Genomic DNA, 71106 nt, shown 5'->3' on the forward strand with positions numbered 1-71106 from the left:
CGGTATCAATGTCCTTAATTTTCACTCAATTTCTCGCGTGACCCCTCATTTCTTCCACTAATTTAAGGACGAAATGAGGAAGAAAGGAGTGATTTGGGAGGGGTATTTAGAGAGAATTTAGAATGGTTATCGGAGGGGTCACGACAATTTGTTAAACTGCAAAGTCAAGAGAAAGGTTTTGAAAAAGATATCATCAAATTAGGGCATTTAACATTTTCTCAAAAAAATTTGCAGAATTTTTTGAATTGGTTACTTCGCTTGGAAAACAAAAATATGCGGAACAACGTGTAAAGTACATCCAATGAGCGGGTGAGGTATGCTTTTGCTAATTTGCTTGTTCTCTACCCCCTTCCCCCTTTTCAACCTTTTTTTCCTCAGCTTTTTTGCTTTTGGAAAGTGCGTGAGAAGTTTTGCTCATTTGATTGTTGAAATTTCATGTAATATCTGTTATATGGGAATTGTTCCTTTCTTATTTTCGGGCTCTAAAATGTAAAGTGAACATGAAGAGCCCTTACGAGGAAAGAAAATAATTTTCGAGTAACGTTATGTCTTTCATTCGCGGTATATCAGCCTACACATGCATACTATTTCAGTTAATTTGGTTTGAGTTAATTTGGTTTGCACTTGAATAATTACAATTATGAGATACTCATTCTAAATAAATGCGTTCACCCTTAGTAAGTCAGTTTATAACGATTCTTATTTTTAGCTATGGTAGAAAAAGGGTTTCCCATTAAACAAAGAAGTGTAAACTGCTAAGTTAAACATAAAAACATGGATGTGTTACTCTAAGCAAAATAAAGTATTTGATAGTTAAGAAGTGTCATAAAGTTAATAAATAAAAAATCATTTAAAATCATGTTAAGATATTTTTATGAAGTCTCCCGTGAAAGAAAGTGAGAAGCGTAAACTGCCGAGTTGCACACAAAAATATAAATGTATACTCTAAGCAAAACAAAGTATTTGATAAACAGTATCTTAAAATTAAGGAATTGCTAACAAATAAATAAACCTAAATCATTTAATAAGAAATTGACTTACAGTTTTTTTATAACATTTTAACAAGAGTTTTTAATTTAATTTTTTTAACTAATATCTTTAAAATACTAATTAGCATTATAAAATTTCCAATTGACATTGAACAGGGGTCCTTTCATCAAATTTCTCACTATATATATTTGGGAATGTATACTTGTAACAAGTATTGTGGATGTGGGCTCGTTTCGTTCCTTATTCCAAAGCTGTTTACTATATTTATAAACAAGACTTAGACTTATAGAGTATGAGGAGTGGGAAGGGTTTGAATTAATTATCAATTTACTCTAAATATTTTCACAATAAATGATAACTTTAGAAGGAGAAAAAGTCCCAACATGAATAGCCTGGGAGAGGCTAGAACCTTGTTTTCTTAATATTTGCAGTTCCCCACACTCAACCCAGGATCTGAATGCCACGTGGTCATGGATCATGACTAAGTTTAACCTGATACAAGAGAAGCCACATAGCCCAGAAGACCCAATACCTCTCTGGGCTTACCCCCGTGGGCCTCCAATACACGCCCCGAACATTTTGTTGGGCTGTCATTTTCACACACTATGCAACGCACATAAATTGAGTAAGAACGACGTCGTTTACAGACCATAATTGGAGAAGCTGGAGCTGGTTTCTTCTCTCTGTCAGCCGCTCATCTCTAAATCACCAAATCGGATAGAGGTATGGCTTGGCTACAATATGCCACGTTCAGTCGTGAAAAATAACTAATACTGCTATCATCTAACTTATTTATTTTAATGTGGAGGGTAGCTTTTGGTTTCTGTTGTTTGGTTTGGTTGCTGTGGTGGCAGGGATAAGGATTTGATCTGAGAGGAAAGTGAGAAGAGAGAGAGTGATGGATTTCTCGGCGGTGAAAGCAGGCTTGGCATCGAAGTCGTACGATAAAATTGCGGATGTGTGCGACAACCTAATGCTTCAGGTATATTTTTCCTCTTTCCTTAGGGTTTCGTTTTGTGGATGTGCTTGCGCCTGTCACTGCCTCACTTCAATTCATCGATCCTCGCTCAGGTTGCAGCCGAAGGCATTGCTTATCACGACGATTGGCCCTACGCCATTCACCTTCTCTCTCACATTTACGTTCATGACATGTATCTCTCTTCCTTCTCTCCCCTTTTCTCTTTTCACCATCTTGGTACTGAAAAGATTCCAAAATTTCTATTCAAATTGAAAAACTGAACAATTGTTGTAATTTGCAGCAATAGTGCGCGCTTTCTTTGGAAATCAATACCTTCTTCGATCAAGGAAAGCCAGCCTGAAGTCACCGCGGCATGGAAAATTGGACAGAAGCTGTGGTTACGTGACTATGCTGGAGTGCATGAGGCCATTCGTGGTTTTGATTGGAGTCAGGAACTCCAAGGCCTAGTTGCCGCTTTTTCAGGCAAGATTTTAACATTTTTTCTCTCTCTCTCTCTCTTTTTTTCTTTGGGCAGAGATACGTTAGTTCTGTAGAAACTCTTGTATCTTCACTGTAGTTGAGGCATGATTCTATTCATTTATCTTCACTTTGAATATCCTAATAATCTAACTGTGTACGTGGCAATTCTGTTTTGTTTGAGACTGGAGCTGTTATCCTAGACTCTTGTACTTCATCAAAATGTTTCCCTTACTTTTTATTTACATGTTACCCTGTTGCGCGTTGAATAGCCAATATGTTATACTGAAACTAATTCTGTAATTTCTGAGCGGGATAATTGGTAAAGTTTGGATGTATTAACCATTTAATCTGTATCAAGTATTATTGGTTTTATACAGTACTGTATATGATGTTAAGTTAGCCATGTTTGTCATAGCCTCAGTTTGGGTAAACTCAATAATTACTTATAAGATTAAAAAATTAAGTAGTAAAATGAATTGAACTCCTTTCACAAATTAAATTAACTTCTCTATTTTTTGAAAAGTTCTCTCTTTTAACATCTCAAAAATTTGAGGAGATAAGTTGTTTCTAACTTATTAAAGAAGTTTTTATTCATTTTTTATAATACTTTTCTTTTCTTATAAGAACTTCTCTAGAACTTTATTTAACTGGGTCATAGTTTGTCATGGATGAAAGCAGTAGTACTGTATCACCTTAGAATCAGTTTGATAAACAAATTGTATTATAATTTAAACTTGGAAGACCAATAATTAACAATCCATTTTTGGTTGGACTTTCCTTTCCCCATTATATGTAATCCTAAAAAGAATTAGATGAATGGTGTAATTTTTTGGGCCAATGTGTACGTGGAGATAGTGATGCCACAGATATAGCATGAAATTTTAGTAAAATACTACTTTCACAGTAACTTCTGTAATTGTTCAATTAAATATATTTCTTTTGTTTTGGATTGCTTTTCCAAATAGCTCGAGTTCACAAGTCTTTCGTACAGCAAAAGTATTAATACCAATAAACTGTTTCCAGAACTTTACACAAAGGAGATGTTTCAGCTACTTCTCTCGGCTTATTCAACGATAAGCATTAAAGACACTGCTTTATTTCTGGGAATGAATGAGGATGATGCCACAAATTGTAAGTAATTTTATGTTTGTGTTTGAAATAAACATTACATATCTATTTTCTTTAGGCCTCTTCGTTCAGAATCAATATGATTGGTTGATCTGATCTAAATTTTAAACTAATTAAACATCCATAAGTAATCCATGTTAATATTATATGTGGCCTTGATTTTCATATGTTATGAATACGCTAATCTAGATTAATTTTCTTTCTTGGTCCACATCTAGAAACATATAAATGTTATTTTAGCTTTGAATAGGTGATGCATATTAATCCAATGCCCAACTCCTATCCTTTCTTGAGGGCCCTTGGACTAATTAAACTCAGAATCTTGCACTTAAATTGTTGACTGTAAAGGGAGGGCTTGTAATCATACTCATTTTATAAACATTTAGTAAAAGGATACCAACTGTTCTGCGAAGTATTCTATGTACTTTAGAGTAGCTCTTATGCTTGTTAAAAGTAGCTTGTGATTCATCATGCTCCCATGATATGTAATTCGGGTTGAAGTTATGCAGATATTGGTAAAAGTTCCATTATTAGTGTTGTCTGCTGGATTATTATTATTATTAGTCTCAATAAATTTTTCTACCTCTTAAAAAAGTTTAAATTTATATTGTTTGAAGCTGCTGCTGGTGGCTAATGGCTTTACTGGGGTTTGGAATTAAATATTTTTGTTTTTGGTCTGTGGACAACCTATGATCCCTGATTTTAAAATATTTGTATTTTAAACAGAGCAGTGGGCTAGTGGCTGAATTGAGGCTAACTGCTTGAAATTTAAAGCAACAGTGAAATTACACTTGCAATGAGGGTTTTAGGTAAAATGGAAGAAAATAGAATGAAATTTAGGGTTATCAATTAAGAAGATGGTGAAGAGGCAGTAAACAGTCTATTGAGCTGCAGTTACTGCATCCATAAATAGGGGAAGAGAGAAAAAAGGGGAGTAGGTAACCAAAGAGAGAATGAAAGATTATTAAAACTCCCTTGTCATTAGCAAATTTTGCCGATCTGAACTTTCCCTCTCCTAGAAACCTTAGAAATTGGATATTAATTAAATTTTGTCCTTGGATTGGGAAATATGGAAACTACTCAATATTACACTCAAAGCTGAAGACAACCATTAGTCTTGATGTGAGTGTAGTTGCTATGGGTGATCATAACAATTTCTTGACACAAACAAGCTCTCTATAAAATTGCATTTCCATGGGTGTAGTCTTGATTTGTCTTGCTTTTGACCAATCCGTAAGGATTACATTCTATGAACCATCTTCCCCTTCCTCTCTATGTTATTATTATTGACATTTTTGTTTGTATAATTGTAGATGTACTACAGCAAGGTTGGACTATGGACCCTGCCTCTCGCATGCTTATAGTGAAGAAGCAACCTGTCGTGACAGAGCAAAAGCTTGATCCTAGTAAATTGCAGCGCTTGACTGAATACGTCTTCCATCTTGAGCACTGAAGCTTTTGATTTCTGAAGAAATTAGGTTTTTTATTTTCTAAAAACTTTTCAAATTGATCGATCATATGTTCTTGAAGGTGCGTGAAAGTGCATGTATCCTGTTGATAATTTTGAAGCTGATCTTCTTGTGTTTGAACTTGAGCACTGATTAGTGAAATTTGCATCTCACTCGGTAGTTATTCAGCATGCCTCTCTCCTATATAATAGCGGAACAATTCTAAATTTGCATATTCTTCTTTTGAGGAGAAATCAACTGTCTGTATATTCTGAGTATACTGAATATTTTGTCATTTGTCTTAAACCGTTATTCTTAGGAGGATAATGTGAATAATTATCATAATGTCGATATAGATGGATTTTGGATTCCTACTGTAAACAATTTGGAAGTGAAAGCTGTCTATTAACGACTTGATTCCGTGCACTGAACATGATACTGTAATGTCCTTCGTTGGAAATGAAATAGTATGATTACATTTGGTAAACTTGGCTATGAACCATGTTAGTATTGCCCTGTCTGACGTTAAACTGCAAACAATTTTGCTGTTTGCATGGGAATCTATGATTATGGCGATGGTGGGGATTTCGGATCATTGGCAAGCGTGTTGGCTGCAGACCAGTAAGATGTATTTTGACTCCATCAAATCACATCTACGAATTAGTAGCAACCTCTGAAGCACAATTACCTTCATTCCATGTACTGTGGAAAAATCAATGAATAAAGCGATAAACCCAAAGTTAAATTTCAAAGCTATCGTTTGACACTGGGACAGTGGAAACACTTTTTGATTTACCGTACATGATTAGTTACTGGCATTATAAACTAATTCTTCTTCTGAATAATGCTTACGAAAAGGATTACCTAAAGCAGTCATGCAATATTCGTTTTACAAAGCATGTAATGTGTTGCGTTCACGATCAAATATAATTTTCTTCTGTCAATATCTACAAATTTACGGAATTTTCTCGTTTGCCATTTGCCAAATAACTTCGAGCCATTCTAAAGTATCGAAGATTATATATGCAATTGTAGGGAACCTGTACTTCATCTCAAGTTAGCCTCTAACACAAGTCAAGACGTTGTTAATGTCACTTTCTAAACTTCGTTGTCGCTTTAAAGGCGGTTACATGGTCTAGAGGCTCTGTAACGTTATATAAATCTTGAATGTAGCGATACCTCTTTTTTCTTCTCCTTAAGCGTTCATCTTCTTCTATTTCTGCCAATACATCCTCTATTGCATCGCTGGGTGATGATGGCGATGCATCAGCGTAAGTATCACTCTTGCTCTGTTGCGGTTTCCATTGCACGCTGTCGCTGTTGTTGCAGCTATGGTGATCTTCGTACAAGTAGGTGGTGCTGGAATATACGATGCTATTGCTAAGTTCTACGAGCTGCCTCGCTGCCTCAATCTCCGTTTGGGAGAACGTAGCAAGCTTATGCTTCTGGGTATTCTTGTTTTCGCATGCCATTGAAGGAGAGAGAAATGGTGAACCAAAACACAGGCCAGATATCATTTTATAGGGTTTAAAACTGTTGATTTCTTACTATATATACTTGTTCCCTTTTCTCTTCTTTCTTTTATTCTTTTTAGCCTTTTAATTAGTCTTTATTTGCTAATTTAGCTTTATTGTATTTATTATTATAATAATCAATATTATTCATTTATATCACCGTCATGCTTTTTTTTTTTTTGAACGAATATCACAATCATGCTTTCTATATTTACACCACACGTTAACGTGCTGGGCTCTAAACATCCTTTAGCAAGTTACTTATCTAGTCCTTCGTTGATAAGGATTCTAATTTATTCTGCTACTTACTCAGACGAGAGAGCGATTTGGTGGTTAAAAATAGGGCTCATTCTAACAAACGAATTCTATTTTCAGCACATAATAGGAAAATACCTATTTTTTATTTTCGGGTTTTCATTATTAATGTTGTTTTTGCCCAGTGGTTCATCTTTTGGATCGTGCTGTTCAAAATTCTAGCATATTACTTCTCTTTTAGTCTTGGACCCGTTTTGTCTGTAGCTACAAAGTCTTGAAGACGTTTGACCGACGAAAAAGGTATGCTGGTAAATTGATATAATTCAGTAAAAATTGAATAAATAAAAACATACTTTTTTTTATTATTAAATTGTATCAAATCAAACTAACAGATACATAAATACATTTGTACACACGTGCATATGCACACACACGTAACTTTACTTATAAATCTGCTGAATCACTCGTACTTATATTTATTCTTTTAAATATTTATAAAATTGTCCAACAACATATATATATATATATAGAGAGAGAGAGAAATTAAGAGGTAATTATTTTTTTAAAGATGATAAATTCTTTTAAATATTTATTTATTTATTTATGACAACTATAGTAGAGTAGATAGACTTTTCTAGTACACGTGAATGAAAAATACATTTAAATAAACTTAGATGATCATAACTTGTTAAACTATAGAATTTAGTTAATATGAATTGAAGCTTGAATAAAATCGAAACATTGATTGCTTACCTTCTCTTATAAAAAAGTAAAAAATAAAATAAAAAATTTCAATTCAATTCAAACATCTTTTTATTAAACTAAAATTGAATTTAAACTGACCATTAGATGACAAAAAAGTTGATTATCAGGTTTTTTTTTTCTCGTCAAGTCCGATTAATATTTGAGCCAATTGCTGAATATCAATAATTTCCACCAATCTCCTTAAAAATCTTATGGTTAATTAAGACACAATATTCTGAAAACAAAAACATAACCTTTTATTTTTATAAATACATAAAGTAGACGTGGACCTTTGAGTCCTTGCGTATTTAAGGATTCATCTTTAGGTTTGTAAAAGTAAAATGCGTAAGCATAGTCGTGGTATTGAACAATGGAGAGTCATTGTGTAATCCACTTCTTATTTGGCTGGCATTAAGTCTTGAATGAATGCAGAGAAAAAATGAAAAAATAAAATAAAGGAAGAAAATAAAGAAACATACCTTAATTTTATTATTTGAATGAAAATGAAAATGAAAAAACCAATAATTAATTTCTTTAACTTGGTTTGAAGGGAAAATGAGAAGTAATAAAAAATAATTAAATAATTTTATATAATAATAGATAAGTGGATGGCTCAGACTCTTTTTTCCTTTTTTAGGTGAAAAAGCTTTTACCGAGTTCTAAAATTTAATTTCACTCTATTTTCTCTGCACAATCAAATAACTAAAAAAATTACTGCACCTACCATTCCTTTCTTTATGACATACTATCCTTTCGTATCAACTATCTGTTAATTTGCTATAGACTGAAAATTCCAAACTCCAAATGCTACAGAAAAAGGGAAAAAGAAAAGCAACAAAACTTGCGTTCCAAGGTCACACTTTTCAGTTTCATGAATTGAACAATGGCTCCAAATTTGCTGATTCACTCTGCTAACAGTTAAGAACCGATCTCGCTTATGCTGCATAGCACTGCATGTGGGAAACTTGTTCACCGGCTATTGACTCTTCGAATCCTTCATCTGGATTCACACACTTTCTGATACCATCCAACGCTTCAGGCGCTGGACCCGTCGCGTCGGAATATTCCACCGGCGGTAACGATATTGCTGAATCAGGATACGTCGGAGGCGAAGCCTCCCAAGAATCACCAAGATTTGCCGGAGGAAGAACCGTCCAATCAGGTTCCCGTTCTGGAGTATCTGGAGTATCGACCATTACATTTACCGGGGAGGCAGCCTGTGATTGCCTCGTTACAGCGTTGGTTCCCGGTGCCGGAGCCTCGGCCGGAGGAGGAGAACCCGGTCTGTCCGTGACGTTGAGCGAAACGACCTCCAGACCGGAAACCGGACCAAGAACCGGTTGGTTTTCCGGCGAGTCAGGACTACTTCTTGGAGAGAAAAACTGGGGATCGGCGGAACGAATCGGAGGAACTACCTGCGTCGGCGGAGGAGAAATGTTGGAACGAAGACTAAGGATTCCTGCGAGGCCATGAACAGCGATGTCGCGGCCGTAATAGAGACCGGGAAAGGCGACGTCGACACCGGCAATGGTGATGGCCGCGGAGGGAGAACTGCGCGTGAGTTGGAGGTGGCGTTGAGAGAGGAGAGTGGGGAGCATGTAGCCCTCGGGGAGGAGACGAAGCTGGGCAAGGGAGAGGCGGCGAGGGACCACGTGGTGCCGGAGAGTGTCTGTGTAAGACGATGCCGTTTGAGTCATGTCGAGTGCGAACAGTGAAGCGTCGGTGGGAGCGAAGAAGGTGAAGGAGTGGGAGGTGTTAATGTTTGCCTCTCTCTGACTTTGGTCAGAGAGAAGTTCGATTTGGAGATCTGAGGTCATGATTGCGTTGCAGAAGAGGTCGTACCCTCTCACTCGTAGGTTGTCAAGCATCGAATCCAACTCTCTGCTCCGCATGCAACCCACGCTTGCGGCGTTCGCCAGCAACACCGCCATGCACAACAAAACCCATATCATCGATGTCATTTTCAAGATTCGTTCGGAAGACGGTGATTGTTTTCGCGCCTTTTTCTTCTGTGACCAGAATGCTCACACTTTTCTGTTTTATTGCGAGATTACCACCCTCCCACAGTTTCTTTGGCGGGCTCTCCTCTTTGTTGGGCTATCAAACAATTCATTAACTGACTTTTTCTCTAATGGGCTTTTGCGTTTTAACAATCTCATGGAGCCATTCCCTTTTCTTCTTCCTTGTTTTTTTTATTTGTTGTTTTTGTTTATGTAATTCGCCTTTGTTAGGATATGTACCTCGCACCGTAACTGCACAAAAATGTTCCATTCGTCACCATAAGAATAGGAAACACCCAATTTAATAGTCTGATTGTTCTGAATGTAAGCACTTGCTTATATTAAGAGAAGGAGTTGTGTGGCACATTCCTTGGCATTCTTTTCTTTTACCACTTGCATCAAAAGATGGCAAAGCACATGGTGGAGTGGGTGAAGTCAAATAAGTGGTGGGAATTAATGGAGGTCTGATGAAGAAGAAGAATTATAGCTAAGGAGGAGTTATGTAAAATGTAATTTTTTGGAATCTGTATCTCTCTAAGATTTTTTTATATTAAAGTATAAATTTAAAAAAATAAATTTATTTATTTTATTCAAACACTTGACTTTTTCTTGTAATTCTTTATATTTTGATTCATTTACTTCTAATAACTGTAATATAAAAATTATTTTAAAGTTTCCAAATGATAATAAATTTATAATGTTAATGTACAAATCTCTTTAAATGTCACTCTTATCACTAATATATTACTCGGTATACTTGCTGTGTCTGCATTGATCATGAGCCTGGCTTTATGTTGTGGTATAAATATCTTAATGCAAGTTGTTTTGGTATACAATTTAGTTTAGCACGAAAGTGTGTGGGAGAATCATGACGAATAACATGGCATGTAACAGAACACGACAAATACTAACATATGCCGGATCTAGAAAGGGAATCCATCATGATAGATGGCGGTGATGCTTCGTGAATATTTGGTACGTTATCGATTCTTATTATGCTTATTTTAACATTAAATTGTGGAAGCAGAGTACAAATTATTTACTTCATTTCAAATATTAATAGATTAATATCGTACAACTATTTTCATTAATCTCTCATAAATTTAATTAATTAATTTTTTAAATTATAGGTATCTTTTATATAAAAATTTGTTTAAGCTATGAACATCCGCATCATTATAGTTAATAGAATTAATTTTTTAGTAAGATTTTTTTTATTCACAAAATTTGAAGTTGAGTGAGACCTTGTTTAAAAGTATATTTAGAAGTTGAGTTTTGTAACAGGGAAGAAAAGAGGAAAGGTATTTAATTACAAATAGTTTTCAAAAAACACAATAACCTAATTTTAAAAGATTTAATTTAATCCTTCTTTAAATTATTAAATGAATAAGAATTAAATATAAACTTTTTATTTAGATTCTTTAATTTTTAATTGTATTAAAAATATATTTAAATCATTTAAAAATTTGATCGCAAGCTTAAAACGCGTGTCGTGTCCTCTAGGGACGGCGGAAGAAAAAAGAAGGAAAGGAACCCAACAGTTAGCACCGAAACAAAATAAAGTCAAACAAAAAGCGCGAATTCCCCGTTTCAAGTTTTTAACCTACTCGCAGCAAAAGTGCGCGTGCACTTTCATCTACACTAGTTTGTTTTCCTATTTCTTGAATATGACCTTCCACTCATAATTTATTGCATTTCGGAGACATCTTACTACTCATAATATTTGTTGCCTTCTGCCGACTCTCTGGTTCCTCAAATCATTTATTTTATATTACTCTCAAAGTTGTCAAGAATTCAACAATTAATAACTTGACTGGATTATTCCACCAATCATCTTAATTAAATGAACCAAACATTATCTTAGTTCCATCAACTACCATTCCTCAATTTCTACTCACATTAAAATTTTTCACCATTATCTAAACATACTATGCCAAGCCATTTATGCGTGTTTTCAACTTGACAAATCAAATCAAATTAAATTTTCTTTTCTTTCTTATGATAAATTAAAATTTTCTTTGCAGAGAACAAATCAAATAGAAAAGAGACTATTAAGTCTTGTTTTTTTTTTTTTTTTGAAAGACCAAAAACATTCAATTTTAGTGGCATCAAATCTTCTAATACCGTGTGATCCCGAAATTAAAATTCCATGAACTTTGTGAATAGGAGTACAGAATTAAGTTAACAAGTTTTGAACTTATTTAATTTGGACCTCTCATTTCACTTTCTTCTTTTACCAATCGCTTTCTCAACAAGAATACTTTAAGCTTCACACGAAAAAATAATGATCACTCAAATTGAATGTCGAACAAAATAATCTCGGAAATAGAAGCTGACAATTGTCTCAAAATAAGAAAACAATTTTGGAATATAATGAAACACTGAGATAATAATTTACGAATGATATAAAATACCTGTGTTGTCTGTCAAGGAAGAGATGAGAAATTGAGTTGGTGATATGGTTAGTTATCGTTGATACCCTGAAATAGCGGCGAGATTTGGAAAGAGAAGCGATGACATCGTCGAAGGTGGATCTGCCACGACAGGGTTCAGTTTCAAACCTGTTAGCGGACGAGGTTTGGGAAGAAGTAGTTGGCGGCGCCACTGAATCGACAATAAGCCTCGAAGATTTCTTAACAAAGGCAACCTCTGTTGTGAGAAACGACACCGTACGAGGAAAGAGGAAGGCCGTGGAAGAACCCTTAGATAAGGCCACTCTTCAGAAACAAAGAAGGATGATAAAGAACAGAGAGTCTGCTGCTAGGTCCAGGGAACGCAAGCAGGTATTTCAATTCAATCTTCTCTTCTCTCTCTTTCTTTTTTAAATATTAAATTAAATAATTTTTTATTTTATAAAATACGATGATAAATGTGGTGTGAGACTGAGATGATGTTTCTAGGCTTACACGGTTGAGCTAGAGTCTTTGGTTACACATCTGGAGAAAGAGAATGCTCTCTTGTTGAAGGAAGAGGTGCTCTTCGCAGCTCATCTTCTTATTTGCTTCTTGTTAAATTATTATTATTCGAAGGCAACATCTTTTTGTAAGAAATAAAATCTGACTTTATTTATATTCTCCATTTCCATTCTAACGTCATTTTGAAGCTCTTTGATGGTCTTTTCCACAATTCAAGTTTGAAACTTGAACAGTTCAGCTTTAAACCATTTTTTCGTAGTTGATTCTTTCTGGAGATTTTATTTCTTTCTGGCTTGGTTCATAACTTTATGAAATATTGGGAATTCCAACATGCAGGCTGATAGGAAAAGGCAGAGGTTTGAACAGGTATGTGTTTCATATCCTCTCATAATTTTTTTTTCTATTCTATAAAATATGTATCAAATGAAAAATTAAGAAGATTTTGAGGAATTATTCTTTGCGAATTCTTGTATGCCTCCGGTAAAGAAGTATTGGAACCGTAAATTTCAAAGGTTAAGCGTATAACGTTCCTAAGAAGAAGTATAAATTTGAAACAAGGAGTGGCAACTGGCAAGAAAGAATGCTATTGCAGGTTATGTTTAATCTGAATTGCTCTTCTATATTGATATGACTTGTCTTGGAAGTCAATCTTCCCTTTCAAGTCACCAGATGAGCTAAACCACAAAACCAAAACTCCTTAATCGTGTATATCAGTCCTGTCATTCTTACCCAATGTTGTACCATTTCTTACAACTGTGCCACGAATGGCTTCAGGGTATAGTTATTGTGTTTGTCTCTTGGGTGCTAATCCGATACTTGTCTCTTCAGCTCATGGAGTGCCTCGTTTCAGTTGAGGAGAAGCCTAGACTGAAAAAAAAGCTTCGAAGAGTGAACTCAACTCAATGGTGAATAACAATCAAATGATGCAAGAAATATTAAAGGGTAAATATGAAAAAAAAAAAAAGGGAAATGATTTCGAAACTTACTTTGTATACACGTAGCTTTACTGGTTATTTTCTGGGATGACTCGGAGTTACATTAGAAAATAGCTACAGCCAAATGATTTAACTAAATTGATCTCGACTTTATTATTCTTTCACTGTTTGTGGATCCTCTGCTTTCTTATTTTATGGATGGGAGACTATGTTGTATATATATATATATATATATAGAATTGAAAACCGATAGGGAAGAAAAGATTGTTTGTATATTTCTTACACTTTTTGTCAAATAATACAATGATTTATTTATAAAATAAAAAAATTAAATTTTATTAATAGTCATAAACTACAATCAAAACCCATTATAACTATTTATCAAAAACATAACTGCTAACTCTTGACCTTTTATTCTAACAAAAAACTGCTGAATTAAAACCAATTAAAACTGACATTTAAGTTTATTCAACAAAACTCCCTCGTAAACTTAAATGCTTCTGTCATCTTTCATGCCAATCAATTTCTTGCAATTATCAAAAAGTACCGTTGGTAGCGGTTTCGTGAAAATATCTGCGACTTGATCTTGACTTGCCACGTGCACTAATTCCACATTTCTTTCCTTCACATGATCTCGAATGAAATGAAAGCGAATGTCAATGTGTTTGCTTCTCTCATGATTCACTGGATTCTTTGCCAACTCAATTGCTAATTTATTGTCAACTCGTATCACAGTCGTATCAATTTGTTGTTGCTCCAATTTGTCCAACAGATTTCTAAGCCATATTGCATGACATACACACCCAGATGCTGCCACATATTCAGCTTCACATGTTGAGAGCGTCACGATTGGTTGCTTCTTTAAAAGCCAAGTAAAAGCTGTGTTACTCATAAAGAACACATACCCTGATGTACTTTTCCGATCGTCTAAGTCTCCACACCAATCACTATCAGAGTACCCAATTAACTTGTAATCTTCCGCATTCGAATAGAATAACCCTAGTGATACCGTTCCTTGGATATACCTTAGAATCCGCTTCAACGCCTTCCAATGTGAATAAACTGGCTCCTCCATGAACCGACTTACAATGCCAACATTTAACGAAAGGTCTGGTCTGGTGCATGTGAGATAGCGAAGACTTCCCACCAAACTTCGATATTTGCTCGCATCAACTCTTTCTCCTCCATCGAATTTAGAGAGTTCTGCACCCGGTTCCATTGGTGTTGATACGGGATTGCAATGTGTCATCTTGTATTTTTTTCAAAATCTCCTTTGCATATGTTTCCTATGACACAAAAATCCCCGTCTCTTCTTGTCTTACCTCCAGACCAAGGAAAAACTTCATCAAGCCCAAATCTGTCATCTTGAATTCCCGTGCCATTGTGCTCTTTAACTCTTGTATCATTTTACCATTGTTCCCCATAAAAATGAGGTCATCAACATAAAGAGTAACAAATAACATATTACCTCCAATCTTCTTCACGTAAAGGGCATGTTCATAGGGACATTGTTCAAACCCGTTCTCCTTGAAGTATGTATCAATGCGAGAATTCCATACCTGCGGTGCTTGCTTTAACCCGTAAAGTGCCTTCTTCAATTTCAGCACCTTCTTCTCTTCTCCTCTTTTCATGTACCCGGGTGGTTGTTTAATGTAGATTTCTTCTTCAAGCACTCCATTCAAGAATGCCGATTTGACATCCATTTGGAATATCGGCCAATTGAATTGAGCGGCTTATGAAATGAGCAATCGGATTGTCTCCATTCTTGTAACAGGAGCAAATACCTCATCATAGTCAATTCCCTCCTTTTGCTTGTATCCCTTTGCAACAAGCCGCGCCTTGTACCATTCTATCTCGCCTTGAGCATTCATTTTTCTCTTGAACACCCACTTCACACTAATGGGCTGACTTCCTTTCAGTAACTCCGTTAACTTCCATGTGTTGTTGCGGCTAATTGCTCTAATCTCCTCGTCCATGGCAATTTGCCATTTCTTGTCTCGCACCGCCTCTTCAAAGCTTATATTCTCGGAATCTGCCAAAAGACATACAATGTGTACCTCATTTGTCGAATCATACAAATCTTGCAAACTTCGCATTCTGGGTTGTTGCGGTTCATCTTCATCACTGGTAGTTTCAGGATTTGTCAGTGTGATTGTTGGTATAGCGGTTGATGATTCTCCATCTTCATTGATAACCTCCATTGAGTTACTCCAATCCCACTCATTTGCTTCATTAACTTGTACATCACGACTCACCACAACCTGCTTGCTTATTGGGTCTAGTAGCTTGTATCCTTTTGTTTTGTTGTCATACCCAATAAAAACATACCTTTTGCTTTTGTCTTCGAGCTTCGTTCTTCGCTGATTCGGCAAGTGTGCATAGGCCACACTACCAAATACTTTGAGATGAGAAACCGTTGGTTTTTGTCCACTCCATGCCTCTTGTGGTGTTTGATCATCTAGCTTCGCATGTGGACACCGATTTTGCACATAGATAGCGCATTGCACGGCTTCTGCCCAAAATTCCTTCGGCATCTTCTTGCTTTTTAGCATTGATCGAACCATATCAAGAACAGTCCGGTTCTTCCTCTCGGCCACACCGTTTTGTTGGGGAGAGTATGGTGCGGTTAGAAATCGCCTTATGCCTTGCACCTCACAATACTCCATGAAAGCTGTTGAAGTATACTCGCCACCTCTATCGGATCGTACCGATTTGATGTGTCTACCGATTGCTTTTTCCACCACCACTTTAAACTTTTTGAACACCTCGAATGCCTCGAATTTTTCTTTCAGAAAATAAACCCAAGTTTTTCGTGAGAAATCATCAATAAAAGAAATAAAATATCTCTTACCGCTAAAAGATTCAGGAGTGATTGGTCCACATATGTCGGTATGAATCAATTCGAGAGGTTCCTTAGCACGATATTCTGCCTTCTTTTGAAATGAAGTTCTCGCATGCTTGCTGAGCACACATTCTTCACAAAATTTGTTCTCATAGTCCATGTCCGGTAGCCCGTGCACCATGTTCTTCTTTGCCAACTTGTTTAGACCACCATGATGTAGGTGACCAAAACGAAGATGCCACAGCAAAGCCTTGTCTTCTACGTTGACTCGCAGACATTTTTCTCGAACGCTTGTCAAATTCAGCTTAAACATGCGATTTCTCCCCATTTCAGCTCGAGCAACCAAATGCCCATGTTTATCTTTCAAGTGTAACATCCGGTCTTTCATAAATACCGAATAACCTTTCTCCATGAGTTGCCCCATACTCAAAATGTTGCTCTTGAGATCTGGTACGTAATATACATCTTGGATTAACCCAACCAAGCCATCCTTTTGTAAATAACAAACCGTACCTTGGCCTTTGACTTCAACCTTCGATGCATCTCCAAATGACACATGTCTAGTTTAAACCTTTTGTATCTCTTTGAATAGGTGCTTGTGCCCGCACATATGATTGCTTGCGCCCGTGTCAAGGTACCACACCGTATTGTTATTGGTGTTGACTTCATTATGTGCCATCAAGAGAAAATCTTCTTTTGCTTCCACATCTTCCGTGACTAAATTCGTTGTCTCTTCCACCTTTTTCTCGACCCGACATTCTTTCGCAAAATGCCTTACCTTTCCACAATTATAACACTTATCGGAGTTGCAATCCTTCGCATAGTGACCATATTTGCCACACTTGTAGCACTCGATGTTGGAATAATTGGGTCGACCGCCTCTCCAACGACCACGTCCTCTTCCACGCCAATTTTGCTAGTTTGAATGTTCTTTCTCCTCATAATATTCTTCTTGACCGCGACCTCTACCACCGCGACCATTTCCTCGACTTCCACGGCCACGTCCTCTACCTCGAATGTTTTGAGAATAGAGTGCCTTCTCGTCTTTGATTAACGCCTTGGTTTGAAGTGCTTGTTCAAGTATCTCCTTCTTCTTCTTCTTCTTACGTTGTTCGTGTGCCTCGAGAGAACCAGCGAGCTCGTCGATCGTGAGCATTGTTAGGTCTTTTGACTCTTCTATAGCACATACGACATCTCAAAACTGTCAGTTAACTACCTCAAAATCTTCTCCACAACTCGTGCATCAGTTAAAACTTCTCCATTTCGATTGAGTTGGTTCACCACGGTTTGAACACGCGTGATGTAGTCAGAGACCCCTTCCGACTCTTTCATCTTCATGCTTTCCAACTCACCACGAAGAGTTTGAAGGCGGACTTGTTTAACCCGGTCAGCTCCTTTGTACACATTCGCTAAAATGTCCCACGCTTCTTTTGAAGTTGTTGCATTCGCAATCTTCTCAAAGCCCGACTCGTCAACAGCTCGAAACAATAAGTACAAAGCTGCCTTATCTTTCGATCGCGTCTCTTTCAACGCCTTGTGTTGAGCTGCCAAATATCCCGTGGTAGTTTCCGGTTCTTTGAAACCTTCTTCTACCACCTCCCAACCATCTTGAGACCCAAGAAGAGCTTTCATTTGAATGCTCCAATTCTCATAGTTCACCTTCGTTAGTCGAGGCAGTGGCACATTATTGGTCACACTCGCCATAGGCTCTTGATACCAAATTGTAGAATTGAAAACCGATAGGAGAGAAAAGATTGTTTATATATTTCTCACACTTTTTGTCAAATAATACAATGATCTATTTATAAAATAAAAAAATTAAATTCTATTAATAGCCATAAACTACAATCAAAACCCATTATAACCATTTATCAAAAACATAACTGCTAACTCTTGACCTTTTATTCTAACAAAAAACTGTTGAATTAAAACCAATTAAAATCGATATTTAAGTTTATTCAACAATATATATATATATATATATATATATATATATATATATCATATCTTCTTTTTTTTTTAATTTTTTTTTAAAAAATTTCTCAATATTCAAAGGTGCATGTATAAACATTCCATCGATTGTCCGACATTAATTTCTCTTTCTAAATCATAAATGTCAATAAAAAATATGATCTGGATCAGTTCTAAGACAAAGGCTAACCATATGGTATCCTCCACAATAAATCGAAATCTGCCGTGAATGTTACTGGCACAATCTCATATCAGAAGCACCCAGATCATCATTTCCTTGTCAGAGCCAAGAGAAAGGAATTGTTATATAGTACAATCCCACAAATACGCTCTGACATTTCTAATATCTTTATGGGACATGTCCATGTAATGACACTAACACAACCAGATCCAACAACCCTACAATAGGTACACTAAACAAACGACTTAAACTCATAAAAAAAAGGATTCTTCTCACACGGGTATCTTCTCTAATTTAATACATACCATAATTTGAGACACTTTCAACTACTTAAAACAACCATGCGTATGGGAGGATCCTTCCATCCTAGTCATCTCGTATTGAACAAAATACATCGTGAATGTCCCCAAAGGAGAGTAGTGTACTCTAACCACCGCTCTTGTAGAATCCCTCCATCGCCATCATTGATTTATATTCTTCAAGAAATGAATGGGCAAAGTCTAACAAAACTAGACTCTAACCCTAACTTAGTAACCTGTCAAGCACCAACCCAAATGGCTATATTTTTTCCTTCTTCGATGAATTAAAATTGATAACTTATGATATTTTAGATTATGTTTGAGAGTTGTGTTTAGAAGGAGAGGAGAAAAGAAAAGTTAGGAGAGATTAATTATTATTTGAAAGTTGTTTAATTAATAGAAGAAAGTTTTGGGAGGTTTTTAAACCCTCATAACCCTTATTTTTTTAGTTTCTCTATTTTAAGAGTATTCTCTTTCTCACTCTCTAATATTCTTTCACAATTAGAATTCTAATTTTTTTTTAAAAATATTAATTTTTTAAAAAATTTATAAAAAATTAAAATAGTAATTTTAAAATTATTAACTTTTAGAGAAAAAATATTTATTTTTACTTTTTGTAAAAATAAAAATATAAATAAAAGATATAAAATATATCATTCATATAATTAAACTCTCCATCACTCTTCTCTCACAATATTAAACATTCAAACAATAAAAGAGTTTAACATCCTTCCTTCACTTATTCCTCTTTTTCCCTCTTCAAATCTTTTTCCTCCCTCCTCTTCCTAACTTTTAAACAAAACTTTAAAATATTATATTTTTTGTTGTCTAGTTATACACATAACTCAATTTAAATAAACTTCTATAAAAAGTTTTATAAGATAAAAATATTGTTATAAAATAATAAATTAGTATTAAAAATGAATAAGACTTTTAATAAGTTAAAAATAACTTCTTTTCAAATTTAACTTCTCTAAAATTATTTATTTTTATACTAATTTTTTGCTTCAATAAAAATTTCTATAAATTCAAACTGGCCATGCTCCTTTTTCTCCAGTTACGCAACTCACCTACTTTGCATTCCATTCAATGTCCACAATAGCTAGTAGAATGGATCTTTACCAACCATTTACACACCTTGTTAATACCATTCCATCATTTTGTTAATTTATATTGACATGCATGGGACGAAACGAATTAACCACGCATATCAAACAATAAGGTAGGTCTAATAACTCATAATTGAGTCACATAGACAACAAAGGTTGAAGATTGTAAACAAAAAAGAAGCAATAAAAGGCTACCCTCCATCACCTCTATTATTACATTAAATCGCCAATTTTTTAAAACTTTTTTTGTTTGGGTCTATGATGTAACCATGACCGTTCTGCATGGGATATAAAAACGATGCATCAAATCCACTTTTTCTTTTTTGGGACTGATTCCACTGCAGTATGTTCGAGGTAACTAGTTCAATTCATTGGAATCTAATTGAAATAACAACAACAATAATAATAGTATAGGTTGAAATTGTGTTATTACTTTCATTGTATATTTTGTTTTGCTGTTTTGGGCTCGTATTGTACAATTTGAAATTTTGGTTAACAATGATCCAAGTTTGAAGCATTTTCTTGAAATGTTTGAGAGTAACATCGTGAGACTACAGGTCCGAAAAACAACAGGAAAAAAAATGTTAACTAATGTTCTGAGACTATTGGTGGTTAAATAATTAAAAGTAAAAAAAAATTAAAAATGTTATTAATGTATTATTATTTATGTAATTTTCAATGTATTTTTAATATAACTTTAATAAAATATTTGCATTTGATTTCTTAATTAGTGTCTTAAGTTAAGTAAGATCCAAGGAATTTTATTTTTTCATTCCTGTGCTACATTTTCTTTGTTGCGGTACATATTTTGATGAAAACAATTAAATCATGATGACATGTTGGGACAAAGGAAATGGTATAAATTAATGACTCACCAAAATCTCCTTCATTAATTATAGAATAACAAGATTTTTCCAATGTGTTCAATTCTACTTGTCTGGAGCATCACTTTTCTTTCTCATAATTTCGTTAAAGTTGTTAATGGGTCACTGTTGGCCTTAATATTAATAGCTATAAGATACGATGATGTAATTTTATCAATAGATATCACTGATCCCTGGACCACTGGTGCCCAATCCCTTCTACGAGCGCAAATTAAAATTTTTTTGGAATCATTATCTTATAGGGAGAAGTAACTTAGAGGTATAAAATATATAGAAAGAACAAATATGATAGAAATAGACTATTTAACACCCTTTTAATTATTCATTAAAATTTATTAAAAATTATAAAAATTGTGTGAATTACACTTTTTTTATTTTTAATCTAATGTTTCTTTTTTATAATTTTAAAATGTTTAATAAATAAGTTAAAACGTGTTAGAAAAATATATTCTTAATATTCCTCATGTAATATGACAAACACCTATAATTTTGACAAAATTTAAGCAATTCCTTTATGTGAATTTCTTTTTGTGTGTAATGTTCTATTTTATCATATATATAAACACTCAAAATGTCAATTTGTTTTTTTTGAAAATTTTATAAAAAAATAACTTATGAATTTCACAAGTAATTTTTAACTTATTTCAATAAATTTTATTGTTAAATTTAAAACATAAATCATTAATTTAAAAATAATTTATTAAATAAGTATTTAAATACCAAATTATCTAGACACGCTCTAAATAAAATTTTTTGACTCTCTATTCAATAATAACTGTCAACCTTTGCTAAATTAATCCTATTATAACTTATCTAAATTTTAAAATAGATCGTAATAATTCAACAAAAGTATCACATATTATTGAGAAGATATTATTTAAAAAAAAATAAGAATCTCACTATTAGAATAATATTAGTATAGCTAACTGTAGAAGATACTCCTTCTCTTTCAAATTTTACCTTTTGTATAATATTCCCTTCGATCCTTTTTATAAGAAACAAAAGATTAAATTACTAAAAAAAAAAGTAATTAATTCTGTTATGTTTTTCATAAATATAAATTTTATTTTAAAAATACTTATGATATTAAATGATGTAGTTAGTAATTTAAATATTTAATGATACTAATAAAAGAAAGATATAAAAAAAATTTAACAATTAATATATTTTAAATCTATTATTTGTTTCTTATAATGAAAATTAAAAAAATGTTCCATTTTGTTTCTTATAAAAAGGACTAGAGGGAGTAACACGTAGGTGCACTTTTTTTATCCAAAAAATGTCTATAAAAACAACATAATTGAACACAATTTTTACGGCACATATTTCATGCAACCAAGTTCACGTTAGTATTTTGTTTAAAATACTTAGTAAAGATTTTATTTATATTTAGTCATATATTTTAAAAATCTTATAAGTAAATAAATTAAAATACAAGTTGCTTATTTGTATTTAAAATATTTTATGTGTCCTTATAATTTTTTTAAAAATATATTTAAAAATAATTTTAGTTTTAAGTAATTCGTATAACATTATATATTTTATTAATTTATATATAATAAACATGTGTCTAAAATAAATTTGATATGTTATAATTTTAATTTATTTATAATATTTGTTAAATTAAATAAGCAACTTTGGGTTAGTATTTAATTAGTAATTTAATCAAAGTAACAAAATTAATTTATTGTTATTATTTATTTATTTATCTGTTGTATAAAATTTTATGTATTCTTATCGACTAACAAATAATATTATTTGTGATGATATTTTTAGTTTTAATTAATGGTTGTTATATGATATATCTTAAAGTAATTTTGTCCTCAAAACATTTTCAAAGACCAAAGGTGAAACCATCATTGTCCTTTGATATATAAAAGCTACCCTTATTGCCAAAGGAAATGCAAAAATATTAGGAAAGGAAGAAGCAGAATGAGTAGGGAGATAAAATTTGAGGTGACAGGGAGAAAATGCATCAAACCCTCCACGGCCACACCACCGCAACTCAAAACCTTCAAACTCAATTTACTAGACCAACTTTCACCAAACATTCATGGCAACATCACCTTCTTCTACTCACACGACCCCACCACCCACTTCTCCACAAAATCTCAACTCCTTCAAAACTCTCTCTCCCAAGTGTTGACCCTCTTCTACCCTCTCGCAGGTCGCCTTCAAGACTCTGCCATCCACTGCAACGACGAAGGCGCTTTCTTCATTGAAACTCGAACCAATATCCCTCTCTCCGACATCCTTACATCTCCAGATTTCGACGCCCTCCAATGTTTCCTCCCCACCACCGACAATGAAACGATGGCAACCTCAAACGGTTCCTTGCTCCTCGTCCGTTTCACCTCGTTCGCTTGTGGCGGCACCGCTGTTACCCTATCCCTCTCTCACAAGCTTGCTGACATGGCATCTTTGATGGTACTCCTCAAGAGTTGGACCGCCGTGTGCAATGGAGCCACCGCACTAGTGGTCCCCGACCTCAGCATCGGTGCTACTCTCTTTCCTCCGAGAGATATTCCTGGCATGTCAGCTTCTGTAAACACGGTCTCTACGGTGAATTTCACAACAAAAAGGTTGGTTTTCGAGGCTTCCAAGGTTAAAGAACTAAAGAGCAAAGTGAAAACGAGGTTTGACCCTTCCAGGGTGGAGGTAGTTTTGGCGCTAATTTGGAAATGTGCTTTGTTGGCATCTCGCTCCAAAACGACGTCATTTAAGCATTCGATTTTGTTTCAAGCTGTGAACCTCCGTCCTCGCATGGAGCCACCTGTTCCCGACACCGCAGTGGGGAACTTTATATGGGCTTTCGCGGTGACGGTGGAGAAAGGTAGTGACATGGAGTTGCATGTGATGGTGAGTAGGATGAGGGACAATATGAATGAGTTTATGAAAACAAAGGCAGAAAAATTCAAAGAAGAAGGTGCATTTGGGGTTGTGATGGAGAGTATGAAGGAAAGGGGTGAAGTATTGAGGGAGAGAGAGTGTGTTATGGTTTTTAAGTGTTCAAGTTGGTGTAATTTTCCACTTCTTAAGGTTAATTTTGGGTGGGGTGAAGCTGTGTGGATGTCAAGTGTGAATAAATATGTTAGTAATACCATTGCTCTGATGGATACCAAGGATGGTGGGATTGAAGCCTTTGTCACTCTTGATCAACAACAGATGGCCTTGTTTGAACAAGACCAGGAGCTCCTACACTATGCTTTGATTAATCCCAGTGTTATAATTTGATCCTCTCATTTAATTCTTATTTACTTCATTGTCTTAGGGTTGTCTCCAGGTTATATCAATATATGAAGCTTTACTCTCTTTTTTATCATACTAGTTACCGTTTTTTTTTCTTTTTCTTTTTTTCCATTTCACAGTCCAAAATGCCTAAAACAATAAATAAAAACATATATTGACAATTTTTTTGTATTACATATACACATTTTTAAATTGAGATAAAATTATAAAATATTATTAAAAGAATAATATAAAAATATATTGTCATTGTTAAATAATTAAGAAAAAAAAAGTATAATTGAAGAAATGATATTTTTAAGATTGATGAGTAAATTATAGAAAGTAATCGGGTGAATCAACTACAAGTTTGTAATTAATAAGGCAAATAATTAAGTTAGCTTGTGGCTTGTTTGATTAGTTTAAAAGCTTGCTTGATTAAATTAGATATGTTTGATAGAGAAACTTATTTTAATAATTTATAACATTTTGTAACTCTTTTTGAAATATTATTTCATGTAGCATTTAAATTTATAAACTCTTGAATTTTTTTATTTTTTTATTTTTATCGATCCTGTCTATCTTGTTGTCATTCTTCTCTTATCTTTTGATTTAACAAATATTTAGCAACATGATTTCACTATCACATTAAAAAGCATTTCAAATCAAAATTTTTTAAAAAAAGTATTATCCTAATTTTTTAGATAACTGGTAAAGAGTCAAATTCCATTTATTTGTTCTTAAAACTTTGAATTCAATGGTACCCATATGCTCAGGTTTGAGATTAAAAGTGAAAGGCATAGGAAATTCCAGCTATATGTGTGTATTTAGGATGCAAGTAGTAAGACAGATATTGTCCTTGGAACATATATATTGTCATTAAACATATATATTTTGTGTATGCCAGAAGAGGATATTTGAAGGTGTTTTATTTTTTTAATATTTGAGATATCTTTTTACGATTATATATATATATATATATATATATATATATATGTATGTATGTATGTATTAAAATAATCATATATAATATTATAACTTATGTTAAATATAATCTTCAAAAGAAAAGGTCAACAAATATTCCTTGTTTCACTACCTTTCAAACAAATGGTTAGGTTTGACCAGCTATGCATATAATTGTGGGATGAAAATTATTTTCTGTCCCTTTTTCTTGTATTTAATCTTATCACTCTAATCATAATGGCAATTTTGATAAATTCTTTTATAGATGTTGAATAGTTTATATATTTTGAATGTTTGTTATTTAGTGTTTACATTTTTTTTTTAAAATGATTAAATCTTTTTGTTAAGATTTTATTGAATACAATAATTTAATTGAAAATTTTAAATAATTTTAGAAACAAGTTATAAATTTAATTATTGAATAAGTCTATGGATTAATTGGTTAGAAAATTAATTAACAGAAGAAACCGATCCACGATGCTCTGCTAGCCATTTCAAAAGTAAACATAAAGTTGAATGAATGGGTAACAAGTAAAAATGACAAATAGTATTTAAAAAATGAAGTGTGAACAGAGTCACTAGTTACGTGTTTGAATTTTACGCGGTAGGTTTATATCCCATTGGAAAAGCAAGCACAAAAAATACAAATATCTTTCCCCCATTAGTGTGAATTTCATTGCACATTATAAAAGTAATTTAGGTACGAAGAAACATGAGAATTGACTTGATAAACCTGAATTGCATTAAACATCGCACGTTCAATCTGAGGCTTAATTATGTTTTTATTTTTATATTTTATTGAATTTTTTTATTTTAATTCTTTTAAGTGAATTTTTTTAGTCTCTTAATATTGATGTGATCAAATAAAAATTGATATAGCATCTCAATGAATCAAACTAGAGACTAATAAGAAAAATTCATAAAAAAACAAATTAAAACAAAAAAAATAATTTAAAAGAATTAAAACAAAAAATTTACTAAAAATATGAGAAACAATTTTTTTTTTCTAGTTAAAGGACTAAAAGTTTAAACAATTGATAAAAGTTAGGAACCTATCTTAGGAGTCTAAATATCCAAAGAGTCAAGGTATATAAAGGGGATAAGGAAGAAGGAGCTAAATCAATGCAAGAGTTATTTAGATCTAGTTTAGCTAAATAGTCAACATATTAGTTGATTTATCTATAACAATGACTAAATCCAACAAATTGAATGAGTTTAACAGCATTCTTAATTTTAGTAATCAAATCATATAAAGGGTGAGTATAACTCTGAAAACTAAAGATAAGAGACAAAGTTTCTTTTGAATCACTCTCTATCCAAATAATGTAAATAACTTTTTGAGCAATAAGATCTAGATCCAACATGATACTCCAATGTTCAGCAACCACAATAGTGCAAGGATCAAGTTTTCTACAGAAACCAAAGATGAATTGACCTTGAACATTCCTGATTAAGCCACCACAAGCAGCAGCTCCAGTTAGCGCAGGGAAATAGCCTTATCAACATTGAGCTTCCATTTATGAGTAAGGAGAGTGTATAATCCTTAATTCTTATCCAATATAAATAATAATTTATAATAAAGAATGAAAATTAAATGATTTTCTTATTATATTTATAGCTTAAAGAATTGAAAAAGAGTAAAACTTGTATTCCTATTATTAAATTCATGAAAACTCAAAGATATTCAAAGTCTTTAAAATGAAATAGTTGTGAAAATTTTAATTCATCAATAGAGCAAAAACTAGGATTTTGATATTAACAATTTACTTACTTCATATTATATATACTTGTAGACTAAAAGCATAAACAACAATGCTTCTTATAAAGTAAATTTCTATCTAAAATTTGAATATAAACTAAAATTAAAATAATTAACTATTAATATTACAAACACTTCAAATCAATTGTTACAACAAAATTTAAGTGTTATAAATTCTAGATTTAGCATTAAAATAATTACATAACCTTGTTAATTTAAAATGGAAACTTAATGAAATATTACAAACTTCAATTAATCCAAATCCTATAGAGTAGTCTTTCCTCACAACATCATTGAAATATGATCCTAGAACATACCATCCTTCTTTTAATCCTCTTCGATTTTGTCTCCTAAAAATAATTAGTAAGCGTAAGTATCCTCTGCTCCACTAAATCATTTATTTTATAAATAAATCATATAACACAGAAATATCATATAATACAATATGCATTAAGGTAATATATTACTAACTCATATATTATATTCACAAATTTTATAGTAGATCAAACATGATAACAATCATATAATTAGTATTTTCAAACATGCATTAGACTCATATCATTTCAGATAACCTTACATCGAGTAATATGTCATAATACGTGTGTCATAATCATATTAAACAATGCATTACAATTACACTCGTTGATGTATTACAATATTTATATTATAATCATATCAATCAATCTGTTATGACTCACTTATTACAATCACACATATCACAATTCAATATTCATTACCCCTGAGATCCCTTGAGATCTTCCATAAGTATAAATAGTTGCTGGTTAGCCGCAGTAACATGAATACAACGTGTGCTGATCCAGTCAGGAGTCTAGTCAGGAAATGAGTGTGTGACCTGTGATGCTTTTACTTTCATTAAATCATGTGCATTCACTTACTAAAACATTCACTACTCTCATTTCTCCAAGATTTTTCAAATCATCTTCCAAACTCTGAATTTTTGTAACTATCTATACACAATCTCAACATTTCTCATAACATTCATTTTCTCAACATTTTGACATGACACATATTTTATCATCATTCAACATTTCACATTACACAATTTATCAACATTTCTCTTTCTACTTTGACAATATAAACAACTTTAATTTTTCATCCACTTCCATTCATATCAGTCCTCTATTCATAAATTTTACTAATAAAATATTTGAAATATAAGATTAACTATAAAATTAGTTTGGGAATGAAAAGAAGGGATATATATAAGTCAAATCTAAAAATTAGGAGACAAAATGTGTAAGCTTGATATAAGAATTAGGTAATGATTTATGTTGATGGTTATTTTGAGAATTAAGAAGTGAATTAAGTGTAAGTCTAGTCTTAAAATGAGGTAATGAAATGCATAAAATGCCAATCTAAATATGAGAAGAATAGTTAGGTGCTATTCTATCTTAGAAATGGTTAGATAAAAACACGTGAACCTGAATATGAGAAGAATAGTTAGGTGCTATTCTATTTAGAAATGGTTAGATAAAAACATGCATTATCCCAAAAACGAGCTTTTGGAGTACTAGCTTCGACAGCGGTTAATCGAAATCGTTTTGTAACAATACATTAAGAGAGTAGTTAGCATTGAACCATTTTGTAATAATATATTTAGAGAGCTATTAGCTAGCATTAAACCGCTCTCTCAGATCTATACTTTTAAGAGCGGTTTTCTATTAACCACTTTCTAAAGTATACTCTCAAATTTATACTTCTAAGAGCAGTTATCTATTAATTACTTTCTAAAGTCACACATTAAAAAGCAGTTAATAAATATCCGCAGTTAATAAATAACCATTATTTAAAGTCACTCTTGGAGAGCGGCTAACAGAAAATGGCTCTCCAAAGTTTTTAACTTTTATAAATGAAGTATGCTCAACTCATGAATCTCTTCGTTTTGTTAATAAAATTTGTCTCTTTTATCTCTGTAAATTATTTTCATCTTTTGTGTTAACAAAATTGGTGTCTTTAGTCTCTTTCACCGTAGGTTGTCTTTGTTTTCTCTCTGCTAACAAATTGGTTTATCACATTGTAGGTACTTTTTTCACAGTTTTCTCCATTTTCTTTTTCTCTTTATTAACGGTGAATCATCTATTCGTTCTTTTTTTCTTTTGCTCTCTATTAACGGTAAATTATTCTACTAATTTGTTCTTTTTTTCTCTACTTACTTGTGTTTGGTTCATTTAGATGTGGACTGTTTGATCAATGCAACACATAGACTCAAGATTCAATTTTAACTTGTGATAAAAATGAAAAAATTTTGAATATCAGGTCTGTAAATTAAAATTTAAACGTAACAATAAATTAATTTTAGTTTATAACAGAAAACTCAAAAAAATAAATTTCAAATTTCAGATTTACCGTTTACATTCATACTTTAGAGAGCGGTTATATAAGCCGCCCTCTAAGTAACATCTATTTTATGAGAACAGTTCCATGTACCGCTTTCCAATCTTAACATTTGAAAGTGATTGTTTAATCGCTCTTTTAAACACAACACATTAAATAGTGCAAGATTTTAGAACAATTCTAAACGATTCTCTAATTTAAAACATAATTGGTCTCACATCTCTTTTCTAGTGTAATAACGTGAAAATTAACTAACTACAACTCTAGTTAAAGATTGAAGAATAGATAAAATATGTAATAAAGTTATTAGCTGTCTAGATGATTTGAGAGACAACATTTTCTCGACTTTTTACCGAACATCATTCTTAATATCTTATACAAACTAAAAATATACATTATAAATAATTTTGTTTCATATCTTTATCTTAATAATAAAAGAAAACAAATTCTGGATTTGGATATGCACAGTTGTCCTTTAAATAACTTCAGTGTCGGTTATTTGGACTTTGTTTAAAAACGTTGAGTGGTATAAATTTGCTTTTTCAACAAACAAAAGATAAATTTAAATAGGATGGTGGTGTAGTGATCGTGTCTCCCCGAATAAACGTAGTTATGCAATTTTATTTTTTTAATAATCCTATGACATGTTTAAGTTTTTATATCAAGTTAAATTAAAGTATCATTATTTTTTATGAAAAATATATGGATGAGTATTAACAAATAACTATTATATTTTTATACTTATTTTTTATATCTATTTTTTTTATTCTTAACTTCTTTTTATCAGCTTTTTTATATAAATAATATTATTTTAAAAACTATTTTCCAACATAAAGCTAATTAAAAACTATTTCTAGGTATATTAGAGTTCCAAGAACAATACTATTTTTTTTAAAACACGTATTATAACAATTTCCACTTATGTGATGACAAGTGTCAAGTGTAGAATGAGTATCTCCTTTTTTGGACGATAATATTACTGTCAACTTTAGACGATATTGTTATCTATGTGTCAGGTGCGATATTATGTGAGATGTTGATATGTGACATTTATTTAAAAATATTTTAAAATAATTTAAAAATTATTTAAATTTAAAATATACTTAAAGTTTTAGATTTAAAATTTTTTAAGATTATAAATTTTAAAAAATAAAATTAGAAATTGTAAGAATTTAATTTTGATTGTAGTACTAATGATTAGTAAAAAAAAGTTGTGGTAAGTTTAATTGATATATTTTTTATAAAAATATAAATTAAAATTATAATTGATTGAGTTATAAAATTAAATATTTTAAAAATAAGATTATGAATTTCAAAATAAAATGAAGAATAATAAATTATAGAATTAATTTTTAGTAAAACAATTACAATAAAATAAGTTTAGTTAACATAACATGCATAAAAATAAAAATTAAATTTATAATTATCTGACTCATTAAAATTATAAATTTTTAAATTATTATTAGAAATTGTAAGATATTTATTTTAATTTTAGTATTAATTATTCTAAAGATAATCTTAACTATTTTTTATATTCATAATTTTAAATATTTTTTAAAATTTATAATCTTAAATAATTTTTAAATTCATAATTTTAATTTTTTAAAAATCATAATTTTAAATATTTTTAAATTTAAATCTTATGTATTTTTTAAATTTATAAATTTAAATATTTATTAAATTATATTTTTAAATGAATCCCATGTGTCAATATCTCATATAATATCACACCTGATACATTACATAGATAATAGTATAGCTCTAAAGTTGGCGATATCGTCCAAAAAGAAGAAATACTCATTCTACACTTTACACATGTTATTACATGGATGTGTATTATTCTGACAAGTGCGATACTGTTTTAAAAGATTAAAAAAAAAATATCGTTCGTAACTCTGATACACCTATTGACATGGTAAACAAAAAGTTTCAAACAAGGAAATAGTTTTTAATTAACTTTATTTTAAAAAATAATTTTTAAAATAATATTATTTATATAAAGAGGTCCTTTTTATCTTTATTTTTATTTTATCACATATCATGGATGTGTATCATGACACGTGCGATACTGTTTTAAAAAAAAAATAGTGTCGTTCGTAACTCGGATACACCTATTGACATGGCAAATAAAAAGTTTCAAAATAAGGAAATAATTTTTAATTAACTTTATTTTAAGAAATAATTTTTAAAATAATATTATTTATATAAAAAGGTCCTTTTTATCTTTCTTTTTATTTTATCACATCACATATCACGTGTTTCTTTTTCTTTTTATCTTTCTCATCCCTCCACTCATTTGACGGGTGTCAAACATATTTTTCTCTAAAAATTAATTTATTTTCTTTGATCAGTCATTCAATGAAAGGGGATTGGAAAATAAGCTTTTTCCAATTGGAATTAGAAACGGTGAATGATTGCATTGGCTTCATTTGCTACGATTATTATAGAAAGGTATCGATGAAAGATGGGTGGTGGGTTGCAGATCAGTCAGAAAGATACGTTGTATATAAGAATGACTGAAATGAATGGATAAAAAGTAAATTATTAGAAAAATGTTAATCAATGCTTTAAGAATTTTAATGTATGCGACTAAGAAATAGTAGTGTAATCCGATAGTTTATATCCTGGTCAACTTACTTTCATTGATCATAGCATCCTCTTCTGTAAATTTATGTTCAATTGATGTTTGCTCAACTCATGATATACTCATACATCAAACTCAACGAAAGCAAAAGCTGTTTCGTTGAGAATGGTTTTGCTACGTGGAAAGTGGGATGTATACCTTAATTAGTGGGTGGCACATTCATATATAATAGCATTATATTCATAAAGGGTTGCAGCAATTCCTCCAAAGAGATCAGGGATGTAAGGTAAGATACATAGTCCCTGTTGGCATTGACATTTTAAAAAGGATTGCATGTCAACATACATTAATTGAAAGAAATAATTAAATTATTTCTTTTCTTTTCAGGGACTTAGTTGCAGTTTTTACATTATTACAATTAATTGAAAGAAATAATTAAATTGATCAGAGAATGTGAATATTCTCATAACAGAAAAAAACTAAGGAATGAGTAATAAAATAGCAGATGCTGTTAAGAGTACTGAGGTTGAATTTGGCTTCTTTAAATTTGTAATAATAAAATAACAAAAGCCTCAATTAGCTTAGAGCTTCTGACACTGATGATTCTGAAACTTAGGATGAATATATGACTTAATTAAATATTAATTTAATAAATTTTCAATAATGTTATAAATTTAATAAAAAGTGACGTTTGTATAATTAATTAATTGATATATATATATATATATATATGATAAACTTTTTTTTTCTTTTCATTTTGATTTGAAGAAAATGCTAGCATCATATCAACGTTTATGATCATAAACTTGTCACAAAATGTGGATCCCTGTATATTTTGTTTTTGGTTACATGAAATCGTGGTATTTGATTGACCAGGAATTGATATTAATAAATAAATAAATAAAAAAGGCAGGCAATATTATAGGTCGACACACCTTTATCATGTTCTTGGCCCATCCACATTTTGGGGGTTAACGGCGGCCGTTAACGGCTGGCAAAGTACATTGCTACAATAATAAATAAGCGTTAGCAACGACAAAAATGTTTGCGCCATTCTTTCGCGCATAACGCCAACCCTCGGAGATGATGAATTTTGAAGTTCGAAAATCGTTGATGAAACTAACCCGAATTTCTGGGCCCAAGTCGTTTTGTCTAACTATACATGTCAATTTATTTCTTGTGTTAGTGTTTAATTACATACATTGGGTAGTTCCTTCAACGATTTAATAGTTGAAGTAATAGTTATTGCTGATTTTCTTTCTAATTTGTTGGAAAATTATGCCACTAAGTTTAACAAAAGTTCTGTTAAAACCCTGCATGCATCTTAGTTAATCAATCAAGTTATCCGTTGATATAAAGCATCTGGTGATTTTGGTGGCTTAAATACTTTTTTTTTTCACATTTTTGTGAATTTTGTATTTTGTTATGATTTCTATTTTTTTTATAAGTTTCTGTTTATAATTTTTATTGCTAATTTGATCCATTAAAATACTGTCTAATATCAACTTTTAGTTAAATGTTTAGTTGGGCCATGTTATCTAGAAGACTGAAAATAATAATTTTTTGAAATATAAAAACTAAAATAAAAGAATTGTTTGGAGAGACTAAAAAAATCACTAAAATGGGAAGATCAAAATTATGCTTAAGCCATGATTTTCTTTATTCATTTTTATGGTAATTGTTGTGTTTGTTTTTCCTTCTCATTATCATCGATATATGTAATTCATTCTCCATTAGCTCTTTAGAGTAAGCGCTGTAATGCTTGGAAATATTTTGTTAGAAAATTGGTGAAAAGGGAGAGATCAGTGAGCCTGTTTTGAGTTTATAGGAATTAGCCATAGATAAAGGAAGTAAAGTAATGCATATTAATTAACTAAGGTTTGAACACATGATGATAGGGCTTGATGAACGCAATGAATTGTTTGTAAAGTCACACATAACGATGATAGAATCACTGGCAAACGTAGGCAGCAACAAACATATAGGAAAAGCTGGTCCTGATGGCCGTCACGAAATTAAGAAACTGTTACATGTCACACTTTGCATTCGTTGGCTTCCACGCTTTTTTCCTGTTCTTTTGCATCTTCTATTCCTTTCTTTCCCTGTAACTGTTGATTCACGTCACCAACACCATTCGCATCTACTGGGATTGGGAACACTTCACAAGATCCCAACGGGTTCACAACAACGATGTTTATCACTGACTCCAATGCTTGCTCTTTCTCCTCTGTAACAACCTGTTGCTTTTTAATACCGCTATTCCTGTAAACGGCATATAGAAGCATCTGAAGTAGCCCCAGAAGAAAACCCACCACATTCGGCAGCTGCAAAATATGCGTTAATCAAATATAGCTGATTACTTGATTAATAATAAAGTTGCTTTTATGTTAAACTAACTCTTAATATATACTTACAGCAATGCATATGTCCTTGAGAAAGAGACCATATGCAAACCACATTATGGCACTCAACGTGAGGAAAAATGACAAATTGAAGGGCATAAACTGTACACTCTTTGTTCTAATCACTTGTGCCTGCAGACCAAAAACTAATTAATTATACAGTGACACTTGGAATCGATACATAGATATAGAATTAAGGAATTAATTCAAGAAAAATTTTAATTGAAATATTAATTATAATTAAAAGCACTCGAATGAAATTTGTACTCACCACAATGCTTAGAGGTGCTGCAAAGACACTCACTGAAACGGAGACACAAATCCATCCAAGGACTTTGACACGGAAGGAACCATTTATAGCAAAATGCGTGACGAAGAGGATCAAGAAGAAGGAGCCCACATTCATCACCGCAAATAGTTTAATGGTTAATTTCTGTAATTAATTAAAACTTGGGTCATCAACTTTGGCGTAACAAAAATATATCTATGTTCAATTTTAATCATTTGGTGAGATCTTGTTAATTATTCATATATAGCTTTGATGATGTGGTACAAGTTAAAATCTATAGAATAGGATTGGGACACATATATACCCTGGCATCCTTGTGCGCATAGACTATGTACGTGACAATGTAGATGATCTCTATGACACATCCAAATGAGTTAATTGTGATAAGGAGAACAGCTTCTTGAATTTTGAGCAATGCATAGTATAACCAAAGCATAGAACTGAATAATGCCACCAAATATGGCAGTGATTGAAAACCTTCAGTGGATTTCTTTTTGTATATTCGGTAAAAAGTTGGCCTGCAATTCAGAGAAGTAAAGACCCGGTGTTATATTCAAAAAGTAAAATTTAAATTGACTTAATATTTTGTTTAAAGAAAAATTAGGAAGCAATATTCATTAAGGAAAATTATATAAATTATATACTTACAGCGGAGCCAAGTACACCATGAAGGAAATGATGTTACCTGAAGATATCAAAAGGAGAATCTGTTAATTCAGTTGTCATGATTCGAATATAGATTATTATATTAAGGATTATGGTAAATTTTGGTACGTAGTCTGCAGGGTTTATTTTTAAATATTTATAAATAAAAAGCGAAAAATAATAAATTATAATTAATTGTGTGATAGACTTTTTCTTTTTACTTAAAGAAAAGGGCGTATAACGCTGGGTGTTAATGTAGGGTGTAGATAGAATTCAGTATTCTCCATATTTAAAATAGAAAAGAAAAGCAAAAAGAGTTTCCCAACAATGATTTAGAGGGAATTTGTGATGAACCTATAACTCAACTACACTTTATAGCTGTGGGGTCAACCTATGTTCACTACAGCCAAAAGAAGGAAAAGAGAAAAAAATCTTAACAAGTGTTTGAAAGAAACGAAGGTCAAAAGGAGTTGGTGAAATAGAAGCGAGAGACAAGAATATTAATAAAAATAACGAGGAGAAAGCAAATTAATGCAGAAAAAGGAGAGAAAGCAGAAACGAAGAACATTTGGTTAAAGAACGTTGGGGAATAGTATAAACGAAGGAATAGTAGAATATAGGAAACAAGAAAGAAAAAAGAAAAAGAAAGATTGGAGGAACTGAACTGAAACAAAAGCATTAAGTGTTACCTAGTATGCCAAAAGTGAAAGCCAAAGGATTGTGACTGCCTACGATAGCCATGGATTCTCTTGGTCCTGGTCTTGGACTTTAGAAATAGAGGAAAAGCACAAGGTTTAGGGGTTGCGAGGAAACCTTAGGTGGGTTTCTTCCAAATCAACCCCTGAATCTTGTGCAGGCACTGAATGAGGATGTGTTGAGCAACTCATGCTATATATACAGAAACGGACGTGGAGTGAGAGAGATGAGAAAATAAGGAAAAAAATACCACAAAGTATATGTTGTTATTATTGATGAGGGCTCAACTCATTCAGCCTTCATGAGGGATTAATCTTTTTTAGTAGGTAGCGTACAGCAAAACCATTTCGCTTCCCAACTCAGGAATGTCCACGTGGCACTTCTTCTGAGAAATGTAAAATTTTCAACTCCTTCGTGCGCACTCACACGTGGCATGTGAATGTGTGATTGGTGGCATGGATGTTCATCATGCATGCAATGCAATGCATGCATGCAATAATGCAAGGCTGGGTGGAGGTAGGGATAGAATGACAGATTCATGGTTCACGTGACACCCCCCCTAAGGGGCGTGAGTGTGTTGTGATCAGCACATCATCGCCTGCATATATCCAACGGAATGCTGCGTCAGCTCTTCTCTTCGTATGTGACACACTTTCTATGCCGTTCTGTTGTACCGTTGTCTTATAGCGTGAGCTAGCTGTTTTTGTGTGCAATTTGAAGGTTTTTCGTGTGTCAGAGGCATCTCGCTTTTTTTTCCCCTTCAAGCCTTCCATTTCTTGCAGTTATGCGAAACTAGGACTACGACAAGATAAGAACCCCCATCAACCATATTTGTTATTTTTTCTTCTTCTTCATGTCCTGCCACGTCAAGCTGTAATTTGCTTATTGGTTCTCTTCTTTTCAACTAACTACCTATAAAGTCCAAACCCACACCCTGCCGTATTCATTTTCCATTTTCATCCCATCCGTTTCTCAATGATTGGGATTGCTTTGATTACTTGAGTTCGTGTATCATTTCCAATTCAATTAACGCTCCCCTCCTATGTTTACCTACTGTTTTATATTCTTCCCTATACTTCACTTTTAATTATTAACATTTCGCGGTAATTACAATGCTACTCTCTTTAATTCTTTACTTTTAATCTCAATCACACACTTTACCTCTTGACTAAATCGGCAAATTAATTGTTAGTCAAAACATAAGTAAATAATTCCGTCGCCATCACTTGTGCATATTCGATGGTGAAAAGTTAGCTTCTCAATTCACGTGTTACTTTTTTTAGACTAATTTTTTGATGATAAAGGAGAAAAAATTAAGGAGGCTTTGACGGAGATATTAATTATATTATACATGAATAGAAGTAACATGACGGTATGCTAATGCTTGATATATATATATATTGGTCGTAACAAGCCGGTCAAACCTGTCTTGACAATTAATTAAAATAATAATTATTTATGTGGTTACCAATTAATCTTTGTGGTGCGAGACTAGCTGGAAAAAGTGTCCATAAAATTAATCAATAATATCTCTAGCCACGCCCAAATTGACATACCCTAGAGTGTGTGAGAGAGTGCACTATACCGTATTCCCATGGCGCGGACTCTTAAAAGGTTGCGATTAGGAATTTGGCGGAACTGATTGAGCGCTAGCATTTGTGTTTTGTGCACGAGCTTTGAAAGCAATCTAAAGCAATTACGGTCTCTATATTTACTATTCAGGGGAAAGAAATGGAAAGATTAAGGAAAAGGTAAGAAAAGAAGATGCCATCATTCAGAAATTGATTTATTAAACAATAGAATTAGCGCTGCTATATACATGTACATGACCACGAGCATCCATTTATCTCGTCAGTGTATAGATCCAATAGAAATCATAGAGTGCTTGGATTGTCTGGGAATAGTGCAGACTCTTCTGTCTAGAAATATAAAAGCCTCTATTCTGTGTAAGGAATAAAGAAGGTATGTTTCGGTGTTTTGTCTCTCTATAAATAGGATAATAAGGTCTCTTGATTAGTTGATTTTATCCCAAAATAAAAAAAAACCTAACATACAATATCTAAACATGAAATGCATGGAGGGAATCTGTGTCTTAAATTTTGAAGAAAAAAAGAGGACTGATTTAATTTTAACATTAAAATGTCTCAGAATAAGCGATTTATATTTATAATTGTGATACTAATAAGAGGAGTGGTAAACATTAAATCTCAATCGCTAACATTAATTTGTAGAAACGAAGTCCTTTTGATGAATTGCTTCAGAAAACAGAGCAATTCTGTAACCGTGCCCAAGTCTTCACCCCTCTTGAATGCACTAAGTTTGATGAATTACAAGCTCAGTGTAAGTCTTCTTTCTTTAGTAGTTGGTACGCATTCGATTACAGAATGAAACTTCCCTCATACATACAGTAAATATCCAGAAAGGTTTCACAACGAGACAACTGGTATTCAGTGTTTTCTTTTTAATGTTATTAAGGTAATCTAGATACAAATTGCTATGAGCTAACATATCAAGTACTGTCACCATTAAGAAACCCTTTCAACATTTATCCTATTTAGTATTCGTACTTTTGTCCCTGTTGTCTTCCCTTGAGAGTATGACCTAATGAGGCAATCTTTAGCACCATTTCCTTACCAACTTTTTTCTATCTTCAACTTTTTTTAAAACAATATTACTTTTAGTTCAACAAGAAACAAATTTTTAATCTATCAAAATTAATAAAAAGTAGTTATATGTTATAAATTTGTGCTTTGCTTTAAAAATGTCTATAGTATTAATTGACATCTTATGTATTAAATGAATAAATATATTTATTTATATAGATAAAGAATTATTTGCTCTGATCCTTTTTATAAAAAATAAAAGACTAAATTACCAGATCAAAAATAATTTGTATAATTATTAAATGGTATAGTTAATAATTTGTATATTTAATGATACTAATCAAAGAATGGTATAAAAAAATTAGCAATTAATATATCTTGAATTTATTATTTATTATTTATAATAAGGACTAAAAAAATGCTACCTTTTGTTTCGTATAAAAAGGACTAACTGAAGGAAGTAATAACTTGTTAATACAAATTTTTATGATAAATAAAAGTATAAGAAAATTTTAGCAATTAATGTATTATAATAAGTATGGCAGAAAGCATTATCATTCATGTTTTGTAATATTTTATAAAAGAAATGCTGCTTAAGTTGCTCTTACTCTTGTTTTTATTCCTTTTTCAGAATTTTACAATGAAAAGCAGTGCTACAATTAATGATGCTCAAACCAAATGCCTAATTATCGATGATAATTTAAGCTAGTGTCTACATTAGCAATTGTATTTTTGTTTAAGTGTAAATATATTATAATTTTAAATATTTTAAATTTTTAATTAATTTTACCTTACACAAATGTTGCACTGGTGAGCAATTCGACTTAATTGCCTGTGCAACTCAGGGACCCTAAAATGAGTATGTGCATGTGTCGTTTATTGGGCCGGCTCGACCAAGACATAAAAAGGTCTCAAACCAAATTTGTTAATGAAATTTTCTATGGCTGTTTTCTTGTTAGCATAACTGCCGATTTGCTATTATTGGTTTAATTTACATGTGAGTTTAATCTCTTTAATTTTAGTTACTTATTAATTTTTATTTTTTAAATTATTTAATTAAGTTCATTATTCCATCTTTTCATTAAAATATTGTGTGGTATATTAATAACTTGTATCAATTAATAAAGCAAAAATATAAGATATATAATAAAAAATAAAAAAGTTGGATTTATGATATAATAATCGATTCCTATTAAAAAAAAATGGGAATCAGTAGCCTTTCAAAGAAAACTTTCAAACCTTATCGGTGATTTCGTCACAGAATTTGGGGTGTGCTTATAAGGGAAAAATAAAAAGAAACCTAATCCAAGTTGGGACCATTTTAACCGACTTGATTTCTTCAGAGGGACGTTTTGTGTACATTGAGACAGTGTTCATTTTTTCTTCTCATGCTGAGTATCGTCCCATCCAATATATAAGTGACAAATTATTACGAGACTCTTATACATTTAAGGTTTTACATACTCCATAATCTAAATTTTATTTTAAAATTAAGGTTATAGCATATGCTCCATTTTTCATTTTACACGCCAATGCATCATGTTCTATTTGACCTTTATATATTTTATACATGAATTTTACGTGAATTAAAACAAATGAAGTTGTACGTAAATTGAAATCGAATGTCATTTGACCTACATTTATATATTTTATATGAAAATTTAACATTTAAAAGAATATTTCATTCTAGTTAAATAGTGGTCGGAAATAATCTTTCTCAAAATAACAAATCATGAATATAATTTAACTATTATTTTTAGGACAATCTTTAAGAAATTAAAGAGTATATTTTGTTAAATATTATAATGTGGATACATTAAAAATTATAAAAAAAATATTTATTTAATAGGATTTTTAATAATCAAAATATATTTTTAATGCTTTTTCTATATTAAAACATTATAATTAGTATTTAATTGTACAATAATTTAAAATTTTAATTAAAGAAATACAAAAATAGTATTCGACTGTGTCTTAAATATTTTTTAAATAAAATAATACATGTTAGAAAAAGGAAAAGAAATGACATTTTATGTATGAATTAAAATATTAATTTATCGTTTTCTCAACCTTAATTAATCTAGATGCATAATATGATATCTGTATATCGATATTTAAAAATAGTTTAATTTTAATGTAGGGTTAGCATAAATTTTTTTTACAGTAGTATATTTAACTCAACATTTTAAAAAAATAGATCCAATTTATAATTTACAATATAGTTTTAAATTTAACGGACCATCATTCATCAAATTTGTATGCACAATAATAGGTTAAAAAATAATAAAATGAAGCAGTAACCTTGAAAATTCTATCATGTTACCCAATATGGCAAAAGGAAAGAAACCCTTTTGCACAAGAACAGAAGAAGGTGGAGTTAGAGTAAGAGTAATAGTAAAACGGTAGAAATTAGAAGAGTAATAAGTGGCCGTGAATTTCGATCAAATCAAATAGCAGAACAAAACGAAAAGTAGTAATGGCCGTGTGTCTGCACCGACACGACAACATGCTCTGGTGCCATTTTCAAAGTTACCTTTTTTCTTTTTATCGTTTTTGGGATTAAAAAAAACGGAATCATTAACAGCAAAGCATCACTGGAAGAAAGGGTTGACGAAATTGATGCCCCTTTTGGGCCCTCCTTTGTGCTTTGCCACTGCCAACCAGGTACATTGAATTATTAACCTTAATCGTAAACTTTTATGTCTTTGTTACTCTTGTTTCCACGCCTCAACTCCATTACCCTTTTCCATTTTCGTCCCAACTTTTCCTAACTCCAACCACTCAATCGCCTCACTGCAATTGTCTTCTCAAGCTTTGCATTTTCCATCTGAAGAGCAAGTGTGAGGTGGGGGTGAGAAAGTTGGTTCCTTTTTGGTTCAGCACTTTTGGGTTTTGCTCAACTTCCATTGAAATTGAAATGCTAAGGGATGATCATTTGGGCGCTGAGTGTTACTGTGTCTACTAGCACTACATATGTTTCGGAGATTTGGATGGTTTGTGGGTCTGAATCAAACCAATTGGTCAACCAAAAGGTTGCTCAATGTAGAGCAACCTGCCCCTGCTAGGCCCAACCACCACATGCCTGTGCTCGATGCTGTTCATGAAGTTGCCGTTTACATTCATAGGTTTCATAATCTTGATCTTTTCGAACAAGGGTATGCTTTAATTTCTAAAGAAGTTGATAGCTTTTCGGGAATTTTATGTGCATTTTGAAACTACTTCTACTTTTTGATTTTATTCTTATTCTTGTTGTGCAGATGGTACAGGATCAAGGTTACCGTGAGATGGGAGGATGGTGATGAATCCTATCCCGGGATTCCTGCGCGGGTTGTTCAGTATGAAGGTGAAATAATACTTTGATGTAATGAACTAATTTAGTTTACTCAAACATGTTTTTTTTACTTCTGAATGTTTATATTCTTGAATGAAACCTATTGTATAAATTTCAATTTGGTTTATTCTAAAATTAGGCTTTTGGAAGAAAAACAAATATTAAACGGGTGTTAAATTGTTGTTTATGTACATTTCAGCTTATTCTCTGATTATTTTTATTTTTACAATGCGAGCAAATAAGGTTTCAGACTTTGAGCTGCTCATAATTGTAATTCTTTTTCTGCCTTGAATGAGTTTTTCAATGTCTACCATTTCCTTGAAAGTTTTCAGCAACTGACAAGGTTACCTGTGCGCAAAACAAATTTCGAATGGGATTCCTGCGTTTGTGTATATTTCTGTATTCTCATTATTAGTCTTGACTGGGATTTGATTTTGATCTCGCCTATTATTTTGAACTGCTGTACATATTCATGAGAAATTATTACTAGCATGCTTGAAATGCTTAGCAATCCCTTGTTTTACCTGTCTTTGAACCAATCTTTTCTTTGAGCTGCAGCTCCTGAAGTGGCTGCTGACAATTTATGTAGAGTTTGGATGATTGATGATAATGACAACAGTTTTTCAACCCCATCATTCCGTATTAGATATGCCCGGCAGGATGTATTTCTTTCTATTATGATCTCATTCTATCTATCATACGGTGGCTATGAGGTCAGTTTTATTCTCTCTCTTTTGTATAACCTATAATAAGCGCAGGCAATTGAGGATGTCCTTTTTGGTTTAACCAAATATGAACTATCTAGTTTAAGTACCAAAAAATGTTAGAAACTGGCTTATCAAAACCAAGACAACTTTTAAGCAGCATGCGGCATTTTGAATTTCCTGTGTGACCAACGAAACAAGGTCCCTGAAAATGACTAGACTTACTGTTCTTTTGACATCATGTAGATTATTTTAAAGGAAAAGATCTTACTAAAGATCAAAGACATACATGATCTAAGGCTGCCTTAATGTATTTTTATATTATGATTATGTCAAAATCAGTACATAAAGATGAATTGACTAATTGTCTGTGGTGATCTCTCTAAAGTTTTTGCTGATTCAAAGCTGTGTTCCTAGATGCAGGTCAACTGATGCCAAATTTAACTATTTATCCTAATGTATGATAATCCTACCTTTTTCCTGTTGCTCAAAAAGCTGATGGCAAAGCAATAAGCTTTATATATTGTCATAGGATCATTTGCTTATAGAGGAATGGGCATATATTCAAGCGTGTCTTTTTGTCCTTCGCAGCTGGGTATAATCATCTTCATAGGATCATATTTTTAAAGGGGAATTCTATTACTAATATGCAAGGAAATTGTTCAGCTTTCTTGCACTATTGAGTCACTTAGGATTTCAGTTTCTTTCCATTTCTGCTTAGATCCTCCTCTCAGTTGTACTTCTCTCCTTTCTGATAATATATGAAAAAGCAAATCTGTTGTGGTTTACTAATTTCTTGGTGTGCACCTAGTAGTTCTACCTTTTTTCCTTCTTCTTCTAGGTCCCAAATATCTTTAATAATGATTGTTTTTATCCACAGGGGAAACCCTCTGCTGTTATCTTGAAGTTTGAGCTCTTTCACACTCCAACACCTGGAACTGGGTTAGTAAATGATGCTCTTTTGCCTGTTCTGTGTATTCAATAAGTGAAAGTTATATGCAAAGATATTGATTGAACTGGAGTTAATAATGACTATTATTAATAATATTAGATGGTGTGAACTCTGAAACTGTTTACATCATTGTGCAGGCCTGAACTACAAAGTTCGCTGGATACTTGTGCAGCTTCAGTACATGAGTACAGAATTCCTCCTAAAGCTCTTTTGGGATTGCATTCATATTGTCCTGTCCATTTTGATGCTTTACATGCTGTCCTTGTTGATACCAGTGTTCATATCAGTCTACTAAAACCTGGTTATCGCACACCACAACTGAAGGTACCAAGGTTTGTCAGAATTCACATTTTTATGGTTTAAATAGATATCATTGCATTGCCCCGACTTATTCTGTTTCTTCTACTTTCGTTACATGCTGTTCTTTTTTGAATAATGTTAATTTAATCATACCAGTGATTCTTTGGCTTCTGAAGGAACATATGGTGAAGACTATGTTAAATCAAACAAGGTGTGCTCTGTGATAGTAAATCTTTTATAACTGAAAGCAATGCTTCTTGTTTCATAGAGTTGTTTGATTTGATATTGTAAAGTTGAAGTATGCTTTATTGGCTAAGATTCTGAATTTTTTGCAAATTTTATCTTGATATATATTTGCTTACTGCTGTATCCTATTCTTTCAAATCAGGCTGTGCTCATCAAAGCATTGGTGGCTGCCCATGATATCCTACTTGAAGACCTGAGAAGAATAAGCAAAGGAATTAACCAAGCTATTGATTTGACTGAAATTACTTTTGAACCTGATCTTACCAAATCATTCAATTCTATTTCACCAGTGCATGCAAAAATTATTGACTATGAAGCTTCACTTCAACTGTCTGATGGGACACAAATCAGCAGTGAGGTCCTTAATTCTGGCAATGTGAATGCTTCATTATCTGTTCCATCTTCTTGATGTTTTAGATTGATTGCTCATGCAATACTTTCTTCTTACCTGCAACAGAAAGCTACTGATTATATCAGTAGTCTTACTGAGGAATCATCTCAACCTTTTTCTTGGGATGATATGTTACACTCTTTCCAGTCTATTGGGAATCAGCTCTTATATCTCTGGAATACATTTCTGAAATTCCACAGGTATACATACTCATTTTTTTTGGGGTAATAACACATCCAAATAATTATATGAATTCGGCAACTCTCAAGGTGCTTATGGAATTGTAGCCCTGTTTTCAATAAATTTATGCTACAGCACCTGTGCATTCATTATAATTATTATGCTATCTGGAAAAGGCTGCCAGAGTGTTTTTGCATAAAATAATTAGGGAAGCACAATCTTGATGTAGAGGTTTCTAGCTGATTCTAAGCATGCATTTTGTTAGCATCTACCAGTATTATGAAGGGATATCAAGACTGTTATGTAAATTAAGAGAAAGGAAGCAATTAGTTAAATATCTTTATGAGTATAAAAGCATTCCTTCTTGTCTATGACATGGTTTTTCTCTCCCTTTTTAATATCATCGCAAGGGAAAATAAAACAAAGATACTGGAATTTCTCCGTAGCTCGTGGGCTAATGATCGAAGAACTGAATGGTCAATATGGATGGTGTACTCCAAGGTTGATATGCCTCACCAGTACATTAGTAATGGAATTGAGGGGACATCATTGTACCGAAGCCTACGTGGAAGATCGTCAAGTACAAGGAGATACACTGATGATGTAGTTATCCTGTATATACTATATTAGATTTGTAAACTTCGTAAATTATCTTCTGAGTTTGAAGTTAATCATTCTATTGTCTTCATATGAATATGTGTAACGACTTATTCAAATATGTTATATCTCTCTTTTCCTTTTCAGCCTGTTCAGACTGCAATAGTGCGAGCTGAACTTCATAGGCGTGGTATAGCACAAATGAGGGTAAGTAGTTGTTTGTACATGGAATGTTTATAATTATAAGCTTTCCTTTTCCTCTTGATAGGTAATCTCCTTTTCCATACAGATCAATAATCGATCACTACAAGACATGTATATATTTGGAGATCCTTTGCGTGTTCCTATTATTATTGTAGAACACTTGGAAAACATGTACCGTTCTACCAGTGTGAAGTCATACTTCATTCCTTTGGTGGAGAAAGCAAGACATATCCTGGAAAATGGATCTAAAACCTCAAACAAGTTATCTGGGAATAGCCCACAACGAAATGAGCACATTTTGAGAGTAGTTGTTTTTGTTCATGGGTTTCAGGTATGCCTCACATTTTTGCAGTGGCTTTTTTATCCTTAATCTTCTTTTTTGGCTGTTCTTTCTTGATATGTTGTTACTTTGTGGCCTTCAATTTTTTGTGGCAAAAAACTGCATTTTTCAAAAAAAAGTTTGAAAACTGAAGCAGCACTACCTGAAAACAATGGTAAACATTGGTTTGTTGACCTTGTTTAAATTCAAGTATATATTAATCACTCTGTCCCTAGTTTTCTAAATACATGAGTAATAGGTAATTTAGATCTCACCTTCAAAGAGAAATGTGGAGACACGCAAATCGACTTCCTTTAATTTCAGCTAATGTTGTTTGCTCTGATGACCTTGCTTTTACTTTTTACTCTAGCCTGATTTATTTTCTATTTTGTTTTCCTTTTCCCCAGTTATTGCTTATAATTGCTAATGAAATTCCTTGTTTTGACCGGATCATCTGACTAAGTACACCCTTTGCTACACAAACAAACAGGGACACCATTTAGATTTACGGCTTGTTCGGAACCAATGGCTTTTAATAGACCCCAAAATACAGGTTCTTATGTCAGAGACAAACGAAGAGAAAACATCTGGAGACTTCAGAGAAATGGGATTACGGCTTGCTCAGGAAGTGATTACTTTCCTGAAAAGGAAGATGGATAAAGCTTCAAGAAGTGGAAACTTAAAAGATATCAAACTTAGCTTTGTTGGCCATTCTATTGGGAATCTCATTATCAGAAGTGCTTTGGCAGGTATTTTCAGACAGTTTTGAAGGAATGAAGGATAAGTAATATCTCATCAAAATCTAAACTAGGAAAAGTAATTTATTTATTTTTTAAATTTCAGAAAGCATCATGGAGCCATATCTAAGATACTTATACACATATGTTTCTATATCTGGTCCGCACTTGGGTTATATGTATAGCTCGAACTCTATATTCAATTCGGGATTGTGGCTCTTGAAGAAGATCAAGGGCACGCAATGCATCCATCAACTAACTTTCACAGATGATCATGATCTCGAGAACACCTTCATCTACAATCTTTCAAAGGTATCAAAATACATATTATCTTGAACATTATGCATAGGGATATAAATGCTACATTCAAATTTATGGTTGCCAAAGTATAATATTGTTCATTATCTTGTACTGCAGAAGAAGACACTGGCAAACTTCAAGAATGTGATTCTTTTATCCTCACCTCAGGTATTAGATAGGCTATGAAGCATAGAGCCATGTTTTCATTTAATTTATTTCTAAAGCTTTATCATAATTCGATATCGCCATGACGTGTCAGGATGGGTATGTTCCATACCATTCTGCGAGAATAGAACTGTGTCCAGCAGCTTGTATGGATTTTTCTAAACAAGGAAAAGTGTTTCTGGAGATGTTAAATAACTGCTTGGACCAAATTCGAACTCACTCCGAGCATCGCGTCGTCATGCGCTGTGACATTAACTTCGAAACCTCATCCTACGGCAGAAGCTTCAACACACTCATTGGAAGGGCTGCTCATATTGAATTCTTGGAGTGTGACATTTTTGTCAAGTTTATAATGTGGTCTTTTCCAGAGCTCTTTAGTTAGTTTCTGAACAATCATTTCTTGCATTGGCATGTACAAAGAAAGAACAGAAGCACGTGTGTAAGATAATGGTTTAAAGTTATTAGTGTTTACATGTTAGTTCTTTAGGTTAGAAACATAGGCAAAATATTGTTGTACACTGACAATTGAAATTTAATAGTTTTATGTTGAATTTCAATCTATCTTTGTAATACATTTTACACTCTGATTTTGCCTTTTTGGTGCGTTACTAACATCCGGGGTCGTGTCTGTCAATGGAAACATAGAACGAACTTCATTTTCTTCGATTCCAAAAACCTGCTCCGGTTGACGCCTGTTGAAGCAAGAAATTGTGATGTAATAAATATTGAAAATAATTAATTCATGTCTACAAAGTAAAAAAAAAAAAATTCTTCCGAAAAAAATAGACTGAGAATCAAATAGACAATTATTTTTAGCAAATTGAAAATCATGGAATAATAGAAAATGACGTAAATATTATAGGTTTATTTGTTTTTAGTATTTGGTGCATATTAGATAAGATAATAATTGTTTATAAAATATTAAAATTACCTTTGTATGAAGCGATAATAGTATCATAAATTGTGAGCGACGGTGATGATCGTAAAATAGCGTGGGAAGGTAGCGATAGTAATAGTGGCAAGATGATAGTGGTAGCAATATTGCAAGCAAGTAACAACAGAATGATAATAACGAAGCAATTGTTATAAAAGTAAATTTTGAATATTCTCATTTCTTATAGTTGTGAAGACGTCTTATATCGATTAAGAATATAAGATAGATACTTTTTTTTGTAAGACTTGGACAGTTCTCCTTGTATGAGCAAAATTTTGGGAACAAGCATGATTTTCTAACATTGCATCATCAAAGTTTATCTAGTCTGAATATTAGACCTTCTGCAAATGTTTAATTCTGTAAAGTTTAGACACCAAATGTCTAATCTAAGCAAAGATGGTCACGATACACTTTATTAGGTTTAAACAATCCTCTTCCTACAAGTTAATTTTTTAATGATAATTTTGGTGTCTATATATTCAGGGTTGTGTAAGAAAAACGTGAATATAATTTTACATTCCTTTTAATTGGTGATCAACAATTGTTTGACTTTATCCATGAGATTTGCCTGTTTCCCCAGCTCATCAGTATTGTGTTTTGAGCTGCCACAGAGCTGGTTATTGTTTTGCCTTGTCATGTCTACTAGTTGAATTCCACGCAATGTGCCATCTTCAATCTTCTTCTCCTAATATGCTACACCATTTTTATTAAGGTTACAAGACGAGAGCAAAAATGAAAAAAAAAATATATATATATATATATAATCAAAGCATTAGAATATTCTTTTGCCAAATGACCATTACCTTTGGACGTGTATTCATATTTTTCTACTTAAATTTTAGTTTATGCAGAGCAATTTTAAACCGCATAACTACCGTTTTCTTAATTAACCCAAAAAAAATTAACGTTGGTGTATTTAGTTGTAAGGTTTGACTTATCGTTTCTCTTCTTCATAAATATTTGTAAGAATACCATATTTTTATACCCTTTTTTGTTTTCAAATATTTCATAAGTACTTGTAAAAACATGATCTTTTCTTTATATATTTTCTGTTTTCAAAGATTAATATAAATTTTTTTAAAAAATTAATTTTCTGTAATTATGTATTAGAACATAAAACATCATTCCCAAATGAAACATACATTTATATTTCAGTTGACTAATTGGTTAATTTAAGAGACCAGATGCATAGGCAACAATCCTTTTAAGACTTTCACTAACGTGGATAATTTGTTCAACTCATCTTAACAAACCATCGTCCATATCTTCCAAAAACAAGTGGAATTATGACTATGTTGATGGGTCCAACTCCCAGACAACCCATGCCCAGCCTCAGTTCATAATTTTCCCGAAGCACCACGATTTTCATGATTCCCAAACAATATTTGACCAATCTATTCAGTGCCCACCATGTAAGATACAAGATCACACAGCACCACGTGTCAGATTATATGTCCCTCTCAATTACCAAACATGTACCAGACAATGTAGATGGCAGCAGAACCTACAATCTGTTAAATGATAGTTTGTTGGTAGAATCTAGTGAGAAAAAAACAGCAGCATTGCAAGTTAAAAATGCGCTAAATCCTATTACATCAGGAATGCACTACGGTTACAATTGAGTCATACAGAAGCTGAGTAACAACAATTTGCCTATTCCCATGACACTGGTAATAAGAACAGGGAAATTAAAGAGAAACAAAGGGAAAGATACCATCATCACTGTTTGATTAGCTCATTTAAAAAGACCTTTGCTTCATGACCTATCTATTCACAAGCCAATTTGGTATCAAAGCTGCTCAAGCATATTGCAAAAGCTTGGAATGCAGATAAAGGATACCGATAATCCATGGTGAACATATCTTTCCCAACTTTGCCAAACTGAAGAATAATCTTGTCATGCTCTGGTGGAGCTGGTTGAGAGGGTGTGGGTGCACCGGCAGCTGGTTGGGTGGCAGCAATCAACTGAAAGTTTTTAACAGAAGCAACTGTCACTCGTCCACGAAAATTAAGGCACCAACATTGTAATTGTTCATGCCATCTTGGAGGCTTGTTTTTCAGAACCAAGGGTCTCATCTTCCCTTCATCATCCTCATTACAGGATTCCCCAATCTCAGAAAATCGAGAACTGCTGAACTCAATGGAACGATCTAGAGACTTTGAAAATGAGATGCTCCGAAATGAGTCCTCCAGGGAACGGGGAAGAAGCTCTGGCTGGCCAGGAACAGTGCCACCAGCATCAAGTGCTGAAGCTGGTATTGAATGCATAACGCAGTGCATCTTTCTTGGGCCTCGAGTCCCAAGCACATTTAATTCATATGTTACCTGAGCTATGTTGTAACTCCCAGATGGAACCTTAGGCGAGACCTTTTTGGAATAAAATCTGCGGCTGGTTTTCCCAGTCCCAGGAGGGCATATATGGGCAGAAGAGTATGGAGGCTGTGTATCATATATAATGAATTTGGTACCAAGAAAGTTTGACCTGGGGTATGAAAGTTAGAAAATTTCATAAGCGAGACGATAAGGATATAAAACAAAACATAAAAACAAAACACTTGGTAGATGGGCTTTAAGCCTTGAAAGGAAAAATAGGATAAATCTACATAGCATAAGTGGAAAATTAATGATGCAATATGAGCCTAAACTATTACCATAAATTGAGCTTAAAAAGAGTATGATCCTATTATTGGCAATATCAATTAAATCTATTGTTAAATAATGTACTTAAGATATGTTAAAATCAAAATGCTTACATCTATCTCCAACCAAAATCAATAGCAAGATCATGAATTCCACTGTTATACTTCAGGGAGTTAGAATGCATTCTCCTAGTCCGAATTTTAAATCATATTTTTTAACAATTTTTTAAGTAGACAAAAAAAGGGGTTCTATAATGAATTCAAAGACAGCGTAATGTGAGGGTGTTAAACACTTGCAAGCAGTAAACTCACCTCAGCTTTCCAATGTAAGTGTTACTTGATCTAGAGATGTTGTCAGCATCCATGGAAATAACATACTCAGTATAAGTTGTTCTCCTTGTCCTCTTGGCAGAAAGGAGGAACTTTCCATTTTCAACTAACAAAGCTGCAAAGACAAAATAAATTAAGAAAAAAGAAAAGTAAAAAAATGAAACGAGTTCTGTATGCAATAGACTATTAACAGTAAAAACCAATCTCTGACCAATTCCCATTCACCACAGAGTATACAGACAGACTTAAGCGCTTCCAAGGCAGCAATTAATAATAGATGGAAATGGTTTGTGCACACTTCAGAAAACTGCTAATCCAAATCATAATTTGACAGAATAAAGAAACATTTCAAGATCTAAATAACTCAGACGTTTCACCCCCAACTACTGCAAAGACCATCTGTAATTTCATCTAGTCAACATCTAAAAATAACCAACCCAACACACCGGGGGAAATGAAAAAGTATAAACACGACAACTGATTAACTTTACCCACCTTATAAAAAAAACTGCATAATAAATTATCAACCATTAGCTTCAAAACCTTACAGAGTTATGACAAATGTATCCATGAGAATTCATATAAATGACAAAAACCCTGTTAAAGCTTGCCCCCAACTAAATGGCTATCAAACAAGATGATCCTTTCTCCTCAAATCAATCATAAAGGGAAATCAATAAACACAGGGAAGCAACCATTATGGAACTACTGATTTTCATCCTCGAAGTAACGAGTGAATGCAAATTCAAACAAAGAATGAGAGAAGGTGAATGGAAACTTGATCTATAAAACTCATTTCCAAAACTATCCTTCAACACTAGCAGTAAACGCTTCAAAAGCATAAAATAGAATTACAAGTGTCATCACATATTATTATCAAATCATATATTCAAGCACAAATGTATACACAGACAGACAATCAACATATGCACAAATATTTAATTACTTTTATAGCACGTCAAGATCAAGCTAAAAGTCAAAATCAGTAAATTCAACAGGTTGAACTTTTGAAACATTACATCAAAACAAGTTTACAGAGATATACCAGAAGATCTAAACATAAAACCATAGAAAACCAAGGGATAACTAAATGTACAAATAGAAAGTTTACCAGGACTGAGACAAAGGAATAGGTGGTATGTTAAATTAGATTTATCTCTTTTGATAAAACATTGAATGATTCCATCCCGTGGCCCAGGCTGAAAAGGGAAAGGAGCAATAAATGAGGGTGTGGCTTCAACCCACAATATCAACTATCATTGTTATCGCCACACAAATGTAACAGATTAATCACTAAACGCAAGAACAATCTGCTAGCAAAATTAATGAAGCTAACCTGCTTCAAGGACACAGGAAATGTAAGTTTGCCGCATAACTCTGGACTCTTAACAATTTCTTTGCACATACTCCTCCAAGACTGGCAAACTGCAGCACATGCAACAACATGCTTTCGAGCAGGCCATGTATTCTCACTCTCCTCTAGCCGTCTAATGATATCAAACAGTAATTCTGGGGGTAAGCTTGCCCAACGACTATTTTGAATTACTAGCGGTTGGTCATGCAAATCTTGTACCGAACCTTGAGATTTTCCTCTATGATGGCCAGTAAGTCTGACATCAAAACTACGCCTAGATAAGCTCCCAAAACTATCTCTCACATCACGAACTATGCTGCGGAATGACATTCTGCAGGTGGATCCCAAGAATAATTATATATATATATATATATATATATATATATCTTCCGAGAACTTCTGATGTACTATATCCAACCACTGTGAGCATACGGCTGCCATAAAAGGAGAGTTTTAGCTCGATAATCACATCACCTCATAAAAACACTAATTATTCTTCAAATTTCCCACCAAAATACTTTCTAAAAAGTGATCCAAATTAGACGCCATTTAATATTTCAATCAGCACTTTCAGACGCTCCCATTTAACCATCCATGGCCATGAACTAAATGCAAGAGGTATTTACAACAATTTAAGTCAATGGGGTTCCACAGCAGATAGTGAAATGCCAGAGGGAACGAGGCTGTCAAGACCAGATATTAGGCCATCACCCACCATCACGAAGGATAGCTCACAATAGCATTATCATGTGATATGGTAGCAATCACAGAAGTAAAAATGCCATCACATTGTTTATATCAACAAAAAAAAAAAATCAATATTTTGTTAGTATATAAATCTTAATTGATTTTTATATGGAAGCTGTATTAGGCACACAAAATTAATTATTTACAATAACATATAGCAAAAATATCACCAATTCATCTGCTAACTGTGCAAGTACAGAAAAAGAAACACTTTAAAAATTCTTATCCTTTGGCTATAATCGTTAACACCTGGAAGGAACAGAAGCAAAGGGAGGCAGGAACAGAGACTACCTCTTAAAAAAAGGAGTTAAGATCAAGTCAATCAAAACTACCAAGCTGGATCAAAAGCCACCCTTAATCTGCAAAGCACAAGAACGCGTTAGAAGATGAGTCCTCAAAACTCTGAATTTTAATTCTTACAATCTCGTTTTGAGATATGCCTGCCATAAACACTGGAACCAAAACAGCCCCATTTCAGTTCCCACCATTTTCCTCACAGAACTTTGAGAAGCTGAAAAGCCATGAATTTTTCCCCAGCATTTTCAAAAAGAGACCAAGTAGAAACATAAGACCCAGATTTGAAGAAAACCCCACAGATTGTTTGAATGGAAAAGGAGAAAGAGACAGAGAAAAAACAGTTGAGATTTGGGAGAGAAATATACCCAGAATAGAGAGATCTGTAGCTGAAGTATTAGCACTTGTTTCAGAGATGAAATCTACAGAAGAATCAGAAAGAGATCCCTTTTACGCAGTACAACGAAGCTTTAGGTCAGAATGCCAACATCTCCTCTTCCCAGTTTCTTACACCTCTCTCTCTCTCTCTCTCTCTCTCTCTCATGGTCGGACTCCAAAGTTTCGTTAAATGTAGTTCGTGAGGTAAAGGAAAAAGCAAGGAAGTTCAATTATTTATTTATTTAAAGATTAAAGGTATAATATTGTATTTAGTATTTTAAAATAATAGATGTAATTCTGACATGGAGAAGCTTAGTGTACCCACTTGGTCTCCATGACCAAATCGTACCATAAAGCAAGGAATGTAATGTCATCTCCTCACTCTCCCCCCAATTATCGTCTCTTTTATTCGGACATATTTCCAAAAAACAAATATTATTTGCGCAACTTTTCCCTTCCTTCAACAAATCTTCATAAAAAAAATCCTGAAAACATGCACTCGTTCTTCTTAGAAATATCTCCAAGTTTAAAGAATGTTCATAAGAATATGTATAGATCTTTCATAAATAAACATTTTACATTAGTAGTCAAATTTAAACTCGTTAATTGTAAAATATAAGCTCAATTAAATTTTATTGATAAAATATGCATTAATTAATTAAGAAAGAATAATATAAACATTGTTTAATAGAATAGAATATGTAAAGACAACTGAAGTGGAAGTTTCTAGATTATCAGTTTGTAGATATATGTATTATTAAGGCGGACAAAATAATGTGTTTTCCTATTTTAAATCGTTTGAATGTGATATACATTTTTAATACAGTTTGATTTGGTGTTAATAATAATTGTCTATTTATTTTTCTTTGGTTCCTAATATTTTTTTGTTTTAATTTCTTAAAATGTACTCCATCTATTAAAAAACACAGATCAGCATATCTTATTAAACCGGTAACATTATAAAAATGATTACCACTTCATCACTGCAAATTGAAATAGTAATTTGTTTGAAGGCAGCCTTTTTTAATATGAACTAATAGACACTATTTTTTTTCTTCTGACGTTTTAGCGTGAAATACAAGATGCTGATGCTCTGGTTAACGATATTCATTTTGAATGAAATAGGAAATAAAATAAAGTAAAATAAAATAAATATTCCAAACAAAGCATTAAAGTAAAATTTACTATTCGTCAATATTATTGAATCACCTATATTACAGGTGGACAGTTTAACTAATAAAGAATCCATCGTCAATGTCCTCCTTCATTGACTTTTTTTTTTTTCTCCATTGTCATGTGCTTAATTATTTCCAAGTTAATAATAACAAAATTGAACACTCTGAAACGCTCCAGTGCTTAAAATTTCTTCATAAAACTATATTTTCATTACAGTGTCACATGTCTTAGATAATTTTTCAGTTAATTGTTTTTTACAACACAGTATGTACGAATAAAATAATGTGTTCTTAGTATTTTTTTAATAAAAAATCATATAAAATCAGTATGGTATTTAGTACCTAATCCGTGGGCTCACTCTGTATTGAGCTGTGATTGGAAGGAAAATCCTACACAGTAAACACGTAAAAAGTCAGTAAGTAGGTAGAAGCCCGAGAATTACGCATGTGTCGTTCAGATGCTATGTTGACAATGATTTCAATGAATTGAGACTTGAGAGATGTTATTTTGAAGCCTCTTTTTTGGGTACCTTCCTTCCAATTCCATAAACTGTTTTGTTCTTTGTTGAACTTTGGATTAAATGATTGATTGTTTGCAGTTGGAGTTTTGGTGTCAAAGTCTGACTTTGAGGATGCTCGTTCATAATTATTGAAGTTGATTTTGAAGTTGTAATTTAGAACAATCCTTTAACCATTTGTTTACATACACATTGCTATTGAGTAAACTCTGACTAAACAATGGTCATTTTACTCCCTAATTTTATAGAACACACTTTAAATTATGAAAGATCACTTTATAATTCCTTTTAATTAACCTTTCGTTTTATTATATATAGTTAAAAATTGTGGTTTAATGGATTGGAGCATTTGTTTATTGAGTGTGACATGTTTATGAGTACAGTGGGGTCCCCATTTCCTCGGTCTGAAGCCATCTGGCAGCTGCATTTCATGCCATCATTATGAGAAGAAGAGCCCTCTAAGCTAAACCCAACCAACTCCTGTTTTTGGTCAAAATATCACCGCTATTTCATCATGAGCCTTAAATAACGATGATCCGCTTCTGTTTTCCTCTCCTTTTTTATTTTTTCTTTGGAGCTTGAAATAAGCTCATTATAATGCTTGAAATGGATGTTGTTCTTACATGATAAAAATAAATAAAGAAATAATGTTGATTATTTTGCTTCACGCTCCGATTGGATGGGTGTGAATAGAAATAATGTTGATTTTTTTTATTTTTAGATTAGTGAAAATGCAAGAGAAGGGAAAACAAGTGACACATATATATAAAAACACGAAAGATTCCGTCAACGTAATTAAATCATGATAGATTTTTTATGTAATTCTTTTATTTTCTGTGTTTTTTAAATTTATTTGAATTTAATAATAGTTTTTCATGAACTCTAACTTGATAAGGTACTGTGATAAAAATACGTTCAAATATTACTATGAAGGTAAAATATCAAGTATCCATAAAGAGAATTCTATAAGAAAAATAATTATATTATATATCATGTGGATGAAATTACGTTAAGATATTTATAATAATATAGTATAATTAAAATTTAAATAATTTAAGTAACAAAATATAAGTATGTCTATTTTATTATTCTAACATTTCTCTTTCAAATTTAGAGTTTAAAAATAGAATAACAAGTTTAGATAAGAAATTATTGAGCTTAGTACTTGAAATAGCTTTAGTCAAGCCATCTACAATTTGATGAAGGGTGTATAAGTAAAAACTATTCTCATGACATTATATGAAATTAGAATATTAAAAAGAATTAAAAATACTAATAATAAAACTTTAGACTTGCTTATTAAAGATATCAGCTTTATAATAAAAATCATTATATTTGATCTTTAAAATTTATAATAAGTGATAGATTATCTTTATAAATTACACTCTCAAATCACAATTTTTGATAGTGTAAATTGTAAAATAACTCATGTGATTACATGATTTTCAGTTATTATATAAGAAACCTAGTCAAATATATAAAGTACTAACTATAATTTCCTCCTATCTTGAACTTTTGGGTTAAGGCCTATACTTTAACCCAAACTAATCAATTAAAGATATTCAAGTTCAAACAAATAAATCACTTAAATTAATTATTAACCTTATTTATGTACCTAATTTGGATCATGAATTAATTTATTTTTATTAAAATCAAAATAACAATTGATTATAGTCCACGTAAAATTATTAAATAATTCTAACATAGTGGAGATGGATGAATTGAAACCTTATCATTAGTGGAGACTAATTTATGTGGCATACATAATTCATGTAGTATGGATTGTATCCAAATAATAAATGTTGTGGTTGCAGCAAGGGATTTATATTAAGCTTTCATACTTGATGTGCTAATAATTGGTTTCTTCTTAGAGGACCTGTTAATGATATTTCCTTCAAATAAAGTCTTGAGGTGGATCACCTATCATTAAGATAATTTTACAATTTGAATCACACTAAGTTGCCAAATGAAAATTGGAGTAGGTTTATACTGTAACTAAAGAGACTATGTCTCATGAAGGTATCAAAGAACTCTCTTGACTGCTTTTTAACGAGAGTCTAAAAGATTATGCATAAATTGACACATCTTATTTATATTATAGGTGATATTATGTCTAATTATAGTAACATATCATAAAGTGCCTACTATGAACCTATATAAGTGAGGATCATGAGAAATGGTTCATTGATTAGTTAACAACTTAAGCCCATAAATCATTAGTATGGGTATAAGCTTACTAGAATCCATTGCATAAAGGAATATGGATCTCATCAAGCACATTATCAGCCCATCATGGCTCCCAACTACTATCCACTACAAATAAGGCATGTACCAATCTTTCATGTCATGGATTTATAAACAAAAAAAATTGAATAATTGGAAACAAAACAAGAAGCATTAATGAGATAAATTTAAGATCTTAGTTTCTATTATTTTGATGTAGTAAAAGTTGTCCATAAAAAATATAAAGTCCTTTTTTAAGTTTTCCTTGGAGAAGAATCTGCTTTGTAACATGATGAAACTTAAATAAAACATTAATGCTTTTACCAAATTGAGAAACATTTAGTAAATATTTTTTTATAATTTTGGTACATATAACAAATTGGAAATATTGAAGAAAAGTGAAGTTGAATTTGAATGTAAACTTTTACCAACATGTGCAATTTTCATACCTAACAGATTACCTATATGGACTATGTCTTGACTACTACATGGATTACAATTGATGAAGTTTGTTTGATCATAAGGAGCAAGTAACATGTTGATCTTGAATTAGGGTACTGGTTAACTTCATATTTTTTAGGGTAGGTGTTCTTGCTGGGTGAAGGTTTAACGTATGCTACATAGGTTTGTTTATGATTTACACGATTATAATCATTGAGAGTAGATTTATTTTTAAAACTAAATGTGTTTGAAAATCTTGGTTAAAATGATGGTAACATTCCCATACTAGGTGACCAATTTTTGCCATACAATTAAAATTGTTGTTTCCCTATATTTAGTGTGCACAACCTCTACTTTCATTTCTACCACCTTTGTTGAATTTGCAAAAAAAATTCTTTTTCGATTTGTAGGAAGTTAGGACACCCCTATGCGTTAAAAATTTTATTTGATACACTTCTCTTGAATTGAAATTGCGATATGTTTGAATGATCAACATGGATTTTGTATTTTTTTAAAACATTCATCTTGAATCAACAACAAGGATTCAATCATCACATTCTTCTCTAAGTCATGAAAAATGGCTTCAGTGTAATTCCATCAAAAACTTGTTCAAAAAATTGTTTTCCAATTAGAATTCAAAAACTTGTTCAAAAAGATTCAAAAACTTGTTTGGAGGGCATGTGTACCCATCAAAAAGTAATAAAGGATTCTTAAATTAAGTTTCCGAAATATCGTCTCACAAGGATTGTTTTCTAATTACTAAGAATTTCCTAATTCAATTGTTTAAGCTTCAAAGATATGAGATTAATTAAAATAAGAATTTATAATTATAAACTAAGAACAAGGAATACAATACACGTCTTGATTAAACTTATCGGAGAGGAACTTAGGGCATATGGGTTTTCTCATTCAATCATTTATATTATTTTTCTGTTTAACTCTAAATCTGATTTCCTTATGATTATCAATTATTCATACAAATATTATTAATACCTAATGGTCATGCAATATTAATATTCTTTTCTCTAAATTAACATCTCCAATGGTCATGCAAGACATCAATTTAAGAGAGCTTAAGGAACCTATGAACTTGTTAATTTAATAACGATTAGAAGAAAAAGATTGGTTTGGTCCACCTAATCCTTTATCTCGTTTTACCCTATAGATCTATTAATTAATTGAGGTACGGTCGCCTGACAATATAATTAATTAGGATTAAGAAAGAAGTGCAATAGGATAAAATCTAATCACAAAACAGAAATCAAATTTAGATTCAAACATCAAAATTCCATAAATTCATAAACAATATTTGTCATAACCCTAGCTATGGACTTAGTTACTCATGCTAAAGAAAAGAACTAAAACAATCATAAACAAAGCCATAATCAAAAGAAATAGCAAACTAGAGTATGAGATGTGTTTCTGATCTTCAAGTACGATCGCTTGAAGCTCCAAGTCTCTCCAAGCATGTGCCAAAGATCCCGTACAAGAGAGACGAGATCAGATGTATTCTAGAGCAAAAGTCAAGATGTAAAAACGGTGTAAAAATGCTGTCTGAGATCTTCCTTTTTATAGGATTTGAAAACCCTACAAACTCTCTGTCTTGCACGACCGTGCATGAGCTCGAAGCACCCCGTGCTTGTTTAAAGAGGCTGGGCGTGCTGACTGTTACGAAATTCTAATCTTCTATCAATTTGGGCTCAAAATGCACCCAAAATATACTTGCGGCCTCTTTATACAAAATTGCACAATTAATAAATAAATTAGTGTAAAACCTAAATAAAATAAAGATTGAATATGAATATATGGGTTATAAAAGAGGGCCTAATTATAGACTTATCAATCATGAAAAATGGCTTCAATGTAATCTTTTGTGGAGATGAAATGTCATGCAGCTTCAAGAGAACTAATATTTTTTTGAAACTTTAGAAGATAAGCATTAACTTACAATGATTTTGTTTTGATGACTTTAAGTTGAACATTAAGCTGCTTTATTCATACACGAGTTCTTGATATGAAAAGGACTTTAAGTTTCTATCATAATTGTTGAGAGGTTAAACAATTAATCATTGATTATAAAGAAGCTTGATCATGGAAGAAACAAGTCATAAAAGAATTTGTTGATCCAGTTGTTTCTAAAGAAAGAATTCTTCAGTGTTGTATTGTTAATATCATTTAATGCGTTCTTAGAGGATGCACCTTAGTGATGTAATTATAAAGATTGAATCTTTTTATTATAGCCAATACTTAATATTTTCAGAAAAGATTGTTATTTTCATGAAGTTTAGACAAGATTAGATTTGAGAAAGTGTGAACATTAGTTTGTGCAACAACCATGGATCAAAGACCTCTTAATACCATGTAAGATATCAAGCATTAAAGAATAAAGATTGCATAAAGTTTTTATAAAATAGAAGATGAAGAATGGTATTGTATATTATGTCATATTGTGATGAGTTTATATTAAGATATTTATGTAGTGACTAAAACCTTATCAATTTAAATAGCAGATTATATCTAGCTCTCTTATGTTATACTAAGAATGAATATTTTGTGTTTATTTTTTCTAAAAGATTTTAAAAATACAACAGTTCATTAAAAATTAATAGATGTTGAATTATATTTTGTATAATATTCATTGTTTTGCAAGAGAAAAATTACTTTCTTTCACCCAATTATTAAGAGAAGTAAATTCTATTCTCGAGTTTAGTTTGTCATATATTGTTGAAGTTAAGATTGATTTAAAACTATTTAGATGAATACCATCACGGGATTTGAAGTTAAAATTTGTTGACGCCTATTTATTTTGCAAATTCAATAGGAATTTTTGAAATTTAATAAACCTAAATATCTATTTTGATGTCTAATAAACTATTGTATGCACCCAATCCCATAATCACAAGAAAAATATCCTCTACTAAACCCGTGTTTGACTGTTAGAAATTCTTTAATATACAGCTCAAATAGGGATAATTATTTATTTTTATGTGGGTATATCAAACCTAAATTATGTACATGTTTAGGAGATTGATAAATACCATAAAAGAATATAGTACCAATTCAGCCCACAAAGAAATTGAAGATGAGTCTCAACATTCATCAGCTGGGAGCAAATGCTACATTACAGAATACTAGGAATACTCTAGAAGACTCTATAATACATTTAACTGTCATGAGCTGTAAATAGTTATTTTTTTTTACCTTGTACTATTTTTGTATTCTTTATTTTTTCCTTCCAATGGGAACCTTGTGCATATATTGGCATTTGATTGCCCTCATTCAATACAGAGCTTTTTAGCCAATATTTTCTTTTTTCCCTTTCAGTTACTATCCTTATATAGTATCAAAGTGCCACTCTCCAAAATGTCAGAAAATGAAAATTCTGAAGTCCATAAGCAAAACAATGCACCTACCCATGATCCCACACAGAACCCATCTAGTCTCTATCATATTCATCCTAGTGACAATCCTTCTTCTATCATTGTCACACCCACACTCACTGGTAATAACTATCACTCCTGGTCTCATTCCTTCAAAATGGGCCTTGTGTCCAAAATCAAAATGGGTTCCTAAATGGTTCCGTTCCCGCTCCAACTGCTACAAACCCACTTCATACAGCTTGCGAGCATTGTAACACCCTTCTCATGTTCTGGTTGCTTAACTCATTATCTCCACCTATTGCACAGAGTGTCATTTTCCTAGAGAAGGTCGTTGATACCTAGACCAATCTTTGTGAATAATTCTCTCAGAGTGACTTACTGTGCATCGCAAAGCTCTAAGAAGAAATTTATGCCTACAAACAAAACAATCTTTCTATCTTAGAATACTTTACTGGCTTGAAATTTGTATAGGAAGAACTTGACAATTGTCGCCCTTTTCCCGTATGCACTTGCTCTACTAAGGAATATCATTCATAGGACTTCATCATTCGGTTCCTTAAAGGACTAGATGACCGTTTTGCAATAGTTCGTTCCCAAGTTCTTCTCATGGACCCTCTCACCACCATCAATCGTGTCTTTTAGATGGTGATTCAACATGAGCGCCAACAACTCAATTCTTCTCCTCCTATTGACGAACCCAACCTCTTCACTAATACCACTATGAACAAGACACATTCTGGAGCTCCTAGTGATGGTTCTGATGGCCCTCACGCTGGCTTCTAAACCAAACGGTGCTTGTACTGCAATTGCACTAGCCATATCGTCGATGTATGTTATGTTAGAAATCCTGCTGCCTGCCCATTCTTATTCATTTGTTAAATATATGCATGAGGACCTCCGTGAATTTAGGCTAAAATTAAATATATACAGGAGGACATGATTGAAATTAGGCTACAATTAAGGCTATCATTTATTTATATTCTAATAATAAAAAGATTCTATAGATATTTTTTCCATAATCTAACACACTCCTTCAGTCGAAGCAGGAGGTTGTTGTACGCTAAGGCTGTCTCAAAACTTATCAAAGAGTATGCGTGGAAGTCCTTTGGGATGGAACATGAACCTGTCAATGAGCAAATTTCTTATGGACAAAGTGGATGTCCATTTCAATATGTTTAATGTATTGATGTTGAACGGGATTGCCAAAGAGATATATCGCACTAACATTATCACAGTAAACCAATGTAGCTTTGTGGACCGGACAATGTAGTCAAAGAGGAGGTTATGGATCCAGTAGGAGTCGGAGACAACATTAGAGACCCTTTTATACTCAGCTTCAGCACTAGACCAAGAGAAGATAGGTTAACGTTTAGAAGACCAAGAGATCAGGTTGTCTCCAAGAAAAACACAGTAACAAGAGATGTAGCGTCTGGAGTTGGGGCATCCGCTTTAATCAACATCAGTGTAAGAGATGAGACTAGGGACTACAGACTTGTAAAGATGTAAGTCACAGTCAAGAGTGCCTTGAATGTATCACAAGATTCGTTTAAGTGCATTCATATGTTCATCCTTTGGGTCATGCATATGTAAACAAATATGTTGTATAACATAGGATATATTGCAAAGCTCCCACTAAATTGCGATAATGTGTAGGATCTTCATAGGGAGATCCTAAAGAGACACTAAGTTTAGCCTTAGTGTCCGCCAGCGTGGTTGCAGGTTTACAAGAGGTCATGCCAACTGGTTCAATAATCTCATATGTATATTTTCTTTGACAAAGAAATAATCCACATGCATAGCGTGTATATGAAATGCCCAAAAAATAGCTCAGAGGGCCTAAATCCTCCTTCCTAACAAACTTAGAAGCAAGGCTTGTTATAATAGACTGACAAAGAGCATTAGATGATGCATGATATCATCAACATAAAGAAGTATGTATGCCATGTCATTTCCTTGTCAATAAATAAATAAAGAATGATCAAATTTAGTATTTGAGATTAATTGCCATCTTGTCTAAGAGAAATTACAAAAGAGCCTAATGTGTCTCCTTCCTGTTTCTTCAACAAATCAGTTGACGGATATATTTACCAAGACCCTTTATCCTAAGCTATTTAATCTCAATCTATTTGAGTTGGAGCTTGTCAACACATTCCTACCTCCAACTTGTGGGGGAGGGGAGGTAAAAGAACACAGTACCAATTCAGCCCACAAAGAAACTGAAAATGGACCTCAACATGCATTAGCTGGGACCAAATGCTACATTAGAGAATGTAAGGAATACTCTAGAAGACTCTAAAATACATTTAGCTGTTATGAGTTGTAAATAGAGATTTATTTTTTACCTTGTACTATTTTTGTATTCTTTATTTTTTTTTCCAATAGGAACCTTGTGTATATATTTGCATTTGGTTCCTCATTCAATACAGAGCTTTTCAGTCAATATCATGTTTTTTCTCTTTCAGTTACTGTCCTTATATACCATAATATACCTATAAAGAATTGCACTCTAACATGTTGATCAACTCTGAAGCATGGGTACAACACTTTCCATAAAGTACCAGTATAGGGTACGAGTATGTCGTAGGTACGCTGGGTACGTACCGAATACATACTCAAAAAAATTTGCAAAAAAAAAAAGGTATAGAAAGTGGGTATGCGAATATAGTTTTGGTACAAAAAATGAAATTTTTTTAATTAAAATTTTAGAGTTTTAAATATATTTTTTCTAAAAATATGATTTAGTTGTCTCTTTCTTCCCTCTAACTTTCACATATCAGTACTTCCTCCAGCCTTCACAGACCCACAGATAATATACTGTTGTTTTTCTCCTCTTATCTCAAATTTCAATCATCAGCTTTCATTGGTAAACGACAAACAAGCAACAACAACAAATGAAAACAGTGACAAATTTAGTGACCATCTCTTTCGACAATGACAAACTACAAATATACTAAAATTTATGTACTTGTATTTTATATACAATTTTTTCATATTCTTTTTATACAATTTTATATATATATATATATATATATTATTTTTTTAATTGACGTACTCGTACCTTATTTTTTAAAAAAATATCGTATCCCGTACCCATGTATATACTTATCCATACAACATAGTTGATCAATGATTGTGTTTGATAAAATAACATTTCTTCCGGTTTGAGACACAGAATGAGGATTTTATTCATTGCTAGAAGAAAACCTTCGATTTAATGGGTCGGAAATATTAAACAGCTAGCTTGGGTATTACAAAAGGGGGAAAATGCATATCGAAGGTAATTACTAATTTGGCAAAGTTCGTTGACTAATATTGCAATGCACGAGTTACCTACAGAAGGTCCGTGAACGAAGTTAACTTATGCCTAATACATGCAAACAAGCAAATAAATTAGAAAATATAGCAGTTTCTGTTTTGTGATATTTTCACATTAGCTAGCATTCCTTCACACGAGGAAACTTCGAAAGCTGTCCTCTCATCCATGTTTATTTAGATGTCACTCCAACAATCTTAAAAACGATATCATATTATAAGAAACAACAAACGGACATTGCTTGCTTGCACTCAAGTGACTTTACTCAACCCATGTCCTCCTTCGCTGTGGAATCTGCAAAATTGAATCAAAAGGGTAAAAAATACTGTGATTTATTAGCCAGATAAGAGTAATTTTGAAAAAAAAAATGTCTGAGCCCGGGTTCGAACCGGGGACCTCTAGTGTGTGAGACTAGCGTGATAACCAACTACACCACCCAGACAAGGGCGATATAACTTATAATTTTTAAAACAGTAATAAGACTCATTAATAATGCGGGTGCGCGTGATTATCGTACTGTAAGAGAATAATAGCAAAAACTAATTTGTCTTGATCTTCCTACACGCTTAAGAAACTTCAAAGTTCATTAAATCAAGCACGATGACAAACTTTTAGATTATATTTAAATATATAATATTTAATGAAATAGAGTAAAATAAATTAAATCTTACTAATCAGCGTCCACAAGACATTAACAAAAAATATATATTTTAATTTTCTTGATCAGTGCCTTTTAGACAATGGTTAATATTTTTTAAAATAATATTACTTGAATATTTTACTATCAACATATTTAGAAAGAAAATACAGTGATAAGAATTGTTTTTTATTTTTATGCCCTTATTACGACTACATATGTTTCAAATACCGGAATTCTTGCAATCAGCTTTAAGATAGGCAATTTAGTGAACACGAGCAATTATTCACATATAAGAAATCATACTCGAGTTTTGCTACCAAGGTTTTCTCCTTTATCCATTTTCTCTCTTGGTCAAAGCAGATTTTTCACTTATCTATTAATCATGCAAGCAAATCAGCTTGTAGTAGATGGGGCTATACTCTTTAGTAATGACTATGAAAATAAAATAAAAGAGTAAAGTAGTGGCGTAAAATAACCTAATTATAAAAACAATCATAAAATTATAATTTATTTTCTGTTCTTCAGAATAAATCCGATCTAAAAGAAGGCCAATGTTCTGAAAGATTTTAATGAATTGGAATTAGACTACAACTGTATTCTCTTACAAAATCCTCTACTTATATTCTCATTATATATATATAATTAATACAAAAAATACATTTACAGTATATTTTAAATGAGTAATTTATTTTCTAAAAGAATTTACAATTTTATGGGTTAAAATTTGTTGTTTGGATATTTATTTTAAAGAATTAAAAAAATTTAATGAAGATTTTAATAGACTAAAAATAAAGAATGCCAATAAGAGAGTAAAATTTATCGATAAAAAAAAGTAAAATTTAAAATTATTATTATTTATTTAGTTATGATTAATTTAATAATTTATATTTCATATTTTAATTAATTTTATTAAATATAATAATAAATTTTATAAAAATATAAATAATTTAATTACTTTATTAAAAAAAAATTATTTAAAAAATAAATTCAATTATTCTCTTCCAACAAAATATAATAAAATAATAAAAATTTAAATAATATCATTTAATTTTTAAAAATTTTAAATTCTCTAAAATTTTTAATCATCTCATCCAAAACAATCTTAATATATAAGAATCACAAAAACTATTCTAAATTTAGTAAAAAAAAATGTTGTCCGAAAATTTAAACATTATTCTGGAAAAATATCGGTATGTGATCAAAATTAGAGGTAATCCCATCAAATACTTTCATATGCCAGAAAGCAGGAGAAAGAGTGCCCTGATGACATTTTCTTCTGTTGCTTGAAGATTGAAAGGAGCAGAGACAAGGAAATCCCAAAACGAATTTGGAGCCTAACTTTTGTGACAGTGACGCGAGCATAAGACAAACTAAGCGAAAATCATACGGTGTATGCAGTGAACAAACCAATCATTGGGTGTAAGGGAAGAGGAGAATTAATGATAAAATATAATTAGACAAATGGAAACCCAGAAAGTGCAAGGTATTGCAGCTAGAGATTAAAGTCATTCTATTACATTTCAATTTAATTTAAGCTATTTAAACAATTCTAACAGCTTTAGATCAAATTCTGTTTATCTGTTTTATTTCATCTCTTTTTATCAACTTAAACAAAATATTATTGCTTAATTGCTTAATTAAATTATTATACAAACGCCATCTCAATCTCACATATACTAGACCACCAATCTATCTATGGCGGTGTAATAAGTAGGAAGAAGAAATATTAGGGTAAGGTTGGTTACCTGGATCGCATTTAATGCTGCACTTGCGGTCACACCGAGCTTGAAGCCTCGCTGCATACGACATTTGGCTCTCAATATACATCTAAATCATACCATAAGAAGTACTAAAATTGTATTTTCATCTCACTAATTTCCAGTTTTGATTTTGGCAACCATCACACTTTCGTATAATTTTTAATTTCAGTATATTTTGAATGTGAAAGAGTGTGTATTATCATTCTTGAATTGATGAGATTACAATAAAAAAAGTGTTGAATTGAGATTAAATGAGTGAATCACTAACCATCTCTTTGAACACAAGCAGTAGTGCAAGCATCTAAGCAATCGGCAGCAGAGGGCCGAGCAGTGGGCACTTGCGAAGAGATGAGAAGCAAAAGCATAATTGCAGCCACTATCTCCATCTTCTTCATCTTCTCAACTTTCCCTTTTGGTGTGTGATGATTTATCTACATTTATATTTGTATAAATATGGATAGATGTGTATATCTATCTATATCTCGCTATCGCAGTCATAGAACTAGTGTCGTTCCGTGCTGATATTTGTGGAGCGGCTAAATAAATGACCATGGCTATATGAGGAAATTACGGAAATGCCAAGCCTTGGGCACGGGCACCGCTGTCGGGTAGCCAAAAAGAAGCACATGCGTGGCTACTACACTCATGTCTTGTGTCTTGCTATTAACCTACACGCCTACACGCCTATCCATTAGCCCCCAATGTTGAACAATTAATACCCCTTTTTCTCTTCTTTGGGTCCAGCCCTGCCTCATTCTAGTACACTACACTAAAACAATTTAAATTAATTAGGAATATATAATTGATGTTTAATTATATTTTTTAATTTAATAAAAATATACCATTATAAATAAAATATAAACAATTTATTTTTATAGATAAAAACATCAATTGATAATTAGTTTAAAGTAAATGTTGTACCCAATGTTTTTAATATGAATAGAAATTTAATTTATTAATAATTATTATCATCTGAATTTAATTTAAAGCATTTATATTTAATAAATAAATAATCTAATGTTTATTTTATACGTAATTAAAAGTATTTAAAAATATTTATCTAATACTCATTAACCTATACAACAATTATATAGGATTAGAAAGGATACGATATTAAAGTAGATATATTAAAAATTATTTAACTATTAAATAATTATTTTGGTCTTACATTTATATTTATAAAAGTTAAACAGATAAATTAAAATATTATATTAATTAAAATTAAATTAAATGATAATCATTCAAATTTTAGTATAATAAACTTCTCACGCATGGTATATGTTTCTTCTATACCAATGCTAATTTCGAGCACCACTGACATGGTGTTTGATTAATATCGAGCTATGTGGAGAGAGTGGATTTGACCAAGATCAATTCTGGCGGTGACCATTCCCAAATATCCTGCTTGATAACTATCAAATTGGGGAAAATATTTTTAAAAAGAAAAAGAGAAAAGAGAAAACTCTTTTTAAAGATGTAAATAAACATGTGTCTTAGTCTTCGATTAGATTATCATTTTATATAATTTAACTTTTGAAAGCAAAATTAAAAGTATTAATTAAAAAAATATAACAAATAAATATTAAAAAAATTGAAATTTCTCAAAATCATAGCTGACATTTTTTTTCGGGTGGACAGCGAGCATGGCCCAAGAACTTGGCGTCTTTCGTTCTTCAGCAAAGGTTGGAGGGGCCTCGGACCCTGAAACAATGGCACATTGTCAATTTCGAACTGGAACCATGACCAAGGGAATAATTTTTTTAATAAGGATCACTTTGTAACTCCTACGAAAAAACATGTATTTTTTTAATCATTGATCATCATAGTCACACATTAAATATATTTTTTGTCAATGACTACTATAAAAAGGGTGTATGAATACCCTAGAACTCGTTGAAAGCACATTCCCTTATCTTTTGTATATCAAATTAAAGATTCTCGTAATCTTACCTGTTTATAAATTAAATAGGTGTTATTGTTATTAGAAAAATAATAATTATTTTTCTTACTTTTTCTTTCTCCTTTTAAAGTAGTGCTCCATTTTTTTTATTTAAGAGATAAAATATTAACTGCATATGTATTGAAGAAAAATATTAATTTAGTCCTATGATCACTTTTTTCTTAAATTTTATTATCTCCTTAATCATTGTGTAACACTCTATAACAGAAAATGGAGTGAATATCATTCACAATATTTTACCCACACAAAAATAAATAAATTAATGAATAAATAAAATGTATACTATTAAAGCTTTTTTCACAATATTTTTTTTGTTTCACACAAATCTGGTTTAAATATGGTTAATGCTCTTCATTCTTTCTTTTGTATTTTATGAGGATCGAATCTTTAACTCTTCTCCCAATTTTAGGTTATGTTGCCAATTTAGTCACCTCTTGTAAGAGTAAAATATTAAAGTTAATCTTTGACTATGTTTAGTATTGTATAATTTTTTTAATAATTTCAAATGTAATCAATAACTTTCTATATTAATTTCTCGATTTCTTTTTATCGTTGTGCATCTAAGCTAATAAATCTATGAGCATGATTGTGACGTGTGACAACAAAGCAAGGGTATTTGGACTGAATCACAAAACAAATATTAATTTAACTTATTAAGTTCAAAATCCATATCATAATAAGAGCAGTCTATTATTATTTTTTTCCTTTGGTCGATAAATAAAAAGTCCACCTCTTCTTTTCTTTATTGGTCAACAAAACTCTAGAGCTTTAATACGTACATATTTCGAAAGTGGAGAAGGGACATCCTAGAGAAGCATAGGCCCATAAGACCTTTTTGGGTACATAGGCCCATAGGGTCTTGAAGATAGTTGATTGACAGAGGAAATTCACGAAGGTGTATTGAAATTGAAATCTGCAGGTTGTTAAACTTTTATGGTACAATTTTAGATTACGAGTAGATTGTAGTTCATTGACTACTGGAATAAAAGAATCAAAGACAAGCAACGGGCAATTGTGAACCGAGGACATGCAATCTAACGCATCATCTTCTCCCTCTTCCCTTATATGTGAGTATCATCTTCTTCCTTATTTTTTGACAAATCGCCACTATCTTTGTCAACATTCTCCAAAGTACTACTAGTTTCGTTGTGGTCACATTTATCGTGATCTTCTGGAGAGGACATGACAACAACTTCTATGGCTTCAGCTTCTTGGATCGTTTCTGATGGCACTAACTGAGTCATGTTTTTCATCTCTTTACTTTTACCCCATAGAACCATGTAAAGCCCACTCACAATCAGCACTGCTCCAAGCAAACTACATGTTTTGCAAAACCAAACCAAATCATGAATATATGTGAAAGGTCATTAAAACCAAAAACCGTCAAAGTGAATTAAGATTTAGTACCTACCTTCCTATATATAATTTCTCATCCAACATCAAAGAACCGGAAATAGCCACAAGCACAAGCATTAGAGGGTTGAAAACAGACGCAAATAGTGGCCCTCTCATCTGTATGCACCATGCAGTGATAATAACCACTAATCCAGAGGCAACGATTCCCTGCAATAAAATTTAACTCACATGAAAACTTCCTTTTACCACTCATATATATATATATGTAGTTTTTATATAAATAAATGAAATTACAACTTAACAATCATAATTATTATGATTAAAGTAGGAGTATATATACCGAATAAGCCACAGCTAGTAGCCTGATATTCCAACCCAGCTTCCATTGGCTCCAATCCCTCTCCACGCAGACACCAAAAACAGTGGCTTGTATTGCTCCCATTGTAGACATTAGAGCAGTGCTTGAATAATGGCATGGGTATTCTTTGCTCATCTTAGCCTGTGCCACAAGTGGGAAAGTCAAACAACAGCTTCACATAGTGATACACACAAAGAAGTCAGACTAGGACTAGAGGTTCCAAACCTGAATAGTGAGCCACAAAGCAAAAGAGAAGCAACTTGCTATGGCACAGAGAACACCCAACAATTTACTGCCAGAGTCAGCATTTAGTGGTGCAACGTGGGTATTTTGGTGGTGATGTGGATGCAAAAGGTTTATATGGAAGGGCCAAATATCCAATTCTGCTCCTTTGAAAAAGGTCAACAACATTGCCCCACCAATTCCAATCAGTGTTCCCAACACCTTGGCCCTTCCTGCTGCTGCCCTCAAATTTAATCTTTCGAAACTACAGAAAATTTAACGAGAATTAAACAAAATTAGCAATTAAATTATATTACAAATAAAAGTAACTTCAATTTCCTCTCATGACTAATGAACATTTTACAAAAGAAGATGAGGCATAGTGTGGATGGTAGCATGGCAGGTGATGATTACCCGCAGGAGATGGCCAAGACAAAGGTGATGGCTGGAATGAGGTTGTAGATAGCGGACGCAAACGTTGCTG

The 71106-nt window shown here is 32.2% G+C and overlaps 9 protein-coding genes and 1 non-coding gene across 11 annotated transcripts in view; 5 read left to right on the top strand and 5 right to left on the bottom strand.

Annotated features, from left to right (window-relative positions):
* LOC113864992 overlaps positions 1-290 on the top strand; it is a 2831-nt gene extending 2541 nt beyond the window's left edge. The window contains exon 2 of the mRNA XM_027499287.1: positions 1-290. This exon is cut by the window's left edge and continues 105 nt beyond it. The gene's annotated coding sequence lies outside the window, so the exon portion shown is untranslated.
* Positions 291-1637: 1347 nt separating this feature from the next.
* On the top strand, positions 1638-5486 carry LOC113865000 (COP9 signalosome complex subunit 8). The gene is made up of 6 exons (XM_027499299.1): positions 1638-1713; positions 1804-1972; positions 2062-2141; positions 2250-2431; positions 3452-3559; positions 4870-5486. Exons 2-6 carry the CDS (start codon positions 1889-1891, stop codon positions 5007-5009), a joined length of 594 nt encoding a protein of 197 aa, XP_027355100.1. The 5' UTR covers positions 1638-1713; positions 1804-1888; the 3' UTR covers positions 5010-5486.
* A 2966-nt stretch (positions 5487-8452) lies between these two features.
* Positions 8453-9469, bottom strand: LOC113852014. The gene has a single exon (XM_027482275.1). The coding sequence runs from the start codon at positions 9467-9469 to the stop codon at positions 8453-8455; it is 1017 nt and encodes a 338-aa protein (XP_027338076.1).
* Positions 9470-11826: 2357 nt separating this feature from the next.
* On the top strand, positions 11827-13528 carry LOC113865007 (G-box-binding factor 4-like). Its single transcript, XM_027499309.1, has 4 exons — positions 11827-12300; positions 12418-12489; positions 12769-12798; positions 13261-13528. Exons 1-4 carry the CDS (start codon positions 12031-12033, stop codon positions 13339-13341), a joined length of 453 nt encoding a protein of 150 aa, XP_027355110.1. The 5' UTR covers positions 11827-12030; the 3' UTR covers positions 13342-13528.
* A 9057-nt stretch (positions 13529-22585) lies between these two features.
* On the top strand, positions 22586-23887 carry LOC113852015 (BAHD acyltransferase BIA1-like). Its single transcript, XM_027482276.1, has one exon. It carries the CDS (start codon positions 22586-22588, stop codon positions 23885-23887), a length of 1302 nt encoding a protein of 433 aa, XP_027338077.1.
* A 9685-nt stretch (positions 23888-33572) lies between these two features.
* LOC113865148 (bidirectional sugar transporter N3-like) lies at positions 33573-35616 on the bottom strand. Its single transcript, XM_027499535.1, has 6 exons — positions 35565-35616; positions 34879-34915; positions 34535-34748; positions 34213-34374; positions 33954-34073; positions 33573-33863 (listed from the first exon to the last, which is right to left on the bottom strand). Exons 1-6 carry the CDS (start codon positions 35614-35616, stop codon positions 33573-33575), a joined length of 876 nt encoding a protein of 291 aa, XP_027355336.1.
* A 5184-nt stretch (positions 35617-40800) lies between these two features.
* On the top strand, positions 40801-47155 carry LOC113865142 (protein FAM135B-like). The gene is made up of 15 exons (XM_027499524.1): positions 40801-41329; positions 41432-41517; positions 42064-42218; positions 43090-43151; positions 43299-43493; positions 43618-43672; positions 43850-44065; positions 44165-44298; positions 44689-44881; positions 45023-45082; positions 45165-45410; positions 45889-46147; positions 46242-46447; positions 46553-46603; positions 46695-47155. Exons 1-15 carry the CDS (start codon positions 41148-41150, stop codon positions 46980-46982), a joined length of 2388 nt encoding a protein of 795 aa, XP_027355325.1. The 5' UTR covers positions 40801-41147; the 3' UTR covers positions 46983-47155.
* A 1716-nt stretch (positions 47156-48871) lies between these two features.
* Positions 48872-68903, bottom strand: LOC113847173 (tubby-like F-box protein 8). 2 transcript variants are annotated; one of them, XM_027476096.1, is made up of 6 exons: positions 53267-53502; positions 52887-52963; positions 51840-52291; positions 51615-51702; positions 50486-50618; positions 48872-50016 (listed from the first exon to the last, which is right to left on the bottom strand). In XM_027476096.1, the coding sequence occupies exons 3-6, from the start codon at positions 52185-52187 to the stop codon at positions 49302-49304; spliced, it is 1284 nt and encodes a 427-aa protein (XP_027331897.1). In that variant the 5' UTR covers positions 52188-52291; positions 52887-52963; positions 53267-53502; the 3' UTR covers positions 48872-49301. The 2 variants fall into 2 exon arrangements, with proteins under 2 accessions (XP_027331897.1, XP_027331905.1); XM_027476104.1 differs by lacking the exons at positions 52887-52963; positions 53267-53502 and adding exons at positions 58086-58089; positions 68892-68903 and having other exon boundaries at positions 49036-50016.
* Positions 64695-64768, bottom strand: TRNAV-CAC. The gene has a single exon. It is a non-coding gene; the product is annotated as a tRNA-Val (tRNA).
* Positions 68904-69747: 844 nt separating the features above from the next.
* The window catches only part of LOC113852016 (WAT1-related protein At1g25270-like), a 1997-nt gene continuing 638 nt past the window's right edge, over positions 69748-71106 (bottom strand). The window contains exons 3-7 of the mRNA XM_027482277.1: positions 71037-71106; positions 70626-70887; positions 70383-70541; positions 70098-70249; positions 69748-70003 (exon numbers count right to left, since the gene is read on the bottom strand). The exon at positions 71037-71106 is cut by the window's right edge and continues 47 nt beyond it. Of these exons, the coding sequence (XP_027338078.1) occupies positions 69748-70003; positions 70098-70249; positions 70383-70541; positions 70626-70887; positions 71037-71106 (899 nt within the window). The remainder of the gene's footprint in view (positions 70004-70097; positions 70250-70382; positions 70542-70625; positions 70888-71036) is intronic.

Source organism: Abrus precatorius, unplaced genomic scaffold (assembly GCF_003935025.1).
Source record: "Abrus precatorius isolate BTA unplaced genomic scaffold, Abrus_2018 Scaffold10, whole genome shotgun sequence".
In the NCBI taxonomy this organism is placed as follows: domain Eukaryota; kingdom Viridiplantae; phylum Streptophyta; class Magnoliopsida; order Fabales; family Fabaceae; genus Abrus; species Abrus precatorius.

Excerpts from the sequence above, each read along its gene's own strand:
- LOC113847173 (XM_027476096.1), bottom strand. The coding sequence starts at position 52,187 with ATGTCATTCCGCAGCATAGTTCGTGATGTGAGAGATAGTTTTGGGAGC. Across the intron at positions 50,619-51,614 it reads ATTCCTTTGTCTCAGTCCTG|CTTTGTTAGTTGAAAATGGA; the intron begins GTAAACTTTCTA and ends TTGTCTTTGCAG. Across the intron at positions 50,017-50,485 it reads ACTTACATTGGAAAGCTGAG|GTCAAACTTTCTTGGTACCA; the intron begins GTGAGTTTACTG and ends TTCATACCCCAG.
- LOC113865148 (XM_027499535.1), bottom strand. The coding sequence starts at position 35,616 with ATGGCTATCGTAGGCAGTCACAATCCTTTGGCTTTCACTTTTGGCATA. Across the intron at positions 34,375-34,534 it reads ATGCGCACAAGGATGCCAGG|AAATTAACCATTAAACTATT; the intron begins GTATATATGTGT and ends AATTAATTACAG. Across the intron at positions 34,074-34,212 it reads CAGCACCTCTAAGCATTGTG|GCACAAGTGATTAGAACAAA; the intron begins GTGAGTACAAAT and ends TTTGGTCTGCAG.
- LOC113865142 (XM_027499524.1), top strand. The coding sequence starts at position 41,148 with ATGTTTCGGAGATTTGGATGGTTTGTGGGTCTGAATCAAACCAATTGG. Across the intron at positions 41,330-41,431 it reads CTTGATCTTTTCGAACAAGG|ATGGTACAGGATCAAGGTTA; the intron begins GTATGCTTTAAT and ends CTTGTTGTGCAG. Across the intron at positions 42,219-43,089 it reads TATCATACGGTGGCTATGAG|GGGAAACCCTCTGCTGTTAT; the intron begins GTCAGTTTTATT and ends TTTTATCCACAG.
- LOC113852015 (XM_027482276.1), top strand. The coding sequence starts at position 22,586 with ATGAGTAGGGAGATAAAATTTGAGGTGACAGGGAGAAAATGCATCAAA.
- LOC113865000 (XM_027499299.1), top strand. The coding sequence starts at position 1,889 with ATGGATTTCTCGGCGGTGAAAGCAGGCTTGGCATCGAAGTCGTACGAT. Across the intron at positions 1,973-2,061 it reads GCGACAACCTAATGCTTCAG|GTTGCAGCCGAAGGCATTGC; the intron begins GTATATTTTTCC and ends ATCCTCGCTCAG. Across the intron at positions 3,560-4,869 it reads TGAGGATGATGCCACAAATT|ATGTACTACAGCAAGGTTGG; the intron begins GTAAGTAATTTT and ends GTATAATTGTAG.
- LOC113852014 (XM_027482275.1), bottom strand. The coding sequence starts at position 9,469 with ATGATATGGGTTTTGTTGTGCATGGCGGTGTTGCTGGCGAACGCCGCA.
- LOC113865007 (XM_027499309.1), top strand. The coding sequence starts at position 12,031 with ATGACATCGTCGAAGGTGGATCTGCCACGACAGGGTTCAGTTTCAAAC. Across the intron at positions 12,301-12,417 it reads GGTCCAGGGAACGCAAGCAG|GCTTACACGGTTGAGCTAGA; the intron begins GTATTTCAATTC and ends TGATGTTTCTAG. Across the intron at positions 12,799-13,260 it reads AAAGGCAGAGGTTTGAACAG|CTCATGGAGTGCCTCGTTTC; the intron begins GTATGTGTTTCA and ends TTGTCTCTTCAG.